Genomic DNA, 72,089 nt, shown 5'->3' on the forward strand with positions numbered 1-72,089 from the left:
GGGGTAATTTTGGTGTTTCCAAAAGCAACATATAATCTGTTAGGCATAGAATCTGGAACTTTACATCATTATGACTTGTAGTTGTAGCATCCAGAAACCCCATATTCAATGGATCTTCATAAAGTTGAGATTACACGTGCAAAGCATGAGCAAATTAGGCGTAGAAGTTGGGCAAATAATAAGCTTATAAAACATGATTAAAAGCTTTTTTATGCATACTCCTCCATGTTAAAGGCACCCACAGGCACAATTAATTGGTGTGCCGTGTGCGCCTTCGTTGATTTTTGCCTCCCCTTTCTGAAAAAAAAAAAAAACATGGTGAAACTGGTTATTTATTTATTTACTATTTATTATTATTATTTTAATGCAGCAGTTTGGCAAATACCCTCTCTTCACAGTTTTTTTTTTTTTTTTTAGAAACCCGAGATATCCACGGTTTCGCTCTGACTAATCGTCGAGGACCCGTGTAACCCTCTCTTCACAGTTCACACGCAAGGTTGGTTTAGCTAAAAAAGACAATTCTTTAACTCCTTTGATTAACTTGCAAAACATTGATCTTTCCAAATTATCTAAAAGTTGTAACTTATCCCAATCCATCAGAGTGTCGTTAAGCTGCATCTAATTTAGTAAAAACAAATAAAAAGAAAATTTCTCTATACATTTTTTTTTCCCCCTCCTCTTCACAATCAGGTAAATCTCGAATTATATTTGCGGTCGTGGCCCCTAAACAATTGATCGCACTCGAGAGAATTCAAACCTGAGAAGTAATGCTTCTAGAGGTACTAAGTTCCCAGGCTTCACCGCTGGTGCCAACCCCTTGTGGTTCATTATTGCTTAGTTTAATTAGATGGAAATAACAAGAAAGAAAAAGAAATGAAATATAATTTACTTTTTTGTTTCAAAATTATTGGGTGTTTGGAGAATCCAATCTTTTATGGTAGTAAATTTTTAATATTTTTTTTTTATTGCATTGATAAAGGTGAATTTTCAATTTTTTTACTTATTAAAAGATAAAAGAGTATTCCGTAATACATGTACTCGATTAATAAAGTTAATGTAAAATGATACTCAATACTTTAAGAATGTTATCAAAATATGGTAGAAAGTACTTTTATATGTGAACTTGCAATTATGACCCCTATTTTATCTCTCTAATAAAATGTGATTATGCATAATTTATTCCATTTGGCCCTTGCTGCTTCACCTAATCGTTCTTACCCATCTACAATTCTCTCGGAGACTCAGAGTCTTACCTACGATTCTCACATTTATTCCATATATCTATCATTTAGGAGACCACCTTAATTTGCTGCCAAAATAATATCAACTTATTGTGTAATAGAGACTGCTTTGAAAATCATACAATTAATAACATTATTCAATGGATCAAGTATGGAAGCATAGAAAATATCCATGCAAATTCCAACAGCAAGTCATACAATTAATTAATAGTCTCCTCTCTAGGCAAAAGAGTACACCTCATAGCAGTATCTATTACACAATAAGTCATGGAATTTGCATGGATATTTCTATACTTCCATACTTAATCCATTGAATAATGTAGTCAGCCATCTGAATGATTTTCAAAGCAGCTAAATGCATTTCATGACATTGTTGAATCTAGATATATATAAGAATAATATATAATAACTTAAGTCTATAAATACCCATGCTTATCCAAGAGAAATAGCATTCTCAAGGTCTAAGATTTTCAAACTAGCTCTCCAAGACTAGTAGAACTAAAAATCCTCCTTGCTAGCAAAACCTCTCTCTCTCTCTCTCTCTCTCTCTCTCTCTCACACACACACACACACACACACTGACACACAAAAACAAGCACACATGGAAGGACGACTAAAGTCACTCCTAAAGCCCACAACACATGAAAACCCATATATTGATACACCAAAGTCACCGCTGCAGCCCCCAACTTATGGGAACCTAATCACAGTTCTCAGCATTGATGGAGGTGGAATCAGAGGGATTATTCCTGGAACAATCCTCAGCTTTCTGGAATCTGAGCTTCAAGTAGGATATACTTTTTTGTGTTTAATGTCAAATTATATATATATATATAGCCATTTCCTTGGATTTCTATAACACATGTACACTTCAAGTAATTAATTGTACTTATTGTGCAGCTTTTCTTCATGCTTATAAATTGCCATGCCATATGTAAATTACACACACATTTATCTTAAAAAGTAGTATTAATGGTTAATTTGGTTGTGTATGATGCAGAAGCTGGATGGTGAGGAAGCAAGAATTTCGGACTATTTTGATATAATTGCAGGGACGAGCACCGGGGGCCTTGTGACTGCCATGCTAACTGTACCAAATGAAAAAAACCGCCCCTTGTTTGCTGCGAAAGATATCAAAGACTTCTATCTTGAACACTGCCCTAAAATATTTCCACAAGTCAGGTAATCATGTCATGGATTAGTCGGGCAAAACCCCGGACACCCCGGTTATCGAAATTATTATTATTATTATTTATTTATTTATTTATTTATTTTGTATTTCTAACTGTGGTAATATATGGTAAATCATATCGTTCTTAATGTTATTGAACTTTTCAAAACAACAGCAATCCACTTCCTCATGTTTCAAAGATAATCAAAGTGTTCTCGGGACCAAAATATGATGGGAAGTATCTCCATAACATCATTAAAGAAAAACTAGGAGACAAGCGATTGCACGAGACGTTGACTAATGTTGCAATACCAACGTTTGACATCAAGAAACTCCAGCCAACCATATTTTCTACCTATGAGGTTAATTATCCTAATATTATCTTCTTAACCCAAATTTTTTTATCAACAAAATCTACTGTTGATGATTTTTTTTTTTATGTGCTTCATGTTTAGGTGAACAACAAACCGAGCTTGGATGCCTTACTCTCCGATATTTGCATTGCAACCTCAGCAGCACCAACTTATCTTCCCGCCCATTATTTCGAAACAAAGAACCTTGAAGGAGAAGTGAGAGAATTTGACCTAATTGATGGTGGTGTTGCTGCAAATAATCCGGTAGTTTAATCTATGATACCTTAATCGAAAGTCTTTAATATTTTTTTTTTGGTAACATTTTAAATTTATTGTTGAAGTGTAATTTTTCAGACAATGGTTGCAATCGGTGAAATAACAAAGCAGACCATGAAGAGAAATCCTGGCTACTTTGCTATTAAGGAATTAGACTATGGTAGGTTATTGGTTATATCCTTAGGAACAGGCACATCCAAAGCAGAATATAAATACAAAGCAGACGAAGTGGCTAAGTGGGGTTTGTTGAGTTGGTTAACAAGTGGTGGTTCTACTCCATTAATAGACGTGTTTTCTCAAGCTAGTGCTGATATGGTTGATTACCATCTTTCTGTGATATTTCAAGCCCTTCATTCCGAAAAGCATTACCTCCGTATTCAAGTATGCATCCGTGTTCAAATTATTAAGTTACGTTTTTCATTATCCAAACTAAAAATAAACATAGCAATTGTTGATCTATAAATTGCAGGACGACTCTTTAAGTGGGACAGTGTCTTCGGTTGATATAGCCACCACAACGAATTTGGAAGACCTTGTAAAAGTTGGCGAAGGGTTGCTAAAGAAACCAGTTTCGAGGGTAAATTTGGAGACTGGTACGGGTGAGCCTGCTGAGCAAGAGACTAATGAAGAGGCTCTCAGAAGGTATATGAATTATTTTTATATCGTCGATTCTACTATGGAGTTCGCTTTAACCTTTTAACAATTCTAACAAAAATTATGATCGATGTTGCAGGCTTGCAAAATTACTGTCCCATGAGAAACAACTTCGCGATATTAGATCACCAGCTGGAAAAGTTGCAAGTTCCAAATGATTCTAATCTAAGACTAATCCTTGTCAATCAATATTATCGTTCTCTCTGTTCTGTGTGACTGTATTCAAATAATAGCAGGCTTTTAACTAATATTTGTGAACTTATTTTGATGATGGGTGAGATTTCTTGAGATAATATTCCTCCCATTCTTAATTTCTAGCTATAATGAATTTGCATGAGAGTGTTGTCATCTTTCATGTACACTTTTCTGCAATTTAAATTAGATACATGCAAGTAATAAGTAAAGACAAAGGGCAAAAAGGTAATCTTGGAGTAGCTCTATTGTTGTTATAGACATTATCATATGTAGCCCCAGCAAATATATATATATATACATGATGCTTATTCAGATTACGTCATTGGAATAGTAATATAGTTCTATCATCTGAAATTACTTCAATTCCTAAAAGTTCTTAATTTCTGCAGACATTTTGTCCATGATTAAGCTTAAAACATGATTTGGATATTCTTTCTTTTTGGGTGAGTTTGGCTATCATATTTGAGACAAACGGGTGTTTCTTTAGTCTGTTGTACATAATTTTCATCAAGTGTGTAAAGATTCAAGGTTGAGTATGCAAAACAATGACCAACGTCTGTAATCTAGTGGTATCTCCTCTCCTTTTAAAGTGAAAGGTAAAGAGTTTGAAATGCACTAGTCAAGAAAGGAAAAAAAATTGTGCATTTCCCGGTATATATATCCTGCCTGCATCTAATGATAGGAGAGGAAGATTATGGTTTGTTTGGTTTGTCACACAGAAAACTATTCTCGAGAACTTAGAAAACAAAAAATTATTTTTTAGAGAACTATAAAAGACAGTTCTTTACAAACATACATTTTCTTAATTAGTTTTAATAAAGCAGTTATCAGAAACTATCAACCAAATAAATTTTTGCACAATTTTCTAATTTTGTTTCAGAAAGTTGAACCAAACAGACCCTAGGTTGCTCTCATTCTCAAACCCTTGATCTCATGCTTGCCTCTTCTAACTTTTTCCAAGATATAGTAATTAATTACCCAAAAGTGAGAGAGAGGAATTAATATTTCATTAGCCTCTTTAGAAATTGTCCAATGGTTCAATAAATGTAATAAATTAATCAGTTGCATGCATCCTTAGTGAGCAAAGTTTGGCAAAGAATTAAACTTTTAAGCCATATAGTCAATAGACTTTATGCACATTTCCTTTATTTAACTAACATACCAAGAACTTAACACTTTCTTTATTATGTTGAAGTTATGAATGATTGAGTGGTCATTAATTAAATTAATCTTAATTTATGGACTTAAACCAGTTTCTTGTAAACATCTGGAGCATAAAAAATTTACTTCTGTGGACTAATTCTTGTCACCATGACTGACCTTCTTACATCATCATCATCTACCATGCTTGTTATATATATATATATATATATATATATATATATATATATATATATATATATAGTTTACATTCTCTTGATAATTAACATATATGATACAGAAGTTCTGTTGGTTTTTGAATGTCACATTTTGGTACATTCCTTTATCTCATTCTTTTTGTAATGGATAAACAAACCTGAATATTAAAATCTGTTAGTATATTAGCAACTTAATTGATACAGTTTAAGATATATATATATATATATAAAATCAATTCTTGACCTCCGTGAGTGAGTTAGAGATAGGCCATCTCCTACCACATGCATCACGCCCTTTATTACTTTACCTAAACAAGTCTTACCTACAATTCTCTTGTTGGAGTCCAAAGTCCAAACTACAAGTCCCCCAATATAGTACTGCCAATGAAGAGGCTGCTAGAAGCAGCAGAGCTTTTGGATTATTGACTTCTTCCATTGAACCTTCGAATGATGTTGATGATCAAGCTGCCCATAATAAAGATTGTTTCGTGAACAATCAGACATGTCCAAGACAAGAAAGCACAGCTGGTTACGTGAAGATTAAGTTGACTGTGGAAAATGTTAGCAATGAAGATTGTATAAAAATGGATGAGAAAAGGCCCAATTTCTGGTAACATTATCACCATTATGAATAATTATTTATGCAGGTGGAGTGGGGTATTTTGGATGGGCAAAATACTTGGTAAGGTTCTTTTTGGTATGTGTTTTGTTTTTGTCAAGTATTGTTGGAGTGAATGGTAGAAAAAACATGTTTGGTCTTGCATGTTTTGTTTTGCACGTTGCCAAAACGTTTCGTGAATAACAATCAAAAATCAAAACACCAATTTGTTGTTTTTACATGTTTCAGCACTCTAGCAATGGATACTGTAGCCATTTTTTTTAAAAAAAAAAAAAAATACTTAATTTTTTTTTTTAAATTAGCCATTATATTTTTTAAACTTATAACACTTCTTATCAAACATATTTCATATTTCTTGTTTAAATTTTTTTATAACAAATGGATATTACCAAACATACTTCTAATTATTATTCAAAACACCATATAATAAAACAATAATTCTATTTCGAGATAACATAAAGTGTACCATCTTGCCCTAAAAGTTCAAAGTTCATTTCTAATGCTTTTACCATCAACAAGAAATTGTGACAATACCGCTCACTCATTATGCTTTACAACGAGAGAGAAATTCATTGCCCAAAAAAATATATATATTACTGTAATTGCCAAAAGTACCAATTTGCAAAGAAAAAACTCGTTGCTAATTGCTGGAGAACCATTGCAAATTCTTGAAACAAAATTTTTTTTAATAATTTAATTGGGTGTTTAATTCTGAACAGATTAAACACTTAGTTAATTAAGTGCATTTAATAACAGAGTTTGAATATCACTGAAAACGATAGCACAATAAAATTTTAAGAAATAATAGAGACATTGCTTCTCACTAAAAAAATTCAAATCATATAAATAGAATAATTATTTTTTATTTACCACTTTTAATTCAGCTTAATTTTCAGTTTTATTAAACAATAATAGTTCAAAAAATTGCAGGTTGTTGCAAAAGTTCTGTTTTTAATTAAATTATAAAAAAATAAAAGAAGAAGGAGGAGGAGGATTAGTCCAAAAAATGTGCCGGGACTGAAAGGTCTACTTGATTTGGATGTATCAATAACAGACGTACATACAACAATCACTCTTTTTTATTTCTTTGGTAGCATGATACTATCCATCAATCACTTATCTTATCATCAAAGATTCATTATCAATCTGATAAATGAAATATTGTAATAAAATAATTTAAAACAATTTTTATTACAAATTGCAAATTTTTTAAAAATATATTATTACAAATTCCAATTTACTAGTATTATGGTCAGAACACAAGCACTTGATTAGCTTAGATTACATGGAAAGAAAAGGATGAAAAAGTTTTTTCATAAGTTAGGACAAAATAATTTTTTTTTTAAAAAAGTTGTTTTTATACATAAATGATTTAAGATGAAATGGCATAGGAGAGGGTCATAGTTTGTACTTTATTTATATACATGTATATATGTATATATATATATTTATTGTGTAATGATTTGTAAAAATCCGTTTTAATTTCTTGTTGCCCTTCGTAATACTATTGAAAGATTGCAGAGAATTTCATACTTTCTTGTATTGCTATCACATGTATATATACAAAAGAGTACAACTCATAAAAGAAACATATCCCATGATTAAAGCAATCTGAGAATTATAACAGCTAGCTATACACTCCTAATTTACAATATGTAATCCTATATATTTCTCCTAAATTTATATTGTGTAATCCCACAATTCATAGAGACTAGAACATTCATCCAATATCCTCCCGTAAACGCGACGACGGAGCCAAGACGAGTTTGGAATTGAGATGTGAGGAGCGCTGCCTAGGTAATCCTTTGGTAAATATATTAGCAAGCTGGTCCTTCGAAGACACAAACTGAATTCGATGAGTGCGGGTTGCAACACGTTCACGGACAAAGTTATAGTCTAATTCAATATGTTTAGTGCGTGCATGAAACACCGGATTGGCAACCATGTAGGTGGCACTGAGGTTATCACAATAAATTACAGTTGGAGAGATAAAGGGAAGACAAAGTTCCTGCAAGAGACTGTGGATCCAAATTGTGTCAGCACAAGTATAGGCAAGTGTACGATATTTAGTTTTGGCACTAGAGTGGGTGACTGTCGGTTGTTTCTTGGCACACCAAGAGATTAAATTAGGGCCAAGAAAAATGCAATAACATGTGGTGGAACGACGAGTATTTGGGCAACCGGCCTAATCAGCATCAGAAAAGGTAGTCAAACATGTCGGGATGTTGGAACGGCGTATGGGAAGACCGCGGCCAAGGGAACCTTTAAGATAGCGAAGAATTCTCTTAACAGCTTCCAAATGAGAAGTACAAGGCTGACTCATGAATTGAGCAACGCTTTGGACAGTGTAGGCGATGTCTGGATGAGTAAGGGTAAGGTATTGGAGAGAGCCAACTAAATGTCGATACTCAGTAAGATCAGCCAATAAAGTTCCAGAAGAAAAAGAGAGTTAAGATTTGGCAGCAACAGGTGTAACACAAGCTTTGCTATCAGGAGTTTACTTTGGCGAAGGATATCCAGTGTGTATTTATTTTGAGAGAGATGCAACCTTTGTGAAAAATGAGTAACTTCAATACCCAAAAAGTAGTGAAGTTGCCCAAGGTCTTTAATTTCAAATTCAGCCCCTAGTGTTTGGGTGAAGGAATGAATGAGAGAAGGAGTATTGCCTATAAGAATGATGTCATCCACATAGAGAATGAGGACCATAACTTGGGAGTTGCGATGAAAAGTGAACATGGAGTTGTCGGCTTTGCTTTGTACAAAACCATAAGAGAGAATGAAATAACTAAACCGTTGAAACGATGCCCTGGGTGCTTGCTTTAAACCGTAAATGGCTTTATGGAGTTTGCAAATGTGATAAGGGTGACTAGAATCTACAAACCCGGGTGGTTGAGTCATATACACCTCCTCAGTAAGAGAACTATGAAGAAAGGCATTTTTGACATCTAATTGGTGAATAGGCCATGCATTAGATACAGCAACAGTAAGAACTGTACGAATCGTTGTGGGCCTGACTACAGGGGAGAAAGTCTCACCATAGTCGATGCCAGCTTGCTGATGAAAGCCTTTAGCAACGAGATACGCTTTGTAGTGCTTAATACTGCCATCAGATCGTTGTTTTAGCTTGAAAACCCATTTACATCCAACAATATTGACATTAGGTGGCGGCCGAACAAGAGACCAAGTGCGTTGATTGAGAAGAGCATTAAATTCTTCATTCACGACATTACGCCATTTTGCGGAGCGAATGGCTTGAGTGTAACAAGTTGGCTCTACATCGGATGAGGTGAGCAAGGTGGAAAAAGCTTATGGAATCGGATGACGACTAGCAAAATCTGCCCGTTGTTTAGGTTTGAAAATTCCATCCTTGGCTCTTGTTCTCATAGGATGTACATTATTGGAAAAATCCGATGATGAGTGTGGTCTAGCCGATGGAGGGTGTTCCGACATAGTATGCTGAGTGGTAATGTCAGTGAAGGCCTTCACATTTGATGAAAAGACAACATCTTGTGGTGAAGGTGGCGCCGGAGAAGGAACTGTAGTGGTTGATGTTTAAGTTGGTGATGGCTCTGGTGGTGAGATAGCAGCAGGTGGAGTCAGCGAAATAACTGGAATAAAGACCATATCTAATGTAAAGGGTGGACCAGTAGATGATTGAGAGGAGGCAAATGGAAATTCTGCCTCATTAAATAACACATGCCTTGAAATATAGACATGCAGACACCGATATCCTTTATGACGATTGCTGTAACCAATAAAAACACAGACAACAGATCTTGGTTGTAATTTGTTAGTTGTATAATTACCAAGATAAGGGTAACATGCACAACCAAAGGTACAGAGTGAGAGGTAATCAGGATCAGTGGCAAAAAGCCTCTGAAATGGAGAGGACCAGTGGAGGAGTTGGGTTGGGAGTCTGTTAATTAGATATACAGCGGTACAAATAGCTTCAACCTATAAATTTTGAGGGAGATGGGAGACTAGAAGTAAAGTGCGACCCATTTCTGAAATATGCCGGTGTTTTCGTTCTGCAAGACCATTTTGTTGTGGAGTATGAGGGCATGATAACTGATGGTATATCCCTTTTTGCGCACACAAAGTATGAAATGAGGTGTTATCATATTCTTTACCACCATCACTTTGCAAAATTTTAATAGATGTGGAAAAATAATTTTCAACAAAAGCAAGAAAATGTTGAAAATGAGTAAAAACTTCAGATTATGTCGCATAGGAAATATCTATGAATATCGGTTATAATCATCCGTAAACAAGACATAATATCTAAAACCAGAGATAGAAGAAACGGGAGACATCCATATATCAGAATGAAGTAAATTAAATGGTGCATTACTATGATGTTTATGAGTGGAAAAGGGAAGCCGCGTAGACTTTCCTAAAGCACAGTGACTACAAAATGTAGGGCGAAAAAAATGAAAAGCAGAGCCTAAAGCTTTATTGGATGCTAAGCCTTAAAGCACTTTATTAGATGGATGTCCTAAACGTTGATGCCAAGTTGAAGATGATGAACAAGAGGCTGTGAGAGCATGTTGGGAAACATGAGAGGGCTTAATAGGGTATAGACCATCTTCACATCGACCCTGAAACAAAACAACACCAGTTCGTAAATCACAAATTTCAAAACCCCATGGAAAAAAAGATGAAGCTAGCAGAATTATCTTTGGTGAACTGAGCAACGGATAGAAGATTTTTAGATATATTAGGAACATGAAGGACACGAGAAAGTTGTATAAGAGAGGAACCAGTAGGAAGGGATATACTACCAGTGTGCGCAATTAGAAGAGAATCACCATTACCTAAGTGAACTTGATCGGTGCCAACATAATCAAACTTATTTGTCATGGAACAAGGATCACCAATCATATAGTTAGTGGCACCGGTATTAGGATACCAATTGGGATTGACTTGTGAAGCTATTTGTATTCCGGCAAAGGTAGAGGAGAGATCGTCATCTGTTGTATAAGGATTGCGATATCGTTGGTAACATGTGGAAGCACTGTGGCCATTTTAAAAACAAATCTAACATTGAATAGGAGGTGTGGTGGTGGGAGGGTGTTGTCCAAGAACACCTGGACCATAACCCCTGCGACCACGATTATGACCACCGCAACCATAACCCCCACGACTTGGGTTGTAGGATGACTTATTTTGATGGAATGTAGAGCGACCCCCATGACCACTGCGATTATTGTTGGTGCGACCGCGACTATGGTTGTGTCGACCACGAGAAGAAAATAATACTGTTTGTGAGGAATTGTCATAGCTAACCGAAGTTTCTGGATTAGTCGAGGGCCTAATATGAGATTTATATGACAAGAGACGAGCACGAAGATTTGAGTATTGTGGGAGCGGTGGGAAGTTAAGAAAAGCTGTGACAAGTATAGAATAATTTGGACCGAGTCCGCGAAGAACAGATGTGACGAGATCTGCATTGGAGATTGGTTGATTGATGGCAGGAAGAGCATCAGCTAGAGATTTAGCATGTTGCAGATATTCTGAAATAGGTTTTGTCCCTTTGGAGATGGAGTGCAATTGAAAACGCAGATGAGTGGCGTTTGCAAGGGATTATTGAGAAAATTTTTGTTTGAGGTATTTCCAAATCTGACGAGAAGAAGAGAGTCCAACAACTTGAGAAAGAACAGATTTAGAGAGAGTGGCATTGATCATGCTTACAAGAGTTTGATCTGTTTGTAGCCAACTGGTATAGGCAGAATTCAAGGTATGTGTTGAAGATTCTGTGTCTGAGAGAAACTGGGAGGACAAAGATGAGTTCCATTAATGAAACGCCAATAATTTTGGCCAATAAGAAATGGCTTGATTTGACTTTCCCATAGGAGATAGTTGGTTTCTGTTAATTTAATAGAGACAAGAGTTGAAATATTTGGAACAGTAAAGGAACTTGTAAAAGAGGCCATAGGCATGTGGTTGGATAAAGAAGAAGCAATAGTGAAAAAAAAAAAAATAGAAAAGTATTGCTAGGTTATTCCTGCTCTGATACCATGAAAGATTGCAGAAAATTTCATACTTTCTTGTATTGATATCACATGTATATATACAATAGAGGAAACATATCCCATGATTAAAACAATCTAAGAATTATAACAGCTAGCTATACACTCCTAATTTACAGTATGTAATCCCATATATTGCTCTTGAATTTATATTGTGTAATCCCACAATTCATGGAGACTAGAATATTCATCCAATAACTATATATAAAAGTTCGCTTTTAGGTTAGCCACCATGAAAGTGGTAAGCATATCTATAATTTCTTGTTGTCCTTTGTAATACGTAGTACCATATGTAAGGGCGCAAATCGTCTGCTGTGCGGTTTCCATGCTGTCTCCTGCAGTGAGCAAGTGGTCATGGTTTGGCCACGTTTTACTCCACTCAATATACACTAAGACTGTATTTGGCAATTACACAATCATTTATTAGTAACATTTTACCATCATTTATAAGTATCTTCACCCTCAAAATAAGATATTCACACAATGCAGATTAAGTAATGTCACATACAAACGTAACTCAATTCACCACCATTTATAAGAACCATTTCACCACCATTTATAAGTATCTTCACCCTCAAAATAAGGTATGCACATAATGCAGATTAAGTAAAGTCACATACAAACGTAACTCAATTCAACATATCATTTATGTTATAATTTGAAATTAAAGTATTTTAAAAACACTTTAACATATTAATTTAAAGAATTTAAACCAAAATTAAAATTACTTGGATTAATATATGGGTGAGAAGCAATTGACACCAACATTAACACCAAAGATGCATATAAAAAAGGTATTGACGAAAACAAGAAGCCGATGCTTGAAAGGTAGGCAAAAAACAAGAACAGGGCAGATGCTTTCATTGCTATCAATATATGAAACTGAAACAAAATATGAAATTAGAAGTACCACTTTGAAAAGGTTTGGTTCTAAAGTTTGTATCTTTTGTAGATTTATTGAACCTATGAAAAAGAAAAGCATATGGAGATAGACAGAGTATATCTGAAGAGGAGTGAGAATAAATAGAAACCTAATTGAGAAGAAAAAGGGTTACACCTTTCGGAAGTGATTACAGGAATAAATCCGCAAGATGTTGTCTAGTGGTGTCATTACAAATGGTGATATTACTTTTTAGACTCATGTGATATTATTTTTAGGCTTCTGTGATGTTACTTATAAATGGTGGTGAAATGTTACTTATAAATAGTGGTGTAATTACAGATGGTGATGTTACTTTTTAAACTCATGTGATATTACTTTTAGACTTCTGTGATATTACTTATAAATAGTAGTGAAATGTTACTTATAAATAATAGTGTAATTTGCTAAACACAATCTTAGTGTCTATTTGAGTGGAGTAAAACGTGGCCAAACCAAGATCACTTAACGCTCATTGCAAGAGACAACATGAAAACTGCACAACAGAGGATTTGCGCCTATTTGCAAAAGTTTGCTTTTACATTACGCCACCATGAAAGTGGTAAGCATATCTATATATTACTTCGAATTTACACATTCACTTTATTTCCTTTGAAGATTTCAATCTTCACCATTCAATTTAAAAAGATAGAGGAAAAACCACACAAGGCCCTTGGTAGTCGTGCTTTTGGTCTATGAAATACATTACACATGTATTGAGCTACTGTTTATTTGTGGTCTGAATTTTATTTCTCTTTTATTGCTAATCTCTATTTAAAAAAATACTTTATAAGTATATATAGAGACAATTACAAATAGGTGGATTTTTGAAGGTTTTTTTTACAGAGTTATGGAGTCGTCAATTTTTTTTCAGTCTTGAACTTTGCTGAAAGTCTGAAATGAATATAACACTGATAATTAACTCAAAATACCCTTAACTTTTTTAACTATCACTTTTATGTATGTTGATACCATTCTTGTGCACCCAAGTATCATTTTTGTGCAATCAAAGTCATCAAGAATGGTACATATATCACGTGGGACCTTTGTTCACAAGAGTGGTGCTTACAAAAAGTGATAACTCTGTGCATAAGGGTGCTACTTACATGCACCAGAATAGTACTTAAATGCACAAAAGTGGACATGGAAATACTAAGGATAGTTTGGACAAACAAAGTTCTCAAAAAAGTTCACCTTGACTCCACGACTATGTAAAAAGGGAGAAATTATTCATTGCAAACATTGCAACAATGATGTGGTATAACGGACGGTTACAAACAATCCATCAAAGAAAATATCATATATATATATATCTTAAAAAAGCCCCCAAAAGTCCTTGGTTTGGAATTATCCCCCAAAAGTCATTGAAAATTAAAACTGAATTGAATTATCAACTCTCTCACTTTCAGATTTAATGTGGTGTCACTTAAGAAAACCATAGAAATTTTTATTTTTATTTTACTTCTTTTTTCCACTATTAATTTTAATCCAACTAAATGAAGCCTTTGAAAATTAGTATTTTTTGGCGGTGCCCATAAAATAATTTACAGTTTTTTTTTGTCTTTTTTTTTTTTTTTGGGAAAAATGGAAATAATTTGTGAAACTTTAGATGACTTGTGACTTTCTTCTCTGTAGATCATTTTTACAATATACACTTTGAAGCTCTTATGACAAACAGTTAACATGTATAACACAGAAATTAGCATATCTATAAGCATATATATTTGTTTAGGGCCCGTTTATTAACGCTTTTATTTTTTACTTTTACTTTCTTTAAAAGTAAAATCATAATTTTCATTTCTAAAGATGAAATATAAAGTAAAATTATGTTTACTAACTTTTTATGCTTTCAATATTTGTAAAGTAAAAAATTAAAAAGCAAGTTTAATAATTATAATTTTGGTTTTGCTTTCTATATATATATATATCATCAGTCTCTCTCATCGCCCCACTCTTCCACAGACCCACCTCACCCCAACCACATCTCAGTCTCTCTCATCGGCCCACTCATCCACATACGCACTTCATCCCAACCACATCTCACTCTCTCTCATCGGCCCACTCATCCACATACGCACTTCATCCCAACCACATCTCAGTCTCTCTCATCGCCCTCCTCTTTGTCTCTCTCTCTCACCTCTACAATTCAGGCTGTACAGGAAATCGTTCTCTAAAAAGGACGGAAGTAGATCAAGAGAATGCATGATGCCCAAACATATTTGACCCAATGTCAAATTGGATAAAGGCCCAAAATAAGACGAGTGGCAGAGTATGGTTTGGTTCCGGAGGCCCATAGTTTAGTTTCAATTTTAAAAATGAGTAATGATATTTAGAGTATTGGTCTCTTACTTCCCGTGGAGCAATAAAATTAATCCACACTTTCTATATAGACTATTAGATTAAATTTTTTCAAACCCACCTATAGTCTTTTTCTTTTAACACAAAATCCCTCTCATCCTATTTGTAGTTTCTATATTTAATTTAACCATTACCACTTATTGTAACAATAAAAGATAATTATCAAAATAAAAATAGAAACCTCTAAAAAAATAATAATACTACTATATTTTATTAAAAAAATATTTTTATTTAGATGTTTCTTTGAAATAAATATCTTTGTGACTCACTTCACTCCTGTTTTTCACATTTATTATGTCAAACAAAGAATAATTACAGGAGAATTGATAAGGATCAAGCTAACTAAGGTACTATACACTTTTTATGTTTCCTCCTCTTTATTTATTTCGTTTTGAAAAAGTAAATTTGTTTTCTCTTTACCTTATTCTAATTACTATTGTTCAGCCTCCTTTGCCCAATTTTATAAATCACTAATTCAATACATAAAGTCAAAATCTTCTTGCATTAATTTTAATTGATTCAAAAATAATTTTAATTCTGAGCAAGCCTTTATTTTCCTTTGTTTTCCTAGAACACCTCTTCCATACAGACTCTCATCTGAAGCAATTCTAGACCCTTTACAAAAAGCAAAGCAGATCATAATTTTAATTCTGAGCAAGCCTTTAGTTTAATCTATGAAACCTTAATCGAAAGTCTTTAATATTTTTTTTTTTTGGTAACATTTTAAATTTATTGTTAAAGAGTAATTTTTCAGACAATGGTTGCAATCGGTGAAATAACAAAGCAGATCATGAAGAGAAATCCTGGCTACTTTGCTATTAAGGAATTAGACTATGGTAGGTTATTGGTTAAAGACTTTCGATTAGGTTATTAAGGAATTATTCTAGACCCTTTACAAAAAGCAAAGCAGATCATAATTTTAATTCTGAGCAAGCCTTTAGTTTAATCTATGAAACCTTAATCGAAAGTCTTTAATATTTTTTTTTTTGGTAACATTTTAAATTTATTGTTAAAGAGTAATTTTTCAGACAATGGTTGCAATCGGTGAAATAACAAAGCAGATCATGAAGAGAAATCCTGGCTACTTTGCTATTAAGGAATTAGACTATGGTAGGTTATTGGTTATATCCTTAGGAACAGGCACATCCAAAGCAGAATATAAATACAAAGCAGACGAAGTGGCTAAGTAGGGTTTGTTGAGTTGGTTAACAAGTGGTGGTTCTACTCCATTAATAGACGTGTTTTCTCAAGCTAGTGCTGATATGGTTGATTACCATCTTTCTGTGATATTTCAAGCCCTTCATTCCGAAGAGCATTACCTCCGTATTCAAGTATGCATCTGTGTTAAAATTATTAAGTTACATTTTTCATTATCCAAACTAAAAATAAACATAGCAATTGTTCATCTATAAATTGCAGGACGACTCTTTAAGTGGGACAGTGTCTTCGGTTGATATAGCCACCAAAACGAATTTGGAAGACCTCGTAAAAGTTGGCGAAGGGTTGCTAAAGAAACCAGTTTCGAGGGTAAATTTGGAGACTGGTACGGGTGAGCCTGCTGAGCACGATACTAATGAAGAGGTTCTCAGAAGGTATATGAATGATTTTATTGTCGATTCTACTATGGAGTTCGCTTTAACCTTTTAACAATTCTAACAAAAATTATGATCGATGTTGCAGGCTTGCAAAATTATTCTCCCATGAGAAGCAACTTCGCAATATTGGATCACCAGCTGGAAAAGTTGCAAGTTCCAAATGATTCTAATCTAAGACTAATCCTTGTCAATCAATATTATCGTTTCTCTCATGCACAATCAGATATGTCCAAGACAAGAAAGCATAGCTGGTTTCATGAAGATTGAGTTGACTTTGGAAAATTTTAGCAATGAAGAGTGTATAAAAATGAATGATTTATTTTCTTGATTTATTTTTTCTCCTGATAATTAACATGTATGATTTATTTTCTAGATTTATTTTTCCTCCTGATAATTTTAGCACAGCTGCTTTTTCTTGATTTATTTTTTCTCCTTCTCTGTATCATTATCAAAGTCACAAGGCATTCAAAAATATAGGCAATCCACCGACACAAAATCAATACAGCTCACCATCATGCCTCCACATTCAGATGTCCATACATAAATATCTCATTTTAAGCGAAAAAGTCATCTGGGTTCCGCCACCATCTAGGGCTGCAAACGAGCCGAGCCGTTTGCGAACGGCTCGGGCTCGGCTCGTTAATTACTCGGCTCATTAATAAGTGAACCGAACTCGATTCGAATTATGAGGCTCGATTTATAAACAAGCCGAGTCTGAACAATAGTAAACTCGACTCATTTGTTCATGAACCGTTCACGAACTGGGCTCGATAATGCGTTCACGAACATACTCGATTATAATATATATATATATATATATATATATATATATATATATATATATATACCCAATTATAATATATACAAAAGTTGGGGTCAGATTGTAATTGTATGTAGCACATTTATATGTAGATAAATTTTTATGTTGGGTCAGATTGTAATTGTATATAAAGTTTGTGGTTCTTATGCAAATAAGCTTTTCTTATCTTTGTATATAAACCTTTCTATGTTTAAGGTTGATGGAATAAGAAAGGCCACCTCCATCTGTTCTCTCTCTCTCTCTCATATATTTTGCAACTAGTGAACCTTATTCCTTAACCATTCTCCTCTTCAGACCTAACCACGACCTAACCTGAACATTCCTAACCGGCAAAATCGGTAACTACGAGGCAATTCCCACGACGCACAACACGAACTAATAACCACCGATCGCGACCAAAAATCCGACAACACTCAAGCAATTGATTTCCATGTATGTTACTATATATCTCTTCCTTTTCTTCTCTATTTTTTCAAATCTCTCTTTCATCTTCTCCCCTTTCTACTCTTATATATACATATACGCTATTGCATGCTTTAATTCCAAGAAAATTAATGTATTTCTCTTCCAGTTTCTGTGTCTTCACAAATTTCTCTCTCTATCTTTCCCCCTTGCTGCTCTTATATATGTATATACCTATGCTCGTAGACGAGCAATTGAGCTTGGCTCGATTATATTCGAACATTGGCAAACCGAGCTCGATCAGTGTTGGTGAGAGCTCGACCAATCACAAGCCGAGCTCAGACACTCCCTTCAGTTTGCCGAGCCGAGCCTAAACACTTCAAAGCTCGGCTCAGCTCGTTTGCAACCCTACCACCATCTCCTTTATCTTATCATTTCCTTAACTTTCTTCCTTATATTTGATAAACGCTGAAAAGTGTGCATTTAAACTCCTTAAGCTTGAATGTTCTAGGACCTTATTCTATCTTATTTTCCCATTTTAGTCTAATTTCGTGTTATTTTCCTTTTCAGGCACTTATCCCCAAAATAAGTTAATTAAGCCTAATTAAAGCAATAAAAGAAGCAATCTCAAGCTTAAAGGAAGAAAGGAGCAAAGTAGAAGCAAAGTGGTGAAGGAAGCTTTCCATGATCAATTGAAACAAGCTCTAATCGATCATACAGTGATCGATCCAACCATGCCATGATGGATCGAGCCTTTTATCCTTATCCTCAGCAAATTATCTTCTTCGATCAATCCACCATTTCTTTCGATCGATCGATCCCCTTTGATTTTATCCTCACTTACCACTTTTGTCCTCTTCCTAAAAATATCTTAACCCTGTCTTTATCCAAAAAGTACGCCGCCAAGGTTCGATCGATCCAACCAACCTCGTGATCAATCGAACTACCTCAAGTTGCATGAAAAGTTGATTTCAAGCCAAATTAAATGTGTGCTTGTGGTACAATCATTTAGAGGTCCTAGTGCACGAGGTCTGACCATTGGGTGTGACACTTGAGCTACCTATATAAGGATTTTGGCTATTTTGAGTAGAGAGATTGGTTAGTTAGAGAGAGTCTTGGCTAGAGATTAGAGAGAGAATATACAAATTGGGAAAGTTCTTACTCTCATCTAGGGTTTTTACCAAGGAGGAAGATGAGCTCTACCATGGAGATAGCCCTTGAGGGTTGGATGACAACATCAATGAGTGGCTAAACCATTTCTTGGGGATAGAGTTAGCCCTAAGTATGCCTCCTAGACTTTGATGTTTTGTAATTAATGGGGATTAGTGTGTATTTCTTCTCTTGACATTTGATATATATATAAATCTTATTTCTACAATGATTTGTGTATTTTAATACTTCCAATTAATCATTTAATTCTATTCATATGTCTATGTATGCTAGAATGGATGTTCATGTGTTTATCTCGAGGTTTTGTGACATTGATGCATGTTTATGTGTGTTGATATTATGAATCTAGTGATGGTCAAGGCATGGTGCTTAAATGGAATACTCTTGTGGTTTATTTGATGGTTCATACTTATTTCTTAATGGATTGTGCCACAACCTTAGTTTAATTAGTTTAATCTTCATGTCACTAGCTTAGTTGTAGTGTAGTTGCCTTACTTACTTAGATAGGTGGACAATCCATTCTTATTATTTGATGTTCCATCCTTATGAATGCAAGTAGTATATTTCTCTAATTTGTTGAGTGTGCATTGATTGTGGGCTTATGGAAGGATTAATAGCTTAATTTGATATATTGTGATATTCACTAAATTGGCTAGACAATGTATGCTTACTTGACCATCCATGCTAATATTTCAACTAATGGCACACACTTTCATTTACAACATATTTTCCCCCTTCATCCATCAAATATTGAATGTTTATGAAGGTAATGCTTAGTGGTTTACACCTTATTTAATTTAGTTGTTTTACATTGCATTTGCTTAGTTTAAAGTTTAGTTTAATCCAACCAACAAACCATCTTTCGATCACTCGACCTACTAATCCAATATTGTTTCCTTAACAATACCGTGCTCTTTCCCTTGGGACGATCCCTACTCACCCTAGGTATATTAGTAGTTAGTGGTAGTAGTGATATTCTATAAATTCAAACTTGACCACACTACACACTTTTAGTGCAACTGGTACGAGACACATTAAGTTTTGGCGCCATTGCCAAGGATTGATTGGCAACGCCGTATTTTGAAAACAATTAGGAATTAGTACTCTTTTGATCATGTTTTTATTTTTATTTTATTTTGGTTACTTATTGTTTTTGTTCTTGATTGGCTAGGTGCATTGAGTAAGGGAAGTTTAGCAAAGGAAATTCTAAAGCAATGAGCTAAGCTAAGCAAATCAAAAGCATAAAAAGCTAAAAATTAAAAAATTTGCAAAGCAAGGCAAAACAAAAATTGAAAAATGATTTGAAGTTGCTTAAGGAACCTTTGTGACCTTTTCTAACTCTATCTCTAGTTAAATCGTCGGCCCCCGTGGTAGCAAGTCTTTAAATTCTTAGATAAATCGTAAGCCCGCATGGAGGCAATTTACTTTCCTTGCATATTGTTCAAAGCATGGGAGTATGGAATAAATATTTGTGGAGTTTTGTTGATTGATTTGTTACGGAGGAGAAGTGTTTGTTATATTCTTGTTGTGATTTGTTTGTTTGTTTTGATAGTGCATGCATGGTCGTAGATCATTGAATCCAACTCTTGTCCCACTTGATTTTCATCTTGAATCATTTTTTCGAAATCCAAAGGGAAGGGGTAAGTCTTATAACTCCATTTCATCAATGAAGGAGCAAAATGAAGACCATGTGGAGGACCTTGGTCACATCGACCAACAAGGCATTATTCACCCTAATATGCATTATGACAACATTCAACTACCATTAGGCATGCTAAGACCATTCATTCCACAACAGCAAGGCCAAGTTCCATTGGGAATGCCTTGGTCAATTTTTGTTCCACCCCCACCTCCCATTGTTCAAGTTAATCATGGTGCTCGTGTCGAGCCACCAATTGTAAATCCTTCTCTTGCTTTAAGAGATCGATACGTGCCAAATGAGTACAAAGATTAAACCACAAACTATTCAAATGCTTCCCAATTATCATAGACTTCCAAGTGAAGAACCCTTCAAGCATTTAAATGAGTTTCTTGAAGTGTGTTCCACCGTGAAATAGACTGACATGCCGGAAGAGGTTTTGAGACTCAAACTCTTTCTTTTCACCCTTAAAAACAAAGTAAAATATTAGTTCAACAATCTAAGACCTTTTTCGATAACTTCTTAGGCAGAAATGCAACAAGAGTTCTTGAAAAAGTATTATCCGGTTTCAAAGACCAATGCAATGAGAACTTTAATTCGAGAGTTTTCTCAAAGGGATGGGGAAATGTTTCTTGAGGCATGGGAGCGCCTCAATGACTTGCTCAGGAAGTGTCCACATCACGACATTCCTAAATAGCAATTGGTCCAATTTTTCTTTGAAAGTTTGTCAGACAATTTTAAAGGAATGGTTGATGCTTCTATGGGTGGTTCTTATCTTGATAGGCATGAGTGAGAATTCAATGCATCGATCTTTATATTCCAAAAATGGTAGAAATCTAGGTGGACGGAAGAATGTCGGCTTATATCAAGTTGACAATTCTAATGACATAGCCGCCGAAGTCAAGTCTTTATCTCAAATGTTTGATCAATTTTTGATTAACCATAATTCGGTGAATCAAGTGTCTTCCACTTCCAATTGTTTTACATTCTACTTCCAATTGTTCCCACGGATATGTGCAAAGTGAGCACCATGAATAAGTGAATGCTGCATCTGTCAACCAAGGGAATAATCCACCCATTACAATGCCGGGTGGAGGAACTAACCAAACTTTTCTTGGAAAAGCCAAGGGGAAGGCTTAAACCCTCCTTAAAGTGGTTTTCAAGGAAAGTATGTTCCACCCCCAATGCAAAGCTAAAGTTCCCAAGGTTATAGATCATCATACCAAGCACTACATGGAAACCAATTCTCAAACACTCACTTTCTAAATTAATCTTCATATTCTCAAGGGAACTCAAGGAGTCCACATTTGAGGAAAAAGTGTTAACAGCTTTGGGTATTTTAGAGGCAAACACCCAATTACTTCATTCTCATTCCTAATCCATTGCGAAGCTAGAAACCCAAATTAGGCAAATTGCTAGTACATTGAATGCTAGGGAAAAGGGGAAGGTGCCTTTGAATCCACCACCCAAGCAATAATTTGTTGTGGAGACCAATTCCTCCTTTGAAGGTCACACAATTGAATATGTTAATGCGGTGACCACTTTGAGAAGTGGAAGGATTGTGAATAATCAAGTTGGTATTCAAAATAAAGAGAGTGAACCAGTGCAACCAAAAGTTCACACCCGTCCCGTCTCACATCCTATTCTTCCTTCATTACATGTGAAAGATTCTTTTGTTGAGAATGATTTGAAAAATTCTTGTATTGACAATGTTTTGAAAAAGGATTTTAACAAAGTTTTTGAGCCAAAGGCTCCATTTCCGAATGCCTTAAAAGGATCCAATTCTCTTGAAAAGTAACAAGGCAAAGTCAATGAGATAATCGATGTGTTTAGGCAAGTGAAGGTTAATCTTCCTCTCTTGGATGCAATGAGACAAATTCCCGCTTATGCCAAGTTTTTGAAAGATCTTTGCACCCTTAAGAGGAAGAAAAAGAGCCAAACACTAAAAAATGTTGTTTTGACCGAGTAAGTAAGCTCTATTTTGCAACATAACACAATTCTGAAATTTAAAGACTATTCACTTACTACTTCTTGCATCATTGGTGACCATGTCATTAATCGAGCTCTTCTTGATTTAGGAGCGAGTGTGAACCTTTTTCCATACTCGGTGTATGTTCAATTGGGCTTAGGAGATTTAAAACCGATGTCGGTAGTGTTGCAACTAGCCAACTGATCCATTAAAAAGCCCCGGGGTATTATTAAGGATGTGTTGATCAAAATTGATAAGTTCTTCTTCCCGATCGATTTCGTAGTCATTGATACGGAACTGGTCGCAAATCCCAAGAGCCAACCGTCCCTTCTTGGTAACTGCTAATGCCAACATAAATTGTAGGACAGGGATAATGAAAATTTCATTTGGGCATATGAAGGTGAAGTTGAACATTTTCAATCCAACTCCCAATTTCTTGGACAAGCATGAAGAAGTTTGTGTTGTTAAAAAATGTCTTGAAAATGAATCTACCAAAAATGAGTCTTTGCTTGATGTTAAAACTTCAAAGGGGTTGTCTTCTAAAGAGTTTTCAAAAGATGTTGTTTTTAAACCAAGTGTTGCAAGGGCATGGAAGCCCAATGATTTGTTTGACAAAGGACAATCAACTCCATCAGAATCAAATCTAACAAGTTCCTAGGGAATAGTTTGTTGGGTGGGGTTCAAAGTTCATTTCACCCCATTAAGGAGGGGATGCATAACAAGATTTTTGATCCGGGCTAAAAGAGCCCAATGTCTTGCTAGAGACGTTAAACATTAGCATTCGTAGGGTTTACAACCCTAATCCTCCCTTATTTCTATTTTACTTTCATTCCTTGCGTCGTCTAGATATATTCTGGGATCATAAACATTGTTTGGACTTTGATAGGGAATGCATGCATTTTCATCTTCGAATTAAGCATTTAGTACCTATTCGATCGATCACAAAAGAAGTTCAATCGATCGAACACCATCTCTCAATATTCCCATCTCTTTGTTCCATCGTGCAAAGATTCTCTGCATATTTCTTGTAATACCCCTAATTTTAAAAAGATAGTCCTGGTAATTTTTTTTAAATAATTATTTAGGTGCATTTTTGTTTGTTAATTGTTTATTTATGTTTTTATTTTGTTTTAATTGCCTTAGTTGATTTATTTGGAATTATTTGCATTAATTGAATTAATTGCATTATATTGATTTAATTGAAATTGTTTGTTTGCATTTATTGACTTATTGGATTTCTTATGTGAATTAAATTACGTGAGTTTTAAATATATTAAGTTTTTATTTACAGTTTTTGGGACGTCGTCTGGTGTAGCGGACATATAATTTAATCGTAGGTTTTGTTATGGGCCGACTAGGATTAAGTTTAGGGCTCTATCTCTTTTATGACAAGGATTAGGGTTTTAGTATTAAGCCTATAAATACACCATTATGCTTTAAGCCTAGGGTTTACGTTATATCACATAACACATACACGTAGAGTTGTTCTGTAAAAATAGAGGGTAGAGGAACAGAGCATTGTAAGGATTGGCAAGGAGGAAATCAGAGAGGACCAAGGAAGGATTGTGGTGAATTATCTCAAAGTATTAGGAGGCTTGATAGTAGTTTAGTGTTGCCGGAACAGTGGACACGACGCCTGGATTTCATAACTGAAATCACAGGCAAGTTCTCTTCTTCCTCTCTCCCGTTGGCCTGTGTTCTGTGCACCTAGATAATCTCTAAGGTTTAATCAATCAGTAACTGGAATTTATCTGTTTAACATATGCTATATTGATGATCTGTGGTATTGAAAACAAATCTGTTACAGTGCATGCAAGTCTTGTTCCAGTTTTTTGTCCTTAAGCATATTGTTTCTGTTGTAACTTTAGTCTCTGTATTTGATTGCAACTACTGTAAACAAATTTTAGGAACACCACTGGGGTTATATAAAACTTATAGGGTTGTTATTATTCTATTTTAAATATGTGTTGCAATTTGTTCCGTTTCAATTCGTGCATGTGGTTTCAGTTGGTACTAACGCATGTTAAGTTCAGTAGCAAGTTTAATCTTTGTAATTGATTCAAATTGCTGTAATCAAACCTTGGGGATGCTATTAGAGTGGTATTAAACCCTTAAGATCAGTTTAAGAAACCAATAGAGGGGTAGGAATTGATCAAAGAATGAGCAGACAGATTGAAATAGAGCAGAGACTGAACTGGGTGCTCTCAAGGGGGAGAGAGCCGGCTCTGGAAAGGAAGAGCCGGCTCTCCTTCAGCAAGAGCCGGCTCCAAGGGAGTTTAGAGCTGGGTCTAAGTGAGAAAGAGCCTGCTCTTTCATTTTTAGAGCAGGCTCCGACCTTTTGTGCGTTCTGAAATTGGTTTCTAAGGCACTGTTTGAAACTTTTGACACTGTTTGAGCATTTGGATGGTTCTGATGAGTTATAGGGACTTCACAGAGGGTTTAAAGGGTTAACTTTAAGTAATATTAAACCTCTTATTTCATGGTTTAAGACTCTCTGATAAAGGATGAAGCTGTGTAAAAATATACAACGGTGCATGCTCTTAACAGAAGAAAGGAACTGAATGGCTTGATTAAATTTTAGAAATTTAATGGAACTTCACAAAGGGATTAAATAGTTAATTTAGGGTGTGATTAAAACCTTGAATTGATTTAAGTTGATCTATGGGACAAACAGTATAAAATTGATAAATTTTCTACGCTGATAACGGATGGAGGACGAATTAATTGCTGAATTAAATTTTAGCAATTTAAGGAGATCTAGTTTGCTAATAAAACTTGTTTTAAATGCATGATAGGGTTTTTATATTAGAATGGAACTATGCATGCCTTGGATGTTAATTGTCAGAATATTAAATTCTTTGATGCAATTACATGGATTAATACTGGATTTTAATTGCGAGATTGTAAATCTTCTTTCTGCGATTATTTGGATATTTGGTTTGGACTGTAAATTACTTGTTTATTCTATATGTGTTGTAATTTACAAGGATATGGAGGATTGTATGCATCGTCATGGGACGGTGACATACTAGGGACGGTTTAGCTCAAAACGCCTAAACCTAACCTAACGGATTAAAAGAGTGGATTTATAAATATTGAATCCTAATTGTGTTTAAGTTAAATCAACTGCAACTAAGTTGAGTGGCTTCCCAGATTAATGGATAATGGTTAAGTCATATCAACTGAATAAGTTGAGTGACTAACTAATTTGTTATTGTATGCCAGTTCAATAAATAATTGAACTACATACCCTGATTTTGGACGAACTTTATATATATGTTTATGGTACCACGAGATGAGCTTGAGTCTCAGACTCGTTGGTTAGGGTGCGTATATGCAGTGGATGCGTAGCTGGTTATAATAGGTTGAGGTGTACCCTCTTAGGTCTAGGTACTCATGCCCACCTTTGGGTGCGTTTTTGCATGTTGCCTTCTATTCAGGTTGAGATCCCTATTATAGACCAGTGAATGCCCCTTAGTGTGGATATATTTATATATGGACTATATAGTTGTTGTGAGGTATCTACGGTGTATCTGCGTATCGGGTCACTATATGGATCGCAGTTAGATTAGAACTTACTCGTGGGCCTGACCCATTCTTCTATTATTTTTAAAGGTATCAGACGGTTCCAGTCTCAGCGTTGATCATGTTAAGCAAAGACTCCCATTCATTCTATCGACGATGTAGGATTTCATTCCATGTTTTAGACTTGGTTTATTTTCTAGTTATAGTTTCAGTTGAGATTTTCTTTAGGGGTCCACTAGTTGGATTCCCAAGTTGTAACCTTGAAGGATTTGGAGGATTGAATTAATATTATTTATGGTTGAAGGATTTTATATTTCTTTTTATTTCCTTATTTAAATTCTTAATTTTCTATTCTGTGTTCGATTTAAAATACTTTAATTGTTTGATATCCCTCGAGTTTGGGCCTGGGCCTGATCAAACCGTGTCTCAGATCTAAGGGGTATCACAGTTGGTATCAGAGCACTCCAGGTTCAAGTGTCTCTAGGATGTTTCGTATTAAGTCTTCCGCGTAGTGTTTTCTCTTGATTAGAGCTTAAGTTTAGGATTCGTTGTATTCTGTTACGGTCCTTTTAAAATCGTACTGATGTCTGTCTTCTGTGTTAACAAAATGGTTAACGCTAGAACCAGACGCCGTAGGCAGCGAAAGGAAGCGGCACGTAGGAAACAAGATTTCCTACAGCGTCAACAAATGGGGGAAGAACAGCTGCTGCCTAGGTTTCAGAAGGAGGAGCAGGAGGAAGGTGGTCAGTTGCATATCGAGCAGGAGGACGAACAACTAACTCAGGAGTCCCAGGACCAGGGCTACAATCAAGGCAGGAAACCAGAGTTTACTCCTCAGTTAGTTTACACCATTGTTCAAGCTGTAGCAGCGGGGGTAGCAACTGCACTTCATAATCAGCTACACGTTCAGCAGACACTAGAAGTAGTACCAGTGGTGCAGAATATGTTTAAAGGACATTGTTATGTCTGCGGCAATTATGGGCATACAGCTAGACAATTTCATAGGTTTGCTCAGAGACAGCATAATGAGGGACCACAGGCAGGATAGGATCAGTCGAAGGCTAACCAGCAGAGGAGACCGTTTGGTACTTTTTGGGGTACTTGCTATACTTATGGGGAGATGGGTCACACTTTCAAGCAGTGTCCCAAACAAGGAGATACCGGGCCGTCCAAGCAGAAGGGTACCAACACATAAGGAGGATGTTTCTTTTAGAAGTATTTTAGTATTTTTTTTAGTGGTGGAGGTATTAACAAGAGTGTGGTACAGCACACACACTAGTCATATGTTAAAGAATATTTTATTATTATGCTGACAGCTGATGGTTTAAAGTATGTAGAGATTTCTTCTATAAATGGTTTATGGAACTATTTTTGTTATTATTTGTGTTGCAATAATAAAGGATTATCACAGTGGAGTGATTGGTTTTGGATAAACAAACAAATATTTGTTTATATGTATGTTGTGTTGAGACAAGACGATTACCAAGGAATATATAAACGAACTTGTGTAAGTCGATATGGTAGTTTTGTTTCCGAATGATGAATTCCCAGGATAACACGACAATCTAAAAGGGAGTAGCGTCGGAGTACTTTAGTTACCTCACGTGTTTTGCTCTACGGAGTAATCAGCATTTTGGTTGGATATTTTGGTTGGTGTCACTAAATGTTGTAGGCTTAGATTTCTAGCCAATCTAGTGGTTCTGGATATGCACACGCATGCTGTGTTTCTTGGGATGGGTTGGTTGTCCCACCTACTATACCCAAGTTAATTATTATGGTAGGTCTGGGGTTTTCACCACACCTGGTCAGGACTTGTACGTCGTCGCTATGCCACGTATTAGGGGGTCACTAGCACCTTTTTGTTCCATGTGGAGGAGAAAACAGAGGAGGAGATTATGGTATCACTGGATAGCATATCAATTGCAGCATATCAATTATGCAAGAATCTTCAGGTATTATGCCTATTGCTAGAGCACTGTACTGGATGGCACTGGTGGAGATGCGAGAGCTGAGGGATCAGATTCAGCAGAGTTCTGAGGACAACGTTTCTCACTATATGTGGATCTGATGAGTTTCGGGCGATGCCATTTGGGTTGACTAAGGCACCATCGGTTTTCATGGATTTAATAAACAGAGTCTTCAGGGCTTACTTGGATCAATTTGTCATTGTCTTCATAGATGACATTTTGATTTACTCGAGGTCAGAGGACAATCATGCTAAACATCTGCGGATAGTTATGCAGACGCTTCGTGAGCACTAGTTGTGTGCCAAGTTCGAGAAATGTGAATTTTGGCAGCGGGAGGTAAAATTTCTGGGTCATGTAGTGTTAGAAATGGGAATAGCAGTGGATCCAGCCAAGGTCTCAGTGGTGGTTGAGTGGGGACAGCCTATTTCACCTACTGAGATTCAGAGTTTCCTCGGATTGGCAGGTATTTACAAGAGGTTTATCCAGGGGTTCTCCAAGATAGCGGGGTCACTCACTCATCTGACTAAGAAGGGTGTACGTTTGTGTGGGATGAATATTGTCAGAAAGCTTTTGATGAGCTGAAGACTAAGTTGACTTCTGCACCGGTTTTGTCTACCCCATAGAGCGGGATAGAGTATCTAGTCTACACGGATGCTTCGTTGCAGGGTTTCGGAGGTGTTTTGATGCAGGAGGAGCGACTGATTTCGTATGGATCTCGGAAGCTTAAACTTCACAAGCTTAATTATCCAACACATGATTTGGAGTTAGCAGCTGTGGTCTTTGTCTTACGTAGATGGAGGCATTATCTATTGGGAGAGTCCTTCAGATTATTTAGCAATCACACTGGTCTGCAGTACTTGTTCACTCAGTGGGAGCTGAATATGAGACAGCACAAATGGTTGGAGTTTGTGAAAGACTATCACTTTTCTATACAGTATCATCCAGGGAAGGCGAATGTGGTAGCAGATGCACTCAGTCGCCGACCTGTTGGTAGTCTTTCTACTCCATTAACTACTGAGTGGAATGCTTTGAGGACGGTGGATGAATTTTCGAGTGCTTTCATGGCTTGCATAGTAGTTACACTTTCTGTTATTCATAAGGTTTTAAAGGCACAACTCACGGATCAGCAGTGCATTGACAAGGTTGCAGAGATAGCTTCCGGAGAGGTTCCATTCTACTATGTTGGGGCTAATGGAGGTTTGAGGTACAAGGGACGGCTAGTGGTACCTTATGCTGATGATTTGAGGAAGGATGTGATGACTGAGACTCACCACTCCGAGTTTTCTGTGCATCCAGGAGGCGACAAGATGTATCAGGATATGAAGCGGCAGTTTTGGTGGGCAGGTTTGAAGAGGGACACTGCTCTTTTTATCTCACGATGTAGTACTTGTCAGATGGTCAAGATTGATCATCAGAGGCCGCCAGGAGCTTTAGCACTACCGATTCCGGAGTGGAAATGGGAGAGCATATCTATGGATTTTGCCGAATTCTTTCAAGGGTTATAACTCCATTTAGGTCATTGTGGATAGGTTAACCAAATCAGCGCATTTCTTACCTATTTGTACTGACTACACCTCGGAGCAGTTGGCAAGGCTTTACATTTTAGAGATTGTGAAGTTGCACGACATTCCATTGTCTTTTATATCGGACAGGGATTCGAGCTTTGTGTCTGGGTTTTGGAAAAGTTTTCAGCAGGCTTTGGGTACAGAATTACACCTTAGTACTACTTATCATCCTCAGACTGATGGACAGATTGAGAGGGTGAATCAAATTATGGAGGATATGCTTCGGTCGTGTGTTCTTGATTGCAAGGGCTATTGGGAAGATTACTTACCATTTGTAGAGTTTGCTTATAACAATAGTGTCTAGAAGACTATTGGGATGGCACTATTTGAGGCGTTATACGGCCGACCATGTCGATCGCCTGTTTGTTGGATGGAGGTTGGTGAGAGTAGATTCTTGGGTCCTGAGTTCATCAAGGATACTTCTGAGAAGATTGCTCTTATTAGGGATCGCATGCGCACTGCCCAGAGTAGGCAAAAGAGTTATACGGATCGTCGCACACGTGCTTTGGAGTTTCAGGTTGGGGATCCTGTTCTACTCAAAGTATCGCCTATGAAGGCTGTAATGCGCTTTGGGAAAAAAAGGATGTTGTCACCACGGTTGGTGGGTCCATTTATGCTTACGGACCTAGGTGGCGCTGTTGCTTATCGGTTAGCACTTCCGGATACCTTGGATCTCTTACACAATGTGTTTCATGTTTCCATGTTGTGGAAATTTCTGCGAGATGAAGATTGGTATTAGCATATCGATGTTGGGGAGATTGAGTTGCAGCCGGATGCAACTTATTTGGAGCCACCGTGTCATATTGTCGACCGTAGGGATCAAATCCTTCGTAACAAGGTTATCCCTTTAGTTCGTGTGCAGTGGAGTCATCACAATGAGGCTGAGTCCACTTGGGAACGGGAGGATGTCATTCGCTTGCAGTTTCTTGCAATATTGGAAGAAGGTAAGAGCGAATTCCGAGGATGGAATTCCTTTTGTTAGGGGGGAAAAATGTAATACCCCTAATTTTAAAAGGATAGTCCTGGTATTTTTTTTAATTAATTATTTAGGTGCATTTTTGTTTGTTAATTGTTTATTTATGTTTTTATTTTGTTTTAATTGCCTTAGTTGATTTATTTGGAATTATTTGCATTAATTGAATTAATTGCATTATATTGATTTAATTGAAATTGTTTGTTTGCATTTATTGACTTATTGGATTTCTTATGTGAATTAAACTACGTGAGTTTTAAATATATTAAGTTTTTATTTACAGTTTTTGGGACGTCGTCTGGTGTAGTCGACATATAATTTAATCGTAGGTTTTGTTATGGGCCGACTAGGATTAAGTTTAGAGCTCTATCTCTTTTATGACAAGGATTAGGGTTTTAGTATTAAGCCTATAAATACACCATTATGCTTTAAGCCTAGGGTTTACGTTATATCATATAGCACATACACGTAGAGTTGTTCTGTAAAAATAGAGGGTAGAGGAACAGAGCATTGTAAGGATTGGCAAGGAGGAAATCAGAGAGGACCAATGAAGGATTGTGGTGAATTATCTCAAAGTATTAGGAGGCTTGACAGTAGTTCAGTGTTGCCGGAACAGTGGACACGGCGCCTGGATTTCATAACTGAAATCACAGGCAAGTTCTCTTCTTCCTCTCTCCCGTTGGCCTGTGTTCTGTGCACCTAGATAATCTCTAGGGTTTAATCAATCAGTAACTGGAACCTTAAGCATGTTGTTTCCGTTGTAACTTTAGTCTCTGTATTTGATTGCAACTACTGTAAACAAAATTTAGGAACACCACTGGGGTTATATAAAACTCATAGGGTTATTATTAGTCTGTTTTAAATATGTGTTGCAATTTGTTCCGTTTCAATTCGTGCATGTGGTTTCAGTTGGTACTAACGCATGTTAAGTTTAATAGCAAGTTTAATCTTTGTAATTGATTCAAATTGCTGTAATTAAACCTTAGGGATGCTATTAGAGTGGTATTAAACCCTTAAGATCAGTTTAAGAAACCAACAGAGGGGTAGGAATTGATCAAAGAATGAGCAGACAGATTGAAACGGAGCAGAGACTGAACTGGGGGCTCTCAAGGGGGAGAGAGCCGGCTCTGGAAGGCAAGAGCCGGCTCTCCTTCAGTAAGAGCTGGCTCTAAGGGAGTTTGGAGCAGGCTCCAAATGAGAAAGAGCCTGCTCTTTCATTTTTAGAGCAAGCTCCAACCTTTTGTGCGTTCTGAAATTGTTTTCTACGGCACTGTTTGATACTTTTGACATTATTTGAGCATTTGGATGGTTCTGATGGGTTGTATGGACTTCACAAAGGGTTTAAAGGGTTAACTTTAAGCAATATTAAACCTCTTGTTGCATGGTTTTAGACTCTGTGATAAAGGATGAAGCTGTGTAAAAATATACAACGATGCATGCTCTTAACAGAAGAAAAGAACTGAATGGCTTGATTAAATTTCAGAAATTTAATGGAACTTCACAGAGGGATTAAATAGTTAATTTAGGGTGTGATTAAAACCTTGAATTGATTTAAGTTGATCTATGGGACAAACAGTATAAAATTGATAAATTTTCTACGCTGATAACGGATGGAGGACGAATTAATTGCTGAATTAAATTTTAGCAATTTAAGGAGATCCAGTTTGCTAATAAAACTTGTTTTAAATGCATGATAGGGTTTTTATATTAGAATGGAACTATGCATGCCTTGGATGTTAATTGTTAGAATATTAAATTCTTTAATGCAATTACGTGGATTAATATTGGATTTTAATTGCGAGATTGTAAATCTTCTTTTTGCGATTATTTGGATATTTGGTTTGGACTGTAAATTACTTGTTTATTCTATATATGTTGTAATTTACAAGGATATGGAGGATTGTATGCACCGGTATGGGACGGTGACATACTATATAATGATCCGGATATTCACGGATATTTTTTTCCTTTGTCTTTCCCTTCTGAGTTCAGTTCCTCTTCGCTTAGTGTCATCTCGAGTGCTCTGGAGTGATTTCCGAGACTCTTTTCTGTGGATTGACAACTTTCTTTGAGGACCGAGTCGTTTCCACATTTTTTGTTTTTCGACACTATTCACTTTTCGTCCTTTTCCCTATTTTGTCTTTTCCCCATTTGACACTTAGTTGGCGTAACCACACTTCTTGTGTTCGGAGATGGTTTTTGACTTCATGTATCTCCATCTTGAGTGGTTTCCACGAAAAACGTATCTTTACTTTTACAAGAAAGTACTCTGGTTGCTCTCGGTATCCATGGGGGCATGGATGCAAAGTTCTTTGAAATTATTTTCTTTTCTTGGGGTATTTTTTGTAAATATCTTTTGAAGATATTTTATTTCAGGGGTTTTTAAGAAAATATTTTTGGAAGATATTTTCATTCTGGACTATTAGTGTAGTTTTCACTTTTTGGAGGGGCCATTGTGCAATTATTGAAAGATATTACTAAATGCCTTGTTTTGAGCCTGGATCCTCGCACGGGATTCATTTTCACTTTTCATTGAGTCGTGTACTCTTAGAAATTCCTTTTGGTCATTGTTTTCCAATTTCAGGGTTTCTGGCCCCAATTTGTGCCAAACTTGTTTTGGGCATAACTTTTTGTTCAGGACTCAATTTTTGACACCGTTTCTTCCATTGTTCATATTTTATCATTTTAAATCTTTTTCGTTCACAAAGTTTTGCCATTTGAGCGTGTCTGCTAAAATTTTACTTTTTCAGACCCGGCGGGGCCCGTTCGGGGCACTTTTTGAGATTTCTATAAAAGGGGGGTGAGATATTTCGTTTTTCATCTTCTCCCCTCTTCATGCACGACCTGGGGCTCCCATGGCAGTCCAAGGGGTGATGCCATCTTCTCTCTCCTCTTTTGGTTCACTTTTCCTTGATGGAAAGTCTTCGGCCTTAACATTTGTTGTTCCCCTCGCCGTGCTCTACCTTTCCCCCTTATTAGAATTCAGTTTTGACCATTTATTGAGTTTGGTTTTGAGGTCAAGTTATGATTTTGAAGGGACTTTCATGGGGGTTATGTTCACAGTGTTGTCCTCAACAAAACCTAGTAGTTTCGTCGGATTCGGGGCAGTTCCATTTTGATGGCTTTTGAGATTTTCATCTCAAATTGAGGTAGGGAATGTTTTAGGCTTTTATGTGTGTTGTATTGAGTGTTTAGCATGATTATACAACTTATATATATGCCTTGTATCAAATCTTGAAAGTTATTAATTTTTATTTCTTTATATAAGATTTAAAATTCATAATGATATGTAACTTTGATTTGAATTGTGGTATGCTAGAAAATTTAGTTTTAATATGTTTGTTAACATATATTAAATTAGGATTAATTAAATAGGAATTGCTCTTTTTAATTAATATTTATCTTTTGTGAAAGATTAAAGTGCATGGCCGTACCTTGCATGAAATTAAGTTGTAATATGTTTCTAAATTAGGTTTTGGCATGTTGTTTAACATATTTAATTTGAGAGCATTTGGACAAGTATGAAAATCTAGAGATTTTAATTAAAATGATTAATTAAAATCTAATTAAGGGTTCCGTTGGCCTAATTGAGTGTTTAACTTGATATTTGTGATAACTATGACTTATGTACTAGCATATGTTAATTTAGGACCATTTAGAGTTGTTTTAGAATTGAGAGATTTAATTATCATGATGTAATTAAATTCTACATTGTTGCATCGTTGATTGAATCATGTAATTGACATTGATAATATGTTTAAGGCATGATTTTAGGCTTATAATGGAATTATGAGTTTATGTTCCAATATTGAATTATATTGTTATAGCGTGTAACGAATCGCACACTGAAAATTCGACATGTGATGTTATTATAGTGCGTAACGAATTGCGCTCTGAAGATTCAACATTGTCATCCTATAGTAGTTGTGGATTTAGAGCATGTGTTGTGTGGTTATAACCTACTTGTGCATGAAGGTAGTTTCGTGTACTGTTTAATACGTATATAAGTTGTTAACTTAATTATTTTGGAGTCTTGGGATATTGTTACTGTGATATGACTAAAGTTCGGCTTTAGTGCGGGAGGTATGAGTTCTCCCCAATTGAGATAGTGCGCACTAGGGTGGTCTTCCCAGCGGGTTAAGGCCCGAAAAAACCAATTTGTTCTTGGTTTAGTCTGAGACGTGATGTCCAAGTCTTCCACTATTTGTTTTCGCATTCAATTCCAGGTTTGCAATCATGTTATATTGTGACTTGTGGTTTTGGCTATCTGCGATTTGATGTTGTTAAGTACATCTATACTAAATTATTATATTTAGTTGATTTCACACTTTTAGATTTCTAGTTGATAACTTAGAGAATCTATGTCTTGATGTGTGGTATTAGATATTCTAATTATGCTACATTGTTATATTTAGTTGATGTTGCATTTTAGACTTCAAGTTGATAACCTTGAGAACCACTATGTTGTTGCTTTGTGTAAGCATGCTCCTATGTTGTTGCTTTGTGTAAGCATGGCCCTATGTTATTAAAATTGCATGAATGAGGTGATTGATGCTAGAAATGATCTTAGGTAGCTAGGATGTTCCCTGAGTCTCACATTGACATAGACGTTAGGTGGAATGAACCACAATAATTAAATCATACAACTTGTAAAACTTTAGGTCAATGCATGCTCATTTCCTACGAGTAGTTTTATGTTACTCACCCCTACGATACTGGGACATATTTTAGGTACATGATACAAGATTGGAGATTGCAATTGCTTGGGTGATTTGCTGAGTTGAGCTTCTTTAGAAGCATTCTTGTTCACAGGCAAGTGTTAGCATGTTCATGATTTGTCTATGAAATGTAATTTTTCTAACTTGGAGGTTTGACATGTCAAATGTTGTAAATGTATTGTAATGAGGCCATAGGCCATTGTAGCACATTTATTTTATCATATTACATCCACTTGCATGCTCACTTTGGCAAACAATACCTTCCTTGATGAAACAAAAACCTAAAGTTGCATATTTTTTTGTTTGACCCTATTCTGTTACAGGGGCATTTCAGGTATTTTAAAATGAGTTTTTTTCATTTTTCCTCGAGTGTCACGTAGAAAACTTGATTTTGAGAGGGGTTTCTTCTTTGTTTTTTTTTTTTTCCAGAAAACATCATCTTAGCCCTCAAAAAATCAATATTGTTATGAAAAATCCTTGCTGCCAGGTTTTGCAAATTTTTAGTACAAATGTAGTTGGTACTATTCATCAAGTTTTTTTTTGAAAATCTTCACAACCGATTCAAAACTTTCAGAGGTCTTGTGAGTGCATTTTAAGATTGAATTTTCAATTTAGGCATTTTAAGCTCGAATTAGTTTTTTTCCTCTTGACCTGATTTTCTTGGGGGCATTCTGGGCATTTTACAATGCATTTTTTTTGTTTCCGTTTATGATTGGGGTAGGAAACTTGATTTTAGGAGGGGTTTCTTCTTTGAGTTTTTCCAAAAAAGTCCGTTTAGATGCCCTTTTTTACTCTCAGTTGCAGCAGTGGTGGGTTGTTCTCGTCGGGCCGCCACGACATCATTTTTGTTTTTGACCCTTTCTCCCTCGTCCGGACTCCTAATTGAGTAAATTTTTTTTAAAACTTGACTAATTTGTCATTGGCTTTCCAGCGGTGTACTCGATAGCACCTGAATCCACTTTTTGCAAAATAACCATTTTGCCTCTAGGTTCTTTTTGTCCGTTTTTGAAATGACACTTCTGCATTTGTTTCCTTTGGGTTCCATGACCTCATTGAGGGTCACATTGGTGTCTTAGAGACGCATTGTATCTCTAGAGACCGTTGTTTCACCTTTTGCTTCCGCATTTCGGATCCATTATCGGGTCATCTTTTGGTCATCACTTATGCACCGGGTTTACAAAACTTGGGCCGTCACGAGTGGTATCAGAGCTCCTAGGTTCGAAAACCTTAGGACGATGGGTTTTGGGTGCATATCATGCTTTTGTTGCCATGCTCTATGTGTTTATATGCTTTATGATAACATGTTTTGGTTGATAACATGTTTATGTGCTTACGTGCTACATGTTGTATGCCATTCGTTTAACATTACTTTATTCTAATGTAAAGAGCATGACATGTGACGTATGCTAGATTAGAATTGTGTATGCATAATTATGTTGCATATTTGGCATGACACGGGATTGGTCGTTAAGGCACGAGTTGAGGTTGATGGTGATTGTAGTCACAGTTTCGTGGTAGTATAGGTTGTTGTCGACCTTTTTAAAGTAGGTGCATGGTCACCTTTTGTTTAGGCTCTTATGAGATGAGTTGTTTGGCGTTACCATAGTGCTGGATTTGTTGGTTTGGGACCATTATGAGGTTATGAACCTCTTAGGATCCCTGATTGTTCAGGATGATTCCTCTGGAACTTGCGTTTTTCGTGGGCGGGTACGTTGTGGGCGGGTGCATGGCACTGTCATACTACCGTATTGGCATGCTACATGTGCAGTTCGGATGGAATCAGTGTCGATTTTGTTTTGATAGGCGTTGTCCTTTTAATCGATATGATGGTGTTTGTTTTGGGGATCAGTCGTGATAATTGATTTGGTTGTTGTTGGCATGGCTATAGTTGCCATTTTCTTTGGAGTTCTCCTTGGGTGATGACGCTTTTGGGATCAAGTTGATTGATTGATGTTTAGGGTAGAGAGAACATTGCATTGTTAGTGTCACTTGTAGTGTCACCTCTAGATTTAGAGTTAAGTCTTACCATTGTGGTAAGGGCTCACATTTGTTTTGAGACAAGTTGATGTCGTATTGGTTTTTGGAGACAGTTTATGGCTAGGACTGGTCCTTCCTTTTGCTTAGACACTCTAGGACACGATGTCCATAGGGTTCATTGTTGCATCATTTTGTCTTTTGCAGTTTCGTTTACTACCTTGTTAGTAGTATGATTTATGATGTTGTGATACATTTGCCTTCTTGTTGTGTGGCATTAGCATGCCTTCCTTATATGCTTAGAGATGCCATACTGTTATTATGCTTTAATGATATGCTTTTGTGCTTACGTGGAAACGTGTTGCATGTACCTTTGATTTTTATCTATGTGAGTAGATTTCTTTCTGGTAGTTGCATTCCTTGTCATATGCATGATTTTCAGGGTTGGTTTTCTCTTTTGTTTTCCCTCGGTTGCACGTGGAGTGTATGTGGGTTTTTGTAAGGGTTTCGCTGTGAGATTCCTTGTAGAGGAGTTGTCACATCTGTTTTGTCTTAAGCTGTCCATTTCCCTAAGGTGGGAAGGATGCTCCATTTTCGTGGTTGTCATATCGACACTTGTGGGAGGATAGGGTTTCTTCTCTCTTCTTGGTTCGAGTAAGGGACTTCACAAGGAGTGAGTTTCTTTTCTTCATTGAGTGGTGCATAGTTTTAGGGTTGGTTGGTCCGTAAGGATCACTATCGTTGTTTTGAGTCTTTGGTGAGGATATGATGGGATTTTGGTCGACTTACTTCCATATAAAGGGTGAAGTCTTTGACCTTGTTGTCTTCCATTTCAGAGATGGATTCGTGGTGTTGTCCTTCTTAGAACTGGTAGTTTCCTTTCTTTCATGTCTTTTCTTGGGGAGTTTTTACCATGGTTATTAACGGTTGTGGTGCTTAGAGTGAGTTGATTGGTGTGAGGTCATTTTACGGGGACTTATGTCCATATCATTGAGGATTTGTTTGATTCGTGAGGTGAGCTCGATGCACTTTTGAGAATGTCTTCCGGAGACTTGTTTTCATTTTGGAGGCTTTGATATGGTTGACTCTTAGGAAGAATTTTGGAGGATCGCTGTTGGATATGGCTTGTTGTGGAGTTTTTCGTCCTAGTTATAACTAGGCATGGTTTTGAGGAATCGTAGTTCTAGTGATTTTTTATAGATCGATAGAAATTGAGGAATTTTGATTTAGCTTGGTGTTGCCAAGCATAGTTTTGAGAGATTCATCTTGTGACTTTAGTTGTTGGCATTTTGATGTGTGTGCCACTTGGTGGATTTGTATTTTGAGGATTTAGTTATCCGTGAAAGGGATGTGGATCTGATGTTTGATCATGGTGATTGGTCTTGTAGTTGATCGATGAAATGTCTTATTGTGAGGTTCGTTTTGATTTCTGTTGGCGTTGATTTGCTTGTGAAGTTTTGGATTCCTGATTAATATTGTTAATAGGGGTATTTTGAGACATTAGAGATGTTGTTTTTGTTGTATTGAGGATTTAAGGCCTTAAGCATAGCGGTACGTATGGCATTGTTGTCAGAGTTTTGGGATTGGCTAGGATGGTCTGGCCAGACATCTTTGGACCATATCACAACTCTCACAAAATGTTGGTCTCCGTAGTGCTTTTGGTAATGATCATTTTTGACATTGATGTCATTTGTATCGAGAGGTTTCTTGGGTAGACCTAGTGGGGGGCAGGTTATGAATTAGTGCCTTATACTGCCATGCTACCGTACAACCGTACAAAGTTGTGTGTTGTGGGCGAGTACCAGTTGCCGTCGATGTTACCTTACTGACGAGTAAGTGTGGGCGGGCACTAGGCACTGTCATTGCTACCACACATTTAAGTATGTCGTGGGCGGGTTCTGGTCGCTATTCGTACTACCGCATCATCTTGTTCGGTACCCTGATATGATACGTGGTTATCTTGGAGATCTTTTGGTGGTCGTTGTTGGATCAGTATGATGGTTCATCTAGAGGGATATTTACGGTTGTTGTCTTTCGTTCCTTTGTCTCACCTTGGTTTCTATGTGTAAGTTCCGACTTGTTGGGTGGCCATTTAGTCACTTTCCTTTTGAGTGGTTGTCCTGTCATTAGCACGTGGGTGCGAATGACATTGGTTTATGCATTGTCTTCCAGCTTTGGGATTGCTTTTGTATCGCGTTGTGTGGGATACTCGGAGATGTACTCCATAGTTATCCTAGTTTTGCCTTTTTGTTTTGGTTGGGGCAAGATTTCAGGGACGAAATCCCTTTAAGGTGGGAAGGTTGTAATGATTCGGATTTTCACGGATATTTTTTTTCCGTTGTCTTTCCCTTCTGAGTTCAGTTCCTTTTCGCTTAGTGTCGTCTCGAGTGCTCTGGAGTGATTTCCGAGACTCTTTTCTGTGGATTGACAAAATTCCTTTGAGGACCGAGTCGTTTCCACATTTTTTGTTTTTCGACACTATTCACTTTTTGTCCTTTTCCCAATTTCGTCCTTTTCCCTATTTTGTCATTTCCCCGTTTGACACTTTGTTGGCGTAACCACACTTCTTGTGTTCGGAGTTGGTTTTTGACTTCATATATCTCCATCTTGAGTGGTTTCCACGAAATACGTATCTTTACTTTTGCAAGAAAGTACTCTGGTTGCTCCCGGTGTCCATAGGGGCATGGATGCAAAGTTCTGTGAAATTATTTTCTTTTCTTGGGGTGTTTTTCGTAAATATCTTTTGAAGATATTTTATTTCAGGGGTTTTTAAGAAAATATTTTGGGAAGATATTTTCATTCTGGGCTATTAGTGCAGTTTTCACTTTTTGGAGGGGCCATTGTGTAATTAATGAAAGTTATTGCTAAATGCCTTGTTTTGAGCCTGGATCCTTATACGGGATTTCTTTTCACTTTTCATCGAGTCGTGTACTCTTAGAAATTCCTTCTGGTCATTGTTTTCCAGTTTCAGGGTTTCTGGCCCTAGTTTGCGCCAAACTTGTTTTAGGCATAACTATCTGTTTAGGACTCGATTTTCGAAGCCATTTCTTCCGTTGTTCATATTTTATCATTTTGAATCTTTTTCATTCACAAAGTTTTGCCATTTGAGCGCATCTGCTCAAATTTTACTTTTTCGGACCTGGCGGAGCCTGTTCGGGGCACTTTTTGAGATTTCTATAAAAGGGGGGTGAGATATTTCATTTTTCATCTTCTCCCCTCTTCATGCACGACCTGAAGCTCCCATTGCAGCCCAAAGGGTGATGCCATCTTCTCTCTCCTCTTTTGGTTCACTTTTCCTTGATGGAAAGTCTTCGGCCTTAATGTTTATTGTTCCCCTCGCCGTGCTCTACCTTCCCCCCTTATTAGAATTCAGTTTTGACCATTTCTTGAGTTTGGTTTTGAGGTCAAGTTATGATTTTGATGAGGCTTTAATGGGGGTTATGTTCACGGCGTTGTCCCCGACAAAACCTAGTAGTTTCGTTGGATTCGGGGCAGTTCCATTTTGATGGCTTTTGAGATTTTCATCTCAAATTGAGGTATGGAATGTTTTAGGCTTTTGTGTGTGTTGTATTGAGTGTTTAGCTTAATTATACAACTTATATACATGCCTTGTATCAAATCTTGAAAGTTATTAATTTTTATTTCTTTGTATAAGATTTAAAATTCATGATAATATATAACTTTGATTTAAATTGTGGCATGCTAGAAAATCTAGTTTTAATATGTTTGTTAACATATATTAAATTAGGATTAATTAAATAAGAATTGCTCTTTTTAATTAATATTTATCTTTTGTGAAAGATTAAAGTGCATGGCCGTACCTTGCATGAAATTAAGTTGTAATATGCTTCTAAATTAGGTTTTGGCATGTTGTTTAACATACTTTAATTTGAGAGCATTTGGACAAGTATGAAAATCTAGAGATTTTAATTAAAATGATTAATTAAAATCTAATTAAGGGTTCCGTTGGCCTAATTGAGTGTTTAGCTTGATATTTGTGATAACTATGACTTATGTACTAGCATATGTTAATTTGGGACCATTTAGAGTTGTTTTAGAATTGAGAGATTTAATTATCATGATGTAATTAAATTCTACCTTGTTGCACCGTTGATTGAATCATGTAATTGACATTGATAATATGTTTAAGGCATGATTTTAGACTTACAATGGAATTATGAGTTTATGTTCTAATATTGAATTATATTGTTATAGCGTGTAACAAATCGCACACTGAAGATTCGACATGTGATGTTATTATAGTGCGTAACGAATCGCGCTCTGAAGATTTGACATTGTCATCCTATAGTAGTTGTGGATTTAGAGCATGTGTTATGTGGTTATAACCTACTTGTGCATGAAGGTAGTTTCGTATACTGTTTAATACGTATATAAGTTGTTAACTTAATTATTTTGGAGTCTTGGGACATTGTTACTGTGATATGACTAAAGTTCGACTTTAGTGCGGGAGGTATGAGTTCTCCCCAATTGAGATAGTGCGCACTAGGGTGGTCTTCCCAGCGGGTTAATGCCCGGAATAATCAATTTGTTCTTAATTTAGTCCGAGACGTGATGTCCAAGTCTTCCACTATTTGTTTTCGCATTCAATTCCAAGTTTACAATCATGTTATATTGTGACTTGTGGTTTTGGCTCTCGGCGATTTGATGTTGTTAAGTACATCTATACTAAATTGTTATATTTAGTTGATTTCACACTTTTAGATTTCTAGTTGATAACTTAGAGAATCTATGTCTTGATGTGTGGTATTAGATATTCTAATTATGCTAAATTGTTATATTTAGTTGATGTTGCATTTTAGACTTCAAGTTGATAACCTTGAGAACCACTATGTTGTTACTTTATGTAAGCATGGTCCTATGTTGTTGCTTTGTGTAAGCATGACCCTATGTTGTTAAAATTGCATGAATGAGGTGATTGATGCTAGAAATGAGCTTAAGTAGCTAGGATGCTCCCTGAGTCTCACCTTGACATAGACGTTAGGTGGAATGAACCACAATAATTAAATCATGCAACTTGTAAAACTTTAGGTCGATGCATGCTCATTTCCTACGAGTAGCTTTATGTTACACACCCCTACGATACTGGGGCATATTTCAGGTACATGATACAAGATTGGAGATTGCAATTGCTTGGGTGATTTGCTGAGTTGAGCTTCTTTAGAAGCATTCTTGTTCACATGCAAGTGTTAACATGTTCATGATTTGTCTATGAAATGTAATTTTTCTAACTTGGAGGTTTGACATGTCAAATGTTGTAAATGTATGTAATGAGGCCATAGGCCATTGTAGCATATCTATTTTATCACATTACATACACTTGCATGCTCACTTTGGCAAACAATACCTTCCTTGATGAAACAAAAACCTAAAGTTGCATATTTTTTTGTTTGACCCTATTCTGTTACAGGGGCATTTCAGGTATTTCAAAATAATTTTTTTTTCATTTTTCCTTGACAATCACATGGAAAACTTGATTTTGAGGGGGGTTTCTTCTTTGTGTTTTTCCAGAAAACATCATCTTGGCCCTCAAAAATCAATATTGTTCCGAAAAATCCTTACTGCCAGGTTTTGTAAATTTTTAGTGCAAATGTAGTTAGTACTATTCATCGACTTTTTTTTTTTTAAATCGTCACGACTGATCCAAAACTTTCGGAGGTCTTGTGAGTGCATTTTAAGATTGCATTTTCAATTTAGGCAATTTAAAAATCTCCTGAAGCCCTATTTCCAAAACTTGGGCAGCAGCTCGGATTAGTTTTTCCTCTTGACCTGATTTTCTTGGGGGCGTTCTGGGAATTTTACAATGCATTTTTTTTGTTTTCGTCGATGATAGGTGTAGGAAACTTGATTTTAGGGGAGGTTTCTTTTTTGAGTTTTTCCAAAAAAGTCCGTTTATATGCCCTTTTTTACTCTCAGTTGCAGTAGTGGTGGGTTGTCCTCGTCGGGCCGCCACGACATCATTTTTGTTTTTGACCTTTCTCCCCCGTCCGGACTCCAAATTGAGTAAAAATTTTTTTGAACTTGACTAATTTGTCATTGTCTTTCCAGCGGTGTGCTCGATAGCACCTGAATCCACTTTTTGCAAAATAACCATTTTGCCCCTAGGTTTTTTTTGTCCGTTTTTGAAACGACACTTCTGCATTTGTTTCCTTTGGGTTCTGTGACCTCATTGAGGGTCACATTGGTGTCTTAGAGACGCATTGTATCTCTAGAGACCGTTGTTTCACCTTTCGCTTCCGCATTTCGAATCCATTATCGGGTCATCTTTTGGTCATCACTGACGCACCGGGTTTACAAAACTTGGGCCTTCACATACTAGGGACAATTTTGCTCAAAATGCCTAAACCTAACCTAACAGATTAAAGGAATGGATTTATAAATATTGAATCCTAATTGTGTTTAGGTTAAATCAACTGCAACTAAGTTAAGTGGCTTCCTGGATTAATGGATGATGGTTAAGTCATATCAACTGAATAAGTTAAGTGACTAACTAATTTGTTATTGTATGTCAGTTCGATAACTAATGGACTTAACTAATTGGTTTTGGACAGACTTTATATATATGTTTATGGTACCACGAGATGAGCTTGAGTCTCAGACTCGTTGGTTAGGGTGCGTATATGCAATGGATAGGTAGCTGGTTATAATAGGTTGAGGTGTACCCTGTTAGGTCTAGGTACTCATGCCCACCTTCGGGTGCATTTTCCCATGTTGCCTTCTATTCAGGTTGAGATCCCTATTATAGACCAGTGAATGTCCCTTAGTGCGGATATATTTATATATGGACTATATAGTTATTGTGAGGTATCTACGGTGTATCTTCGTATCGGGTCACTGTATAAATTGCAGTTAGATTAGAACTTGCTCGTGGGCCTGACCCACTCTTCTATTATTTTTATAGGTATCGGACGATTCCAGTCTCAGGCTTGATCGTGTTAAGCAGAGACTCCCATTCATTCTATCGACGATGTAGGATTTCATTCCATGTTTTAGACTTGGGTTTATTTTCCAGTTACAGTTTCAGTTGAGATTTTGTTTAGGGGTCCACTAGTTGGATTCCCAAGTTGTAACCTTGAAGGATTTGGAGGATTGAATTAATATTATTTATGGTTGAAGGATTTTATATTTCTTTTTGTTTACTTATTTAAATTCTTAATTGTCTATTCTATGTTCGATTTAAAATACTTTAATTGTTTGATATCCCTCGGGTTTGGGCCTGGGCCTGATCAACCCGTGTCTCGGATCCGAGGGGTATCACATATCATCTCTCTATGTATCGTGCGAACTTTCTTTCCAATCTATCTAAGAATCCCTTGATCGATCCAGTTTTCCCTTGGATCGATCTCAATTCTATAATTAGAAAAATTTTGAAACTCTAAAAAATCACTTCTCCATGTATCGTTCGAAGATTTCTGTAAGTTTTCACCTGTTGGATCGATCGATTTCGATCAATCATTGTCCGATCGATCTGTGTTCTCCCGTTTGACTTTGACTTTTTCAATTTCAAATTTCAAAAATTTAAAATATTTTTCAATTTATAAAAAATATATATATTTTTCAAAAATCCAAAAATATTTTAAAATTTCAAAATTTAAAAATTCTCAAAAATATTTTGTCATTTTGTGGGTTCGATCTATCTAATTACCTTCATGATCGATCTATATTTGATCGATCCATTGACTCACGTGATCGATCGAACATGTCGGGAACAGTTTTAAAAAATGACCCAAGGGTCATTTGGATCGATTCTTACATCGATCCAAAGCCCTTTCTTTCTCCCGGCGTCTCTCCTTCGTCTTCCCCACCTCCGGCGAACCTCCGATGACCTTCCAAGACTCCATTTCCACTCTTGATCTACTCTTCTCTCTCTCGGTCCTCTTCTCTCATCCTTTTTTGGTAAGTTTTTCATTTTATTTCCATTTTTGATGTTCATTCAAGTGTTATATGTTGCCATGCTTCAATTTTGAGCTTCCACGTTTGATTTCGTTAGCATATTTAAACTTGTAAGCATGAGTATATATGTATATATATATTTTTTTTATTTCTAAAATTAATTTTGGGGGTCACGTGCCGTTTCAAGTGACCAGTGTTGCATTGTTGAGGTGTAGAGGGGGTCACTGTAATACCCCTAATTTTAAAAAGGATAGTCTCGGCATTTATTTATTATTTTTATTGTATTTTTTTGCATGATTGTTTGGATTAATTATTTTTATTTATTGATTTGATTTAATTGTTTACCTATGTGTCATGTGTTTTAAATTGAATTAAGTTATCTTTTATTATTTAATTGGCATTTTATTGTTTAAGTGTTTTTAATTATTTAATTGGAATTAATTAGTTTAGTGGATTTAATTATTTAATTGTTTTTTCATTTAATTCTGTTTTAAGTTACAGTTAACTTTGGGGTTGGGATTTCACGTATAGGTAAGCCGTAACAGAGATAGTTTCATGGGCTGACTAGGTTTAGAATTAGGGCTCTGTCTCTGATTAAACACGGATTAGGGTTTATGTTTTTACGCCTATATATATACGGTTATAATCTGTATCAAGGGTTGGAAACAGACCTATGCACGTACCAAAGATACAGAGAGAGAAACAGAGAGTAGTTGTGGGAAAACAGAGTGAGGCTTAGGAGGAATTGTACAGAGAGGACCAAGGAGGTTGAGTAAGGATTAGAGACAGAGTTATAGGGAGCTTGGCGGCGTTCAGAATTGCTAGAAAACTTAGAGACGACACAGGGATTTCAAAATTAAAATCACAGGCAAGTTCTTCTCTTTCTCCTTCCCTTTGGCTCGTGTTCTGTGCACCTAGATAGTCTCTAGGGATTAACTAATTAGTAAATGAAACTTATGTGTTTAATGTATGCTTGTTGATGATTCGTTTCCATTGAATTCAAATCTGTTTACAGTTCGTGTATTGTTGCTCCCAGTTTTGTTCATTAAAGCATATTATAATCTGTTGAGATCTTAGTTACGATTCTTGCTTCTATCTTCTGTAAACAAACCCTAGGGATGTTAATGGGATGTTATAAGACTCCTAAGATCAGTTTGTGAAGAGAAACAGAGAGGTTGGAATAGAATTATAATTTCAGTTTTGTTCCTAATGCGGGTTAGTTCGGTAGCAAATTTAATCTCTGTAATTGATTTTAATTGTTGTTATCAAGCCATTGGGATGCTACTGGGTATCAATATGAGACCTAAGTTTGGTTTTAAAAACTAACAGAGTGTTAGGAATAAGCCGGAGAAGGAGCACAAGAGCTGGAACAACGCACCGAGGACGAAGGCTCTCAAAGGAGGTGAGAGCCGGCTCCATAGAAGTGGGAGCCAGCTCCCAAAACAAAGTAGAGCCGGCTCTAGGGAGTCCTAGAGCCGGCTCTAGGCTGGAAATAGAGCCTGCTCCAAATTTTGGAGCAGGCTCCCTTTCTATTTTTGATTTATTTTAAGTTTTTTTAATTTTCTACGTATTATGTGCACTGTTGGAGCATGGAGACTATTGAAATGAATTTGGAACTTTACAAAGGGATTAAGGAATGAAGTTTGAGTGTTATTAAGACTCTAAATTAATTAAAGTTTACTTCTAAATTGTAGGGACAAACAGGGTAAAATTAAGGCACTTCCTATGTTGTTAACAAATGGAAGTTGAATTAATTGTTGAATTAAATTTCAGCAATTTGATGGAATATAATGTGTTTATAAAACTTGTGTTAGAATGCATTCAAGTGCATGATAAGGTCTTTTAATTATTAATTTTGATCTATGCATGCTTAGGAGGCTAGTTGCTGAGTTATTAAATCGTTTCCTGCAACTATATGGTTAATGCTTGGATTTAAATTGCCGAATTATTAAACAATCTTCTGAAATTGTTATAGCAAATTATTGGATAATAATAGGATTATTTAACCTATTCACATGCATGATGGAGTCCCTGACATATTAAATTTGAACTATGCATGTGTTAGATGTTAATTGTTAGAATAGTTTATTCTTCGATGCAATTACATGGATTACTACTGGGTTTTATTTGCTAGATTGTTAAGATTCCTTCTGCAATTATTGGATGGTGGTTTTTGGTCTGTAAATTATTGAACTGTTATATATGTTGTAATTTACATGGATATGGAGGATTGTATGTACCGGTATGGGACGGTGACATACTAGGGACGGTTTAGCTCAAAACGCATAAACCTAACCTAATGGATTAATGGAATGGATTGAAAGATATCGAATCCTAATTGTGACTAAGTCAGATCAGCTGTAAACAAGTTGGATGACTTCCTGGATTAACGGATGGTAGTTAAGTCATATCAACTGAATAAGTTGAATGACTAACTAGTTGGTTTATTGTATGACAGTTTAATAAATAGTTGAACTGCATACCCTAGATTTGGACGGACTTTATATATATGTTTATGGTACCACGAGTTGAGCTTGAGTCTCAGACTCGTTGGTTAGGGTGCGTATATGCAGTGGATGCGTAGCTGGTTATAATAGGTTGAGGTGTACCCTGTTAGGTCTAGGTACTCATGCCCACCTTTGGGTGCGTATTCGCATGTTGCCTTCTATTCAGGTTGATACCCCTATTATAGACTAGTGAATGTCCCTTAGTGTGGATATATTTATACGTATGGACTAGATAGATATTGTGAGGTGTCTACGGTGTATCCGTGTATCGGGTCACTGTATGGATTGCAGTTAGATTAGAACTTGCTCGTGGGTCTGACCCACTCCTTTATTATTCTTTTTAGGTACAGAACGGTTCTAGCCTTAGAGCTCGATCGTGCTTGTCAAAGACAGTCTCACTTTCATCGGATTACGTAGGACTTTCCCCGATGTTTCTAGTATTATCTATTTTCAGTTTCAGTCTCAGTTGAATTTTTAGTTAGGGGTCCATCAGTGGATTCCCAAGTTATAACTTTGAAGTTTTGGACGATTGGAGTTTCAGTTTTCAGTAACACATGGAGGATTTTATTATTATTATTTCTTGCAGTTTTATTCTATCTTTATTGTTCTTTTTGTCATCTGTGTTCGTTTTAAAATACTTTAATTGTTTGATATTCCCTTGGGTTTGGGCCTGGGCCTGATCAACCCATGTCTCGGATCCGAGGGGTATCACAGTCACGAGCCTTGAAGTGACCATTTGGACTCGCCCCGTGTCTTTCACGTAACGAACGGGTGATTTTTCATTTTTTAGCAGGTTCGATCGATCACACCAGTGCTCTGATCGATCAGAGCACGATCGATCTAATACATGTCATGATCGATCCAACTTGGATTGATCATATTTTTCTATGATCGATCGAACTTCACTATTTTTGCATATTGATGCCCCTGCACCCTCATTTGTGTTTATGCTATTATAATTTTGCCTAATGCTTGTGTTTTCCACATTGGTTGCATTCCATACTTATCACGTCTAGCATGCTTCAAATATTTGAACATCCAATGTTTATACTTGGCTGTATTACCACTTGCATAAATAGATTCATGTGCATATATCTGAGTTGTCCATCTTCATCTGACAAACATGTTTCTATCTGTCATGCTTTCAATTCTGTATTTCATACACTGTTTCATGTTACTGACTACATTTGCAAGTGTTTCTTTCTTTTTGCAGACCATAACTCGGTTTAAGACCATGGCCCACCGGACATATGACCGCTGGGTCCGGCAGAGAGTAGAGGAGCCTACGGTGCCAGCACCTTCTCATTCCGAGTGCTCCTCCTCTTCTGCATCTGCCTCTTCATCTTCATCATCTCAGGAAGCTGAGCACACACCACTTCCTTCACCTATTCGAGTACCACCACCGGCACAACCTGGCAGGGTCCATAACAGGGTTGAGAGCAGATATTCACACTTTTCAGTGGCGCACGAGTTAGTTTCTGATGAGACATTCTTTGCCCGGTCGGCCACGACCAAGTGGGCCCATGACAAGATTTATCGGCGCAACATCTCTCCTATCTTGGCCCAGTGGCCAATCCAGTTTATCCGAGGCTCGTCTAGTTGTTTTACCAGAACCTCCGGCCGGCCCCAAGTAACCTGGCAGAGTTGCGGACCACTATAGATAAGCATCTCATCCGCATCACAGTTGAGATATTAGCTACAGCCTCCCAGTGCCCACATGTCTGCCCTCCATGTGTAGACTATTCGATTCTTCAAAGGTCCTCAGATACAGATATGGCCACTGTTCTTAATGGCCCTACCAGTGCCGGTGATACTTTTGCCACCAGGACGTACTTGCCTGACAGCCTATGGTTCTTTGATTCGGTTTTATACTAAAATATTTTTATAGCAGGGCATAAGATCCAGAGGCGAGAGGATTTCTTGGCTGCTCTATATGCTATATACACAGGGCATTGGTTCTCAGTCACTGCCCTCTACTAGACTATCATGATAAAGTTTTATGATTCCTACATCAGCAAGAGTAAGCCGAAACGGCTTAAGTTCCTCCCCTTCACACACTTGATCACTCAGATCTTCCGAGACCAGCATTATCCTTTTCACCCGGAGGAGCATCCTGAGACTGGGCTTGCTACTATAGCCAGAAAGATTGGAATAAGAGGTACAACGCTCTTATTAAGAGTCTAGAGGAGGAGGCAGTCCTGGTAGCCGAGGAGGCAGCAGTGATAAGCGCCGAATATTGCATATTCAAACGCCCTTATTTGCATTGGTTAAGTCCATTAGCTGTCTTTATTGAATATATTAGCCTTAATTGTATTCTTTTGTCTATTTTCAGGTTGGTTCCCCTAAGAAAGGTAAAAAATGACGCTTTGATAATTTTTTGAAGATCAAAGTATGCCATTGCCAGGGACCGTCATTTTGACAAGTCAAGTAATCCACAGAACTCGCGACGCTCGATGCACAAAGTCCAAGGAAGAAGGCTTGCATTGCTAGCCCGTGAAACAGAGGTCAAAAGTAGCTCTCCAGGGCAGAATGATCAAGGCCCACGGGTGCCCGCCCAAACAAGCAAAGAAGCTGAGCATCTGCGGGCGCCTGCCCATGGGCCGCGGGCGCCCAACAAAAGGGCCAGTAGCCTTCTCAAGGCTCAGGCGCCCGCCGTTTTGCAGACAACTCTGCATTGTTTGGTTCAAGGCTGTCCCCTTGTGTGGACCAAAATGCTCAGAGGGATGCTAGGGCTCAAAAATGGAGGGAAAAATAAAGTTTTCTGGCTAAATAAGGGCTAGGGGGATATTTTTGGAGATATCTCACATTTTGGCAAGCTTCTAGAGAGAGAAATATTGTAAAAGAGAGGATTTTTGTTTCTTGGAGCTGAAAATGGAGGGACTCTTCATCCTTTCTCCTTCCTCTAGTGCATCCATGGGCAACTAACTCCCTATTTAGGGAGGTAATGAAGCCCTCTCTAGTAAGCATGTTCTAGTCTTGGTTTATTTTGGGGAAAATGATGTATATATGTGATTACTTCACAATCTAGAGGTTACACTTGATGTAATGAATCTAATTTCTTATAAATGATTATAATGAATGTATTATCTTGCCTTAGATCATATTTTCTCATGATTGTATAGCCTGCATTTTCACAGTGACAATGGAAATGAGATTGTGAAATGGGTTTCTTGGCATGTTGTATGAGAATATTGATATTCCATAGCTTAAGGCCCCCTTTGATGAACTATTGTTGACTTTTGACTTCATGTGCTCCTATCATGTGATTGAAGGCTTGATAATCTCTAGCTTAGTAAGCATGTCCAAGGCTACATACTAGTTTAGGTAGTTCAAGAATGTGCAACTTTGATAGATTATTCTTGCCATTGATTTCATGAATATCTTGAAGGAATGTAGCAATTTTTGTCTTGTAGCATTCCATGGTCACATATTTTGTTGTTTCCCCAAATTAATTTCAACTAGCATGTTAATAGGGTAGGTAGTGGATTCACTTCCCTAGTCTTCTCTACCTAGAATTTCTTTTCTCTTAATTTCCTTGCATTTATTGTTTTATATGCATTTCAATTCTAGTTACTAAGTGACAAACCAACAAAAACTCTATACACCTTTCATCAAACTAAAAGTGAATTTAAAAACCTTGGTTGCCATAAACTAGCAATCCTAGTAGTTCGACTTACCCGACCAATAGCCCTATTTTACAATGATTTGTGCTATTGCAAATGGTTGATTTATTATAGATTGAATCTTAAACTGATTAATTTTTGGCGCCGTTGCCAGGGATTGCAAACGGTTTTGTAATCAAGGTTTTAGGATTAACTTTGGTTTAATTGGGAATATTGTGTTCTTGTGGATATTTTCTTATTGGTTTCGATTAATTTGTGTTTCAAGTATTCTAGTGAGATTCTAGGTACTCAAGGCTTGCTGAGGGAAGGCTAGCAAATTTGTAAGTCTAGACGACTTCAGGTAAGTTTTCGAAGTTCTAGTTTCAAAGTTGTGAATATCTTGCATGTGTTTAATTTAGAGATACTTAGCTTGTGGAGCCCTTGTCAAGGCTATTATTGTTTTACTATTTTACAAAGCATCGGTCCTTGTCGTGGCTAATTATTTTATGGCTTTGATAATTGAGGAGAAAGAGAACATCGTATGCGGATTTAATGGTGAAGGGATATTATGTTTGTTGTGAATTGTGTTATTGATGTTGGGCCGTATGTCACTATCCTTGCCTACTCTTGAAGTGCCAATTGATATAAATTCATTTGAAAGAACTCTTAGAAGAAACCTTAGGGAATCTGAAAATTTAAGAGGACTTGATCTTGAGCTTAATCCAATGGCTAATAATGAAAAAAATGTCAGGAATGAGGGAATTAATAATAATAGGGCTGAAATTCCAAATGTTGTTCCTATGACTCTTAGGGATTATTTCATCCCTATAACTTACGCCTCCCCTTCTTGTATAGTGATGCTAAACATCAATGTAGCCCAATATGAAATCAAATCTAGTACAATTCAATTGTTTCCTTCCTTTCATGGCTTGGAACACGCATTAAGCATTTTGATGAGTTCCTTGAAATTTGCTCTACCATCAAGCTTAGGGGCTTCCCTGAAAATGCTCTCCATTTGCATCTCTTCCCATTTACCTTAAAAGATAGGGCGAAATATTGGTTAAACTCCCTTGCTCAAAACTCCATCACTACATGGGGTCAACTGCAGCAAGAATTCTTAAAAAAGTACTATCCAGTGAGTAAAACCAACCTAATGAGGCGTTCCATTCTTAGCTTTTCACAAAGCGATGGGGAACAACTCCATGAGACTTGGGAAAGACTACAAGATCTCCTTAGGAAATGTCTGCACCACCTAATTCCAAAATGGCAATTGGTGTAAGCTTTCTATGCTGGTTTAACTGATACCCATAGATTCATGGTTGACTCATCATGTGGAGGGATGTTCATGTCCAAAAAGTGTAGATGAGGCATGGACCCTACTTGAGAACTTGAGTGAAAACTCACTGCAACATAATTCTCATAGTGCTCCGACCTTAACCAATATAAAGAACACCAACTGTTGTCAACCAAAAATAATGCCAGAAGAATCCTCTCAAATAGATGCCATAGCTCACAAATTTTATCAATTGATGGCAGCACACCTCTCTCCTTCATTGTCTCAAAATTCAGCAAGTGCGGTGTGTGCATCATGCACGAGTCCTTTCCATCTCTCGGAAGATTGCCCCACACCGGAGCAATATCCTAATCCCAATCATGAGTAAGCAAATGCGATGTTTTCCAAGCCTGGAAACAATCCTTATTCTAATACCTATAATCTAAGCTGGAGAGATCATCTGAATTTTTGGTACAGGAAACCTGCCCCACAAAATTTAAACTTTCAGAATCAAGGGCATCAAAATCAGCCCCCTTCTCAATTTCAAAATAGGCAATTTCAGGCCTCTTCAAGCTACCGTTCCCCTTATAATCCAAATGTCTCTAATCAACCTCCTGCGTTTCCAACTAATGAGATTTTGGCTATAAACAAGCAAATGATGGAATCTTTAAATAAGTAAATGTTGGAATCCAACAAGCAACTATTGACATCGTTGCAGCCCACTCTCCAAATGGTTCATTCTCATACTCAGTCGATAGCTAAACTTGAGAATCAAGTAGGACAAATAGCTAACTTCTTTAAAGAGATAAGGGAAGGCTTCTCGCTCAACCATTTGAAAATCCGAGAGGGCTATATGTGATTGACGAAACCCCTCTTCCGAGTAGGCCTATTCATGAACAAGTTCAAGCAATCACCACCCTCCGGAGTGGTCGAGTTATGGACAACAAGGTTGATGAAGGGAAAGAAAAAGTTCTTCTTCCCAAAAATCCAAATCCCATCTCTTTTAATCCAAAGCTCACTCATGAAGATCCAAATTCTAGCACTGAAAATTCCAAGCTTGTCATCCCAAATATGGAGACTTCTTATGAGCCTAAGGCTCCATTTCTCTAATGTCTCCAAGAGTCGACACATTTTGGGAACAAAAATTGTAAAATTCAAGACATGTGGGAAGTCTTCAAGCAAGTAAAGATCAACTTGCCTCTCTTGGATGCTATAAAGCAAATCCCTCCCTATGTAAAATTCCTTAAGGATTTGTGCACTCAAAAGCGCACTTCCAAAAATCATTTGCCAAAGAAAGTAAGATTGACTGAAAATGTGAGTGCAATCATTCAACACAGTGCTCCTCCAAAGTATAAGGATCCAGGCACCCCAACTATCTCGTGTGTCATAGGCGACAACAAAATAGAGAGGGCCCTCTTTGACTTAAGTGCTAGTGTAAATTTGATTCCATATTCAGTGTACTTACAGCTTGGATTAGTAGATTTAAAGCCAACCTCTGTGGTCTTGCAGCTTGCCGATAGATCGGTCAAGCACCCACGAGGCATTCTTGAAGATGTCATAATTGAAGTGGACAAATTCTACTTCTCGGTAGACTTTGTGGTTCTTGACACGGAACCTGTCCATGATCCAAAGAAGCATATTCCCCGTGATCCTCGGTAGGCCATTCTTAGCCACGGCTAATGCTTCAATTAATTACCGAACCGGAGTGATGGACATTGGAAATATGCAAGTCAAACTCCACATTTTCCATGCCACTCAACATCCTTCCGAAGAGGATGATTGTTTCCTTATTGATGTGGTTGATGAAGTGGTTGAAGAATCTCTCCCCTTCATTCTAAGTAAAAATCCTTTGGAAACTTGTATGTCCCATTTTGACCTCTCGAACTTTGATATTGACCAAGCCATCCAAGAAGTGAATTCGTTGCTCGACATAGGTGCTATCATGGACTTTCCTCCTTGGAAGGTGCCAAAAGAACCACTTCCTCAACTCTCCACTACTCCTCCGGTCCCTTCCTTGAAATCTCCACCACAACTTAAGTTAAAGTCACTTCCGACTCACCTCAAGTATGTGTTTCTTGGTGCGAGTCAAACTCTTCCAGTCATCATTGCTTTGGACCTTTTAAAGGATCAAGAAAATAGCCTTTTAGCAGTGCTACAAGAGCACAAAAAAGCTATTGGCTAGGCAGTGACTAATTTAAAAGGAATCGACCCTTATATTTGTATGCACTGCATTCATTTGGAGGACGACGCTAAACCTTCTAGAGAGGTGCAGCACCGGTTGAATCCCAACATGAAGGAAGTGGTCATGAAAGAGGTAATCAAACTACTAGATGCGGGAATCATCTACCCCATCTCTGATAGCAAGTGGGTGAGCCCCACTCAAGTTGTTCCTAAGAAATTCGGCCTCACCGTTGTTAAAAATTCAGCGGGAGAGCTCGTGCCACAACGCACCACCACTGGGTGGCGAGTGTGCATTGACTACTGGAAACTAAATTCTACCACTAGGAAGGACCATTTCCCACTCCCATTCATTGATTAAATCCTAGAGAGGTTAGCCGATCAAAGCTACTATTGTTTCCTTGATGGCTATTCCGGCTATAACCAAGTGGTAATTGATCCGCAAGACTAAGAGAAGACCACATTCACATGTCTCTTTGGAACATTTGCCTAGGGCGCATGCCTTTTGGGCTATGCAATGCACCGGCAACCTTCCAAAGGTGTATGATGTCCATATTTTCAGATATGGTTGAAAAATTCTTGGAAGTATTCATGGATAACTTTTTCATCTTCGGATCTTCCTTTGACTCCTATCTCCAAAATCTATCCCTTGTGATTTAAAGATGCAAGGAGACAAATTTGATTTTAAGTTAGGAAAAGAGCCATTTTATAGTCTAAGAAGGCATTGTCTTGGGACATATCATTTCAAAAAGGGGAATTAAAGTCGACAAAGCCAAAGTCGAATTGATCTCCAATCTTCCTCCTACAAATTCTATCCGTCAAATCCGTTCCTTCCTTAGACATGCCAGCTTCTATCGCCGCTTCATCAAAGATTTTAGCAAAATCTCTCAGCCCTTGTGTAATCTTCTTGCCAAGGATGTTCCGTTTAATTTTGATGAAACCTGTTTGGAAGCTTTTAAGAAGCTCTATACTCTTCTCTCATCAGCCCCAATCATGAAACCACCCAATTAGTCTCTTCCATTTGAAATCATGTGTGATGCATCCGATTATACATTTGGTGCAGTTTTAGGCTAGCGTGTGGACAAGCTTCCGCATGCTATCTATTATGTTAGCATGACTCTCTCTAATGCTCAGTTAAATTACACCACCACTGAAAAAGAATTGCTAGCTGTGGTGTATGCCTTGGATAAGTTCTGCTCTTACCTTCTAGGATCCAAGGTCATTGTCTTCTCAGACCATGCTGCTCTAAGGCATTTGCTCACCAAAAAAGAGACCAAACCTCGTCTAATTCGATGGATACTTGACGAGGCCGCTTGTATACATCAAAATAATGGAGTGAATGTGCAGTTCAAGAAAAGCCTTTTAAGTCAAATTCAAATTTATAAAAACCACTACCACCATTACTACTAACGTAGCAAGAGTGAGTAGGGATCATCCCAATGGATTATACATGTTGGAATTTAACTTCAACTCGAATGTATCAATTGATTGCAAAAGATAGAGATTGGTTGATTAAACTAAGATGCAGGGAAATTAAAATGCAATTAAAGTAAACTAGTGAGAGATAGGGATTTAAGAGATATGAAGAGAGGACTTAGGGTGTTGGAATCACCACTAAGCTTATGTAATTAACCACTTACTTTCCATTAATGGGGAATATATTGTTGTGAACAAAATGCGACTACCAATTGTAATATTAAGCATGGACCATCAAATTCATGTATGAATTGTCTACCTAACCAACAAATAAACTAAGTGTAGAACAACCTATTAATTCTAAGCATGACCCATTAAACTAGTCACAATTGTAGCACACATCAATCTAGAGAATCATGGAATTTGTAACAATAAGCCATGGAATATCAAATCAAGTATAGATTGTCTACCTACTTGTAAGCATGAATTAAATTGTAGAACAACCCATCAAGCATAAGAATAATCCATCAAATTAATTAAAAAACCTATCTAATAAAACCCATGTGTAGCCATCACTAAATCTTTAATTAATCACACATAGACATGCAACCAATATAGAGAATCTAGTGTAGAGATCAATTCCCCAAATAATCACACATAAGACAACATGTAATTAAAATAGAGAATCATAAGGAAGAATTAGACCATATGAATCATGTGAGATATAATTCCTAATTTAATCACATAGACATGTAAATAAACTAGAGAATTAATAGGAAGAATTAAACCATAGAAATCATAGAAATATACCAAGATTCATTAAATTCACAAGGCTAGAACACTAATCACAACAATATATATAAATCCCCAAAAATAGAAATACAAGGGTTTAGATTACACAAGAATTAGGGCTCATCCAAGCCCTAAGTGTAGATCTAGCCAATCATGGAGGAGGTAGATGTGGTCATGAAACCCTCAAAGGCATGCTCCAAACATGACTCCATCTTCTTTTTCCTCTTCTTCTTTGAAGCTTTAAAGAGAGAGAGAGTGTGTGGATCTACAGATGGGTCCTTTTAAGGCATTCGGAAATGGAGCTCTTGGCTCAAAAACCTTTTCAGAAATTTTCTTTGAAGTCTCTTCAACACAAGAAGTTTTGAAATTATTTTGCAAATTTTTCTTTTCAAAATCACTTTTCAACACATTCTCATTTGAAAGATCATGCATATGCAATGAAGGAGGAATATGATAAGAAACGGGATGGGTGTCAACTTTGGGTTGCACCAATTCACTCTCTTCATTGGACATGCCTACTTGGTTGTCCACAATCTTCCCACTTCTCAAGGTAGTCACCGTATTGACATGCTCTATTATGTGACCTTCTGATGTGGAATGAGTCTCCATAACACATTGTTGCTTGGGTGGGGCATTCAAAGGCATTTTCCTTTTCTCTCTAGCATTTAAAGTACTAGCTATTTGCCCTACTTGGGTTTCTAGCTTAGCAATGGATTGAGAATAAGAATGAAGCAATTCAGTATTCACCTCTAGAGTGCCTAGAGCAGTCAAAACTTTCTCTTCAAAAGTGGGACTCCTAGAATTTCCTTGAGAATATGATGGTTGATTTGGAAAATGAGAAATAGAAAATTGATTTCCTTGTGATTAAAATGATGATCTATAACCTTGAGAACCTTGGCTTTGCATCGGAGGTGGAACATATTTCCCTTAGAAACCACCTTGGGGAGGGTTTGAGCCTTCCCCTTGGTTTCTTCAAAAGAAGTTCAGGTGATTCCTCCAACTAGGATTATAGTGATTGCCATAAGGATTGTTCCCTTTATTAACAAAAGCTGCATTGACTTGTTCATGATGTTCACTTTGCACATGTTTATGGGGATAATTGGGAGTAGAATGTAAAACACTTGAACAAGTCATACATGTCTCATTGGATGCATGATGGGAATGGTTAGGGATGGAAGATAATTGATTTGCCGAGTTTTGGTTGATCAAGAATTGATCAAACCTTTGAGATAAGGATTTTATCTCGGCGGCTATTTCGTTGGAATAATTAACTTGATATAAGCCAACACTCTTCCTTCCACTTGAATTCCTATCATTCTTAAAAGATAAAGTTTGATGCAAAGAATTTTCACTCATGCTCTCATAAAGACGCCACACGTCATCCTCATGCCTATCAATGCAAGAGCCACTCATGGAAGCATCAACCATGCCCTTGTAATTGTCCAATAAGCTCTCAAAGAAATATTGAACTAATTGCCATTTGGGCATGTCATGATGTGGACACTTCCTAAGCAATTCATTGAATCTTTCCCATGCCTCATGGAACATTTCCCCATCCCTGTGTGAAAACTCTCGAATTGAGATTCTCATGGCATTGGTCTTAGAAACCGGATAGTACTTCTTCAAGAACTCTTGTTGTATTTCTGCCCAAGAAGTTATTGAAAAAGGCCTAAGATTGTTAAACCAAATTTTTCCTTGTCTTTAAGGGTTAATGGAAAAAGTTTAAGCCTTAAGACCTCTTCCGGTATGTCCGTGTATCTCACGGTGGAAAATACTTCAAGAAACTCATCCAAATGCTTGTAAGGTTCTTCACTAGGAAGTCTATGATAGTTAGGAAGCATTTGAATGGTTTGTGGTTTGATCTCATAGTGGTGTGCTCTAAATGGTGGCAATTGAATGCATGTGGATGAGTTGTATTCATTAGGCACATAGTGATCTCTTAAAGCAAGGGGAGAGGCACCTTGATTTCCTTGGATGATGGGAGGTTGTGGAGTATGGATTGGACTTGGCATTCCCAATGGAACTTAGCCTTGTTTTTGTGGTAGGTGAATGAATAGACTCGGCATGCCTAATGGTACTTGCATGTTATCATGATGCACATTGGGGTGGAGGATACCTTGTTAGTCTGTGTGACCAAGGTCCTCCACATGGTCCTCATTATGTCCTTCCATTGATGGAATGGATTGACTAGAACTTTCTCTTTCCCTAGGGTTTCGAACAATGGATTCAAGATGAAAATTAAGAGGGATAAGAGTATGTTTCAATGATCTACGACCATACATGCACAACAAAACACAACAAGTAATAAGTAATGAACAATCACTTCACCTTCATAATAAATCAACAATCAAGAAACTTCCTCCACATACAATGTTCCCATACTCCCATGCTATCAACAATATGCAAAGAATAATAAAATTGCCTCTATGTGGGCTCACGATTTATCTAAGAATTAAAATGCAAGCCTCCACGCTGGCCGACGATTTAACAAGAGATTAAGTTAAAAAAGAGCTCACTAAGGGTCCTTTAGCACTTCAATTCAATTTTCAATTTTAGCCTTGCAAAAATTTTTAGATTTTAGCTTTTTCATTGCTTTTGCTTAGCTTCTTGCTTGAAATGCTCATTTGCTCACTTTCTAGCTCAATGCACCTAGTCAAACAAGAACCAACATAATAAGTAATGAAAATGAAAATTAAAATAAAGTAAAGACACGATCAAAAGAGTACTAATTCCTAATTGATTTCACAACTACGACGTTGCCTTAAATCAATCCCCGTCAATGGCGCCAAAAACTTGGTGGGACCGTGGTCGTCACACAATTTAAACTAGAGTTTGTGCAAAAGAGAGTGGTGTTTTAGAATATGGTGAGTGTAGCCAAGTTTTACATTTATACTATGCCACTACTACCTTTCACTAAAAATATAGCTAGGGCGAATAGGGATCGTCCCAAGGGATTGGTGGGTCGTATTAGGTTGTGGAATCGAGATTAGGGTTAGTAGGTCGAGTGATCAAAAGATTGGTTGGTGATTGAATTATACTAAGATGCAAGTTAAACTAAAATAAACAATTAAATGCAATAGAGAGAAAATAAGAGAGAGAGATCTTGGGTTTAGAGATCACCACTAAACATAACTTTTCTACACCCTTAATGAATGATTAATGAGGGTGAAAACATGTATTACAACAATAGTGTGTGTGTGTGGTTGTTTCAACAAGCATGGATGACAAATTAAGTATATATTGTCTAAGCAACATGATGGATAACACAATATATCAAACTAAGCCATTAATCCTTTCTTTAAGCTCACAATCCAAACACATCACAAGGTTAGAGACATATGCTACTGGCTTTCATAAGTATGGAACATCAAACAACAAGCATGGATTGTCCTCCCATTTAACATCTAAACTATAACTACACTACAATTAAGCTAATGACATGAAATTAAACTAATTAATCTAAGGGAGAGGCACAATCCATCAATAATTGAGTATGAACCATCAAATAAACTACAAGAGCATTCCATTAAGCACTATGTCTTGACAATCTCTAGATCTATAGCATTAATACACATAGAGATGCATCAATAAAACAAAATCTAGAGACAAACACATGAACATTTATTCTAGCATACGTAGACATATGGATAGAATGAAATGATCAATTAGAAGCATTAAACCACATAAATCATTGAATAAACAAGATCTATATATATAAAGTGTCAAAGCATGTATAACAATACAAATCCCCTCAAAAACACATAAATTAAGATGTAGAAAGCATGCTTAGGGCTAACTCTAGCCCTAAGAGGATGTCTAGCCACTCATGGATGGTGTCCTCCAACCCTCAAGGGCTAACTCCATAGTAGAGATTGCTCCTCTTCTTGGTTGATGGAAGAATTCCAAGCTTGTGTCTTTTGGCTTTTTTTGTTTTTTTTTTTTTGTTTTTTCCTTTCTAAGAATATGAAAATTGTGTCTCTAGTGTATCTATTTTCTTTTTCTCAAGAATGGCTCATATTCCTTATATATGTAGGTTAAATGTCACCCCCAATGAGCTAGGCTCATACACCAATATTCCTTCCAATGATTGGATATGAGATAACTTTTAATGAGCTGGAAATTAGATTTTCTCGGGCTTGAGGAAGTTTAATCGATTGAACTTGTGGTGAGATCGATCGAACATGGCTGAGATCTATCGAATTTAAGCTGGATCGATCCTCTATGGCGGTGTCTTTTTGGATAAAGACAAATCTTAGATATTTTTAAGATATTTTTGGGAAAGAGACAAGTGTGGTAGGTAGGGTGCTACAACTGGATAAGATAGAATCTTTTCGATCGATCGGAAGAAAGTTGGATCAATCGAACTTTGTGGGATCTTTGGATAAGGACAAAAAAGCTTGGATCCATCTTAAAATGCTGAGATCGATGAACTTTCGATCGATCAAATATTTTTTGAGATCAATCGAACTTGCTGAATTTCCACCACTTGCTTCCTTTTGCTCCCACTTTACTCCTTTCTTTGGTTCATTTCAAGATTGCTTCAATTATGCTCTTATTTAGCTGAGTTAGCTTATTTTGGGGATAAGTACCTGAAAATGAAAATAATACAAAATCAATCTAAAACGGGAAAATAAGATAGATAAAGGTCCTAGAATACCTAAGCTTAAGGAGTTTAAATGCGCACTTTTCAGCGTTCATCAATACTCTTACTCCAACAATTTGACATTGAAATCCAGGATAAAAAAGGGACAGACAATGTTGTCGCCGACCATCTCTCTCGTTTGCTCATTGAGAAATCTTCTAAATTTGCCGCAGTTCGTGATTCCTTTCTGGATGAGCAACTGTTTTAGATTTCTCATTCAGATCTTTCATAGTTCGCGGATATTGTCAACTACCTTGCGGTAGGAAAAATCCTCTCCAATTGGTCAAAACAAGAGAAAGACCGGTTCTTCTCCCAAGTCAAGCATTTCTTTTGGGAAGATCCAGATTATTCAAGTATTGTCCGGATCAAATCATCCGGAGATGCATTTTCGAAAATGAATTCACAAGTGTCTTAAATTTCTACCATACCCTTGCTTGTGGGGGTCACTTTAGTGCCAAGAAGACCGCTGATAAAGTCCTTCAAAGCGGATTCTATTGGCCTTCTTTGTTTTGGGATGCTTACAACTTCTGTAAATCTTGTAAGCGTTGCCAAAAGCTCGGCTCCATGTCTAGAAGAGACATGATGCCCCTCACTCCCATCTTAATCATGGAAATTTTTGATGTGTGGGGGATTGACTTCATGGGACCATTTCCATCTTCTTATGGCTAAGAGTATATTCTTGTAATGGTGGATTATGTATCTAAATGGGTTGAGGCCGAGGCTACCAAAACCAATGATCATAAAGTTGTGGTCAAGTTCATTCAATCGAACATTTTTAGTCATTTTCGTTCACCCTGAGCACTCATCAGTGACGGTGGATCTCATTTTTGAAATCGCTATCTGATATCCGTCCTTTCTAAATACTCCGTCATTCATAAGGTTGACACACCTTATCACCCTCAAATGAGCGGTTAAGTGGAAGTATCTAATCGGGAAATTTAGCATATTCTGGAAAAAACGGTTTAACCGGACCTCAAAGATTGGTCATTAAGACTTAATGATGCGCTTTGGGCTTACCGGACAGCATATAAGATGCCCATTGGCATGTCGCCATATCAACTTGTCTTTGGCAAAGCTCGTCATCTCCCGATCGAATTAGAGCACCATGCTTATTGGGCCATAAAAAGGCTAAACTTTCGTCTCAAATAAGCCGGCTCTGCTTACAAATTGTAACTCAACGAGCTTAAGGAAATTCGCAATGATGCTTATGAAAGCGCCAAAATCTATAAAGCAAAAACTAAAGCATTTCATGACAAGCACATTGTCAACAAGTCTTTTGCCCCTGGACAGAAGGTTTGGCTTTTCAATTCTAGATTGCGACTCTTTCCCGGTAAACTCCGTTCACGGTAGGATGGTCCATATGTTATCACTTCCGTCTTTCCTCATGGTGCAATTGAACTCCAAGATCCTACCAATGGATCTCTATTTAAGGTTAGTGGCCAAAGGCTTAAGCCTTATGTTGATGGCATAGTCCCAATTCGAAAAGTAGAGAACGTCCTATTGACGGACCCAATTTACGAGGACTAATGCGCTATGCAATCCTGGTTTGTCTAGCTATCGACGTTAAATTTAGCACTCATGGGAAGAAATTCTTCCAATTTCCAAGCTTCCCTCCTTTAACTTTCCTTGGCCGCGAGTTCTCCAGAAATTAGCAAGTATAGCCAAAATGTGACCTCTTTCACAATTGTCTCGAATTGCATTTCAAAAGCCACATGCGGTGTTCTTAGCCATGTTACGATCTCAGTACCTTTTTCAAAAATTTTCGCGATCATTACTACAGGTTTCTCGTCCAATCCAAACATCACGGGAAATTTGGGCCTCTATGATAATCGCTTCTGAATTTGCACTCCGAATTCCATTCCGAAAGGTTCTACACGGTGTCTCGGTCTAAAAGAGCTTGAGTTTCCAATTTTAGGATTTTTTGATCCCAGCCCGACCTTTGTTAGGCCAAATATCATTTCTAGGAAGGTTCTGCCAAGCAGCTTGGTGGGCGCCAGCCCAAGTTTGGCGGGCACCTGCGAAAACGTCAAGTTTCAGCAAGTCCCCGCGGGCGCCTGCTCAGGTCCCGCAAGCGCCCGCCGCCTGTCACTGGCCCTCTTTAAATGGGCGTCCAAGCCCATTAGTTTAAATCCTAACTCTCCCCTTTCTATCCCCTTCGACCCAACCTACTTATTTCCTTTATTTTCCTCACTTCCAACCTTTTTCCATCTCTTCTTCTCCCATTTCCATCATTCTTTTATCGCACCCACCTCTCTCACCCTTATCACTCCATCCATCTTCCACCAATCAAGAGGAATTTTGTGGGTTCTTCCATCAATTTGGGTAAGCTTTCTCTTCTCTCTTTTTCTTTCAATTTTTGGATTACTGGAAGATGGGATTGCATGTAATAGAGGTTGGTGATTGTTTTAGGGCTAGTGTGTGTCAATTGCAGGATAAAATTTTTAGGTTTTCTCATCTCTAACCATCACTTGGCTCTCTTCCTTTTTGTCTTGCACACCAGGTGTTCGACGAATTGCCTAAACCAACTTTTCCACTTAAATGGCTCCCAAAACCTCTTCCAAGCGAGCTCGTTCTTCTAAAGGACCTTCTGGGGCATCCCCCATGCCAGATTAGGCTGATTGGCCCATCGAAACCGAGGCCAAATTTGACATCCAAGAGGGCTTGAAAATAATCCGGAAACCGCATGGGCGGTCCACAAATTGATGGAGCGTGGCCTTACCTCTCTTTTTAAGCCACGCGATAGTGGTTTCTATCCGCGTGTGGTTTATTTGTTTTACGCAAACATGTTCCATTCATACGATAACCCGGACGTCATTAAGACCACTGTTGATGGCATCACTTTTAAATTCAAACTTCGGGACCTTGCCGCGGCTTTGCTCTGTCCATTGGCATCTCCGGTGGATGAAGCGGGTCTACCTTTGTATGTTGCGCCCTTAGATAATCTCAAGTGGCGGACGTTGTGGAAGAAATTTGCCACAACCAGTATACCGACAATCGAACAACCAGCACCAACAAGTCATTTCTCCCATGCCGGCTCTGGTTCCTGGACTCGGTCCTGGCCAAAAATATCATTCCTATGCTGAAGCATTTTGAGCGTAAAGAGCCTTTTCTGAATGCCCTTTACGCCACTGAGAAGGAATAATGGTTCTGCGTCCCACAGCTTGTCTGGGACCAAATTCTCAAGGTTAACAATAACCTCATTGTGTCGCAGTCGAGCAATGCCATCACCTGGGCCTTTCCCTTTCCATACTTGATCACCCGGTTGCTCAAGAACAAAGGGTTCAAAGCACCCAGAAATGAGGAGAAGCTGACCGATGTGTTTCATTTTGACCTTGGGGTTTGGAAGTCCAGCACAATCCAACTCAAGACTTCCCGTCAAGCTTGCATAGGTGATGTGTTGGATTGGGGAGCTCCAGCTTCTCCTGTTGCTCCTGCTGCTCCAGCTTCGCCTGTTGCTCCTGCTGCCCCGCCACCGCATCCTATGCCTGGAGCTGCTTACGATTCGCTCAGCATTCGTCTTGATGCACTCTAACTGCGAGTCGAGGGCATAGAGGGCATCCTTACGGACTTCCGTCAAGAGACTCTGGAGAGGCTTCAGGCAACTCAGGATGGACAGCAGGCATTACAGGCCATGCTCCAGACCCTGATTGACCGCTCCCTAGGCGGTGCCAGTGACTCATTCTCCGCCCCGATGGAGTGATTTCGTGCTTTCCATAACTATCTTGCTTTCTAGTAATGTTTGTTAGACTTTCTTTTGGGCCGCGTTTGGCATTTACTTTTCTGTTCCTATTTTGAACTTTTAACTGCAATACTTTTTCTGCTTTGCAGGGATATTTGGTTTTTAGCTAAATAAATTTGTAGTTATTTTATTGTCATTTTTGTTGGATTCATTTGATGCTTGTGGTATATAGATGTCTTTTGACAGGTTTTTGAATTCAAGTTTGGGGGCATGCTCTTGGAATTCGTAATGTGGCTTATTTTTGCGCCGCCACTGCATTTCCTCCTCCACTTGGTACTACTGTTCCATGTACCCTCTTTTCAATTTCATTTTTATTCTTTGTCTTCTCACATTGAGGACACTGTGACATTCAAGTTTGGGGGTGCATTATTGCATTTTTGGTATTACACTTTTGCTTGCATGTTTAACTTAATTCATGTAAGTTAATAAAAATCATTTTTGGGAAGCAATGATAAAGTAATCTTGGAACCTTGTTGGAGATTAAAACATATGTTTAATACTTTGTGTATAGAGGTAAATGATAATTTTTGAAAATAAAAGAAAAAAAATAAAAAAAAAATCGGATATGATCATGTTGATTCAAATCAGTTTGTATAAATGCTTCAATTAAATTTTCGTCGGATCTCATACTCTTCTATGCTTCACACTACACAAATACACACTGGAAACTTAATTGTGAGGCATGCAACCCGATTTACCTTGACCTTGACTCAGTTGATTTGAATTGATGACCCTAATGAATGGATATCTTTGGTATTGTCTTAAAAAATAAAATAAAAAAAAAAAAAAAAAAAAAAGAAGAAGATAATGGTTAGTTTAAGTTTGTAGCATTGCTAACTCGAGTTATTAAGCCCTGGGAGTGTCTTTACACTTAACACCCTAAAGCCATCCGGTTTGGGAGTTGCTGGCCTAACACTTGCTACATGGGTTAGTTAGAAAGCTTAAGGGACTTAGGCATTGCACGGTCATTCACAAAAATAAAAATAAATAAATATAATTCGTTGAAGTTCGTAGCCTTGCCAACTCGAGTTATTAAGCCCTAGGAGTGTCTTTACACTTAGCACCCTAAAGCCGTCTGGTTTGTGAGTTGCTGGCCTAACGCTTGTTACATGGGTTGGTTAGAAAGCTTAAGGGACTTCAGCATTGCACGACCATAATATGTTTCTAAAAGAAAAAGAAAAAGAAGTTGTATTTTGAATAAAATCATGCCTTAAAGACCTCATTTAAAAGGGAAATTCAATGATTTGAAGCTTGTGTTTTGAAATTGGAACAAAAAGGTAAAAGCCATATATTGGGAATCCGGTTTACTTTCATTGAAGTTAGAGTTGATTTCTTTTAAAGATATGACAATTGAAGTATTTATATAGACTATGTTGTTGATGCATGAGAGTTAAAAATTTGTTTAGCCAGTTTGTTCATCAAGGCTTCATATATGCAAGGTAGTCTGCTTAATGATCCCGTCTCCAATATTCTGTCTGTTCTAAGTTACATTTGAGCTCTGCATATATTTTCTTGCTCCATGATTGATGCATGTTGATAGCATTTCAAATGTTGTCATTTTTGTTAAAGGTTTATTTTTGGTTTTGCTATGGGACTAGCAAAATGTAAGTTTGGGGGTGTGATAAGCGCCGAATATTGCATATTCAAGCGCCATTATTTGCATTAGTTAAGTCCATTAGCTGTCTTTATTGAATATATTAGCCTTAATTGTATTCTTTTGTCTATTTTCAGGTTGGTACCCCTAAGAGAGGTAAAAAATGACACTTTGATTCAAAGTACGCTGTTGCTAGGGACCGTCATTTTGACAAGTCAAGTAATCCACGGAACTCGCGACGCTCGATGCACAAAGTCCAAAGAAGAAGGCTTGCATTGCTAGCCAGCGAAACGGAGGTCAAAAGCAGCTCTCTAGGGCAGAATGATCAAGCCTCGCGGGTGCCCGCCCAAGGCTCGCTGGCGCCCGCCCAAACGGGCAGAGAAGCTGAGCATCCTCGGGCGCCTGCCAAAAGGGCCAGTGGCCTCCTCAAGGCGCCGGTGCCCGCCCTGCGCTTGCGGGCGCCCGCCGTTTTGTAGACAACTCTGCATTGTTTGGTTCAAGGCTATCCCCTTGACCCCTTGTGTGGACCAAAATGCTCATAGGGATGCTAGGGCTCGAAAATGGAGGGAAAAATAAAGTTTTTCTGGCTAAATAAGGGCTAGGGGGATATTTTTGGAGATATCTCACATTTTGGCAAGCTTCTAGAGAGAGAAATATTATAAAAAAGAGGATTTTTGTTTCTTGGAGCTCTAAGCACGAAAATGGAGGGACTCTTCATTCTTTCTCCTTCCTATAGTGCATCAATGGGCAACTAACTCCCTATCTAGGGAGGTGATGATGCCGTCTCTAGTAAGCATGTTATAGTTTTAGTTTATTTTGGTGAAAACGATATATATATGTGATTACTTCACAATCTAGAGGTTACACTTGATGTAATAAATCTAAATTCTTATAAATGATTATGATGAATGTATTATCTTGTCTTAGATCATATTTTCTCATGATTGTACGGCTTGCATTTTCATAGTGACAATGGAAATGAGATTGTGAAATGGGTTTCTTGGCATGTTGTATGAGAATCTTGATATTCGATAGCTTAGGACCCCCTTTGACGGACTATTCTTGACTCTTAACTTCATGTGCTCCTATCATATGATTGAAGGCTTGATAATCTCTAACTTAGTAAGTATGTCCAAGGCTACACACTAGTTTAGGTAGTTCAAGCATGTACAACTTTGATAGATTATTCTTGCCATTGATTTCATGAATTTCTTGAAAGAATGTAGCAATTTTTGTCTTGTAGCATTCCATGGTCACATATTTATGTTGTTTCCCTAAGTTAATCTCAATTAGCATGTTAATAGGGTAGGTAGTGGATTCACTTCCCTAGTCCTCTCTACCTAGAATTTTTTTTCTCTTAATTTCCTTGCATTTATTGTTTTATGTACATTTCAATTCTAGTTACTAAGTGACAAACCAACCAAAACTCTATACACCTTTCATCAAACTAAAAGTGAATTTAAAAACCTTGGTTGCTATAAACTAGCAATCCCAATGGTTCGACTTACCCGACCAATAGCCCTATTTTAGAATGATTTGTGCTATTGCAAAGGGTTGATTTATTATAGATCGAATCTTAAACCGATCAAGCAGCAGCTGCACCGACGACTAAGGGCACATTTATGGATATTGACTTAGAGCAGGAGCCTCCAAGGGGGTCACCACTTCATTCTCAGGAACAGAGTCAGGGTGAGCATCAATTTCCTAATCCCGCCATTCCTGACGCTCCAGCTCAGACACCTAGTTTGGGGGAGCGTATCAAAACACTAGAGGATGCGATCGTGTCCCTCTGAGCAGATGTGGTCACTCTCAGCACCGATGTGACCACTCTTTGCACGGATGTCATGACTGCGTTGCAGAGTATTTCCAGAGATATCCGGGGCTCCCACCCTACCAGACCATCCTCCTCTGCCTGACATCTGATTTCTCTATCTCTTTTTACCATATTTATATATCTGTTCTTTGACTAATAGTTTGATACTGTGATCCTATATTTTTACGGTCAGTATGTTGGCTCAGCTACTGTGATGTACATTACACAATTCTTATTTTATTTTTATGCATGATATTTTGGATGTCAAATTATTATATTGATATATCTATTGCTAACTGACTCCATTATCAAGTGCATCCCAGTGATTTTAGTGAGAAAGTGCAGCCCATACTTTTCGAGACCACCCTTATCTCTCTCTATTTCATTTACTATCCCGCTTACACTTGCATGTCCACTGTGCACCATTATTATTCCCTTTGTTTTCTGATGCGGTTTTATCCCAATGCTATCTTTTCAGGACCACGATTAATCCTAAGTTTGGGGGGGTTATACCACCCACTTCAGATACTTGTGTCCCGACCATTCATCGCCATAATTACACTGGTATACTCTTTCCTCTTCATTCTGTTGTCTTTGCACATTGAGGATATTGTGCCATTTAAGTTTGGGGGTAATGTGTGTTCTTTGTTGCATTCAATTCAAGATTTTAAGCATGACTTGTGTATTTGAGAGATTTTCTATGATTGGTCCATGACTAACTATGATTTTGATCTTTTGAGGACTATATTACTTAGAATTTAAAAATTGTTTAACTTGAGAGTCTAATACTCCTTGTATGTTTAACTTGCACTTGTGGTCCACATCATCTTAATCTTGTGATTGTTTTGAGATTCACTCTAGGATTCTATGCTAGCACAAGCGCACACTAGCATTCATTTATGGGGTACATGCTTTGTTGATTATTGATTTAGTTATATCCCAATTGAGCTAGCAGTGCATTGAAAGCTTTCATTCTTGATAAAGGTGGATAACAAACCTTTTTCACTAAGTAGCCGGGATTCTAGCCTCATCAAGCACTGAATCTCTCGCGTCGAAAGGTGGAGAGCCCAAACTCTAGGTTAATAACTTTCTACAACAAAAAAAAAAAAAAAAAAAAAAAAAAAAAAAAAAGTGAGGACTTCTCCCAAAAGGTTAGAAGTGGGAAATGATTAGATGGAGATAGTTTTGATATGTAGCCTAATTAATTTGAGTTTGTAAGTCCGTAGGGGTATTTAAACACCTAATGTCCTAAAGCCGTCCGGTTTGGGAGTTATTGACCTAATGCTCGACCTCATGGATCGCTAAAAAGCTTAATAGATCAACACATTAGACTATGCTTCCATCTTTGATCCTTAGGGATAAAAATAATAATAAGAAAAAAAAAATTAAGTGAAAAGAATAAGAGCACCTAGATCAATAAAGCTTTAATAAAAGGTCCATTCTTTGTCTTGATGATCGGTATTAGATTTATGTGCTAGTTTGAGGCCGGATGTGATCATTTATTTAGTTGGCTTAGATAGCAACATATTTGATGCCAGTTCACTTAAAAAGAATTCTAGAGTTGTTTTGATTTACATGATCATTTTCTTGATGTATGGAGGACCATATTTTCTTACTTGATGTTGAAATTTTGGGAGATTGCTTGGAAATGGTTGAAAAATTACATACTTGAGGTAGTTTTCTTCCAATGCTTGTTTGGAATATTGGTGCCTCTTTAGTGAGAAAGAGCTTAATATTTGTGGGTATCATTTCTGGAAACCCTCACGAGACTTCACTCGTCCGCTAGGGGTAACCTAGGGGTTTAAAAGGCTTGTTGCATATGCTAAATGCAATTGTGTTCCCTACGAAAGTGGCATTATCCATTTATTGCTTTCTAGTTCATAGTTGTTTAGTTATTCATTTCATTTCTTTACCTTGTAGTTCATATAACGATCCACTCCAACACATGGTATGATATTGTCTGCTTTAGGCCTGAACCCGCACTATTTTGCTCTTGGGTTTCACCCCAAAAGGCCTCATACCAATTGGAGGTGACACACTTACATATAAGCACTTCACATTTCCTCTACCCAGGCGATGTGGGACTTGTGCACCCGTAGCTCGCCAGTGTGGTAGCCTGACAGTGTCTCTTGCACCCGCCCACGGCACACCCGCCCATAAGGTCATCACAATCCACCCCCCTTGGAGGCCCGACGTCCCCGTCAGCACACTTCCGGCTGGGTCTAGCTCTGATACCATTTGTAATGACCCGCTCCACCATATGGTATGATATTGTCCGCTTTGGGCCTGAGCCCGCACGGTTTTGCTCTTGGACTTCACCCCAAAAGGCCTCATACCAATTGGAGGTGACACACTTACATATAAGCACTTCACCTTTCCTCTACCCAGGCGATGTGGGACTATGCACCCGTAGCTCGCCAGTGTGGTAGCCTGACAGTGTCTTTCGCACCCGCCCACGGCACACCCACCCACAAGGTCATCACAATCCACCCCCTTGGAGGCTCGACGTCCTCATCGGCACACTTCCGGCTGGGTCAGGCTCTGATACCATTTGTAACGACCCACTCTACCACATGGTATGATATTGTCCGCTTTAGGCTTGAGCCCGCACGGTTTTGCTCTTGAGCCTCACCCCAAAAGGCCTCATACCAATTGGAAATGATGCACTTACATATAAGCACTTCACCTTTCCTCTACCCAGGCGATGTGGGACTTGTGCACCCGTAGCTCGCCAATGTGGTAGCCTGACAGTGTCTCTTGCACCCGCCCACGGCACACCCGCCCACAAGGTCATCACAATCCACCCCCTTGGAGGCCCGACGTCCCCGTCGGCACACTTCCAGCTGGGTCTAGCTCTGATACCATTTGTAACGACCCACTCCAACACATGGTATGATATTGTCCGCTTTAGGCCAGAACCCGCACTGTTTTGCTCTTGGGTTTCACCCCAAAAGGCCTCATACCAATTGGAGGTGACACACTTACATATAAGCACTTCATCTTTCCTCTACCCAGGCAATGTGGGATTGTGCACCAGTAACTCGCTAGTGTGGTAGCCTGACAGTGTCTCTCGCACCCGCCCATGGCACACCCGCCCACAGGGTCATCACAATCCACCCCCTTTGGAGGCCC

The 72,089-nt window shown here is 37.6% G+C and overlaps 2 protein-coding genes, 1 non-coding gene and 1 pseudogene across 3 annotated transcripts; 3 read left to right on the forward strand and 1 right to left on the reverse strand.

Moving 5' to 3' along the window:
- Window positions 1–1,501: 1,501 nt before the first annotated feature.
- On the forward strand, window positions 1,502–4,050 carry LOC132278666 (patatin-like protein 2). Its single transcript, XM_059780509.1, has 7 exons — window positions 1,502–2,028; window positions 2,242–2,423; window positions 2,588–2,774; window positions 2,868–3,029; window positions 3,120–3,422; window positions 3,511–3,683; window positions 3,775–4,050. Exons 1-7 carry the CDS (start codon window positions 1,843–1,845, stop codon window positions 3,851–3,853), a joined length of 1,272 nt encoding a protein of 423 aa, XP_059636492.1. The 5' UTR covers window positions 1,502–1,842; the 3' UTR covers window positions 3,854–4,050.
- A 12,114-nt stretch (window positions 4,051–16,164) lies between these two features.
- On the forward strand, window positions 16,165–16,932 carry LOC132277545 (patatin-like protein 2). The gene is made up of 3 exons (XM_059779394.1): window positions 16,165–16,504; window positions 16,593–16,765; window positions 16,854–16,932. Exons 1-3 carry the CDS (start codon window positions 16,436–16,438, stop codon window positions 16,930–16,932), a joined length of 321 nt encoding a protein of 106 aa, XP_059635377.1. The 5' UTR covers window positions 16,165–16,435.
- Window positions 16,933–21,379: 4,447 nt separating this feature from the next.
- LOC132280416 (small nucleolar RNA R71) lies at window positions 21,380–21,486 on the reverse strand. The gene has a single exon (XR_009471573.1). It is a non-coding gene; the product is annotated as a small nucleolar RNA R71 (small nucleolar RNA).
- Window positions 21,487–58,655: 37,169 nt separating this feature from the next.
- On the forward strand, window positions 58,656–58,754 carry LOC132280363 (small nucleolar RNA R71; annotated as a pseudogene).
- Window positions 58,755–72,089: the final 13,335 nt, after the last annotated feature.

Source organism: Cornus florida, unplaced genomic scaffold, assembly GCF_030987335.1.
Source record: "Cornus florida cultivar Cherokee Brave unplaced genomic scaffold, ASM3098733v1 CherokeeBrave_3.0.0_Hap2_Chr10, whole genome shotgun sequence".
In the NCBI taxonomy this organism is placed as follows: Eukaryota; Viridiplantae; Streptophyta; class Magnoliopsida; order Cornales; family Cornaceae; genus Cornus; species Cornus florida.

What these genes read in the sequence shown, in the direction of transcription:
- LOC132278666 (XM_059780509.1), top strand. Translation starts at nt 1,843, where the DNA reads ATGGAAGGACGACTAAAGTCACTCCTAAAGCCCACAACACATGAAAAC. An exon ending in AAAATATTTCCACAAGTCAG is followed by an intron (nt 2,424 to 2,587) that starts GTAATCATGTCA and finishes TCAAAACAACAG; the next exon opens with CAATCCACTTCCTCATGTTT. An exon ending in GTGTTGCTGCAAATAATCCG is followed by an intron (nt 3,030 to 3,119) that starts GTAGTTTAATCT and finishes GTAATTTTTCAG; the next exon opens with ACAATGGTTGCAATCGGTGA.
- LOC132277545 (XM_059779394.1), top strand. Translation starts at nt 16,436, where the DNA reads ATGGTTGATTACCATCTTTCTGTGATATTTCAAGCCCTTCATTCCGAA. An exon ending in AGCATTACCTCCGTATTCAA is followed by an intron (nt 16,505 to 16,592) that starts GTATGCATCTGT and finishes TATAAATTGCAG; the next exon opens with GACGACTCTTTAAGTGGGAC. An exon ending in AATGAAGAGGTTCTCAGAAG is followed by an intron (nt 16,766 to 16,853) that starts GTATATGAATGA and finishes TCGATGTTGCAG; the next exon opens with GCTTGCAAAATTATTCTCCC.